The 64346-nt window shown below is 37.4% G+C and overlaps 3 protein-coding genes and 2 pseudogenes across 3 annotated transcripts; 2 read left to right on the plus strand and 3 right to left on the minus strand.

Moving 5' to 3' along the window:
* Positions 1 to 7363: 7363 nt before the first annotated feature.
* LOC102963216 (olfactory receptor 52M1-like) lies at positions 7364 to 8308 on the minus strand. Its single transcript, XM_007089396.2, has one exon. The coding sequence runs from the start codon at positions 8306 to 8308 to the stop codon at positions 7364 to 7366; it is 945 nt and encodes a 314-aa protein (XP_007089458.1).
* Positions 8309 to 20787: 12479 nt separating this feature from the next.
* LOC102962950 lies at positions 20788 to 21738 on the plus strand (annotated as a pseudogene).
* A 9956-nt stretch (positions 21739 to 31694) lies between these two features.
* LOC122231482 lies at positions 31695 to 32614 on the minus strand (annotated as a pseudogene).
* Positions 32615 to 35302: 2688 nt separating this feature from the next.
* Positions 35303 to 36235, plus strand: LOC102970454 (olfactory receptor 51L1-like). The gene has a single exon (XM_007089340.1). The coding sequence runs from the start codon at positions 35303 to 35305 to the stop codon at positions 36233 to 36235; it is 933 nt and encodes a 310-aa protein (XP_007089402.1).
* Positions 36236 to 40385: 4150 nt separating this feature from the next.
* Positions 40386 to 41345, minus strand: LOC102962667 (olfactory receptor 51L1-like). Its single transcript, XM_007089395.3, has one exon. It carries the CDS (start codon positions 41343 to 41345, stop codon positions 40386 to 40388), a length of 960 nt encoding a protein of 319 aa, XP_007089457.3.
* Positions 41346 to 64346: the final 23001 nt, after the last annotated feature.

The following is a 64346-nucleotide window of genomic DNA, read 5'->3' on the forward strand; positions in this document are numbered from 1 at the left end:
TATCCTGGTGAATATGATCACCTTCATCAATTTTACCCTGAATATACATACAGGGTGTTCTGCAGCAGAGACCTAAACAAGATAGATTTCTTATCATATAACCTCATAGTAAATAATAAGTGCAACAACCTTCTGTCCTCTGTTTACACTAGTATTTAATCTAGAAAGATGTGGTAAGATTCAGGTCAATTGTCCTACAAAAACTACTGGACAGCCCATAGGCAAGGGATCAAGAGATGTGGGAAAAAATTTCTCTGTTTACAAAGGGGAAAAAGGCAGTCACACATACTCCTCCCTCTCCCACCAATATATACATACATACATGCTTACATGCATACATGCAGGATTTCAATTGGTTGACATTTGTTGAATGCATGACACAGTATATAGTTAATTTCCGTAAATATCTTGTGCACTTGGAAAGATAATATATATAGTCTTTGTTATGATATATAATGATCTATATATATCCATTAAGTCTAGTTGTTAATCGTGTTGTTTAAATCTTTATCTGTATCTTTCTTATTGTTTCATAATTTAATGAAAGAGATCATTTAAAAATCTCAAAATTATGATTAAATTTGCTTATTTCTTCTTATAATTCTTCCCCTATGAGATTGAACAACTGGAAATTGCCTAGGACTTCTGTGACAATGAACTCTGACCCATGTGGGAAGTCCAGAAAGCTCATCCACAACCTCTACAGCAATTAATCCAAAATGGTCAGAACTTGGTCAACAACTGCCAACTGCTTATTATTTTTTTTTTTTTTTTGTCTCCACTTCCAACACAGGACCCACTACAAATGTGTTAACTAAATCAATCAAGAAGCTCACCTTTAGTGAGCCCACTATCCGTTTCCACATATTGACAACCGTCACTCAGAACATACCTCGGGCCTTGCATGTTATTACCTTCAAACTTCCCACTCTTCTGACAGTCTTTGAATCTCTGCAAAAGGCAAAGAGTGATGACCAGTACTCTTGCTACAGCAAACTCTGAAAAAACAGTATCTGCTTGTTCTCATTTATTTCCACAACTGTATTAATGTTTTAATGTTTTTTGAATGTTTTAATGTTTTGTAGTAATTATTAGTTGCATATAGGTTTTAAAACTTCTTGAATTTTGGTTACTTGAATTTCTTTCATTATCAAATAGCCACTGTCATATCTAGTAATGTGATCAACCCAAATACTAATTCTGTTACTAATGAAAATATACAAGCAATTGTTTTTTTGTACGAAAGTCTTCAGAGATTCAGACAGCAATTTCATGTGTTAAATACTGTGAAATACTGTATTGTATGATTCTGGAATAACTGTGAAATGTACTCATCAGCTTATTGGTGAGCCATGTTGACTGATATCAGCTGGTATATCAAATAGTAATGAGAATGTCATCTGTGAGAAAAACAATGCTTCTCTCAGAAATTTGATTGCAATCTAAAAAGGTTGCCACATCTCTCTTCTGAATGATTGATGCAAATAAGAATTGTAAGTTCCTGTTTAGAACAGGAATGTTGCAACATTAACATTTTTACTCATTTGCACTGAAAATAAGGAAATCCATTTACAGTATCAGGATGCTTTTCATGAGAACAAAAGGGAAGGTTTCAGAAAGACAAATACTGTATGATCTCACTTACAAGTGGAATCTAAGTAAAGAAAAAGCTGACTTCATAGAAACAGAGAACAGGATGGTGACTTCCAGAAGTAGAGTGGGGGGATGGGGCGCTGTAGGTCAAAGGGTACAAATTTTCAGCTAAGAAAAATAAGTTTGGAGGATCTGATGTACTGCAGGTGACTGTAGCTAATAACATGGTACTGTAGACTTGAAAATTATTGAGAGTAGATATTAAGACCCACTCAGGATGACCACAGACACACACACACACACACACACACATTAGTTATGTGATGTGTTGGATGTGTGTATACCAAATCACCATGTTACACACTTTAAATATATACAATTATATTTATCAATAATTCCTCAATAAAGTTAAAAAATAAAATGGAAGCAGAGAACAGCGGTTACTAGGGGCTGAGGGGAAAGGAAAATGGAGAGATGTCAGCCAAGGGGTACAAAATTTCAGTTATGGAAAGTAGATACATTCTGAGTCTAATGTATAGTGTAAGGACTATGGATAGCTGTACTGTAAACTTGAAATGTGCTAAAAGGATAGATCCCAAGTATTCTCACCACATACAAAAGAGAGGAAACTATGTGAAGTGATGGATATGTTAATAAGTTTGTAGCAATTACTTCACAATATACACATACACAAAATAACCAAGTTGTGCATTTTAAGTATATAAAACAAAAAAGGGTACATTATTTAAAACATGGTCTAAGTAATAAATATACATTGTTAAACATTAAAAGTGAAATTTTTTAAATGGCAGTTTTCATGTATGGGGCCTACTTGAGATTTGTGACCAATGAAACAGTTTGGAACTTACACTTCCAAAATTGTTTTGAATAAATTTGAGTAAATATCAATGAAGATCTGTACTGAGTTAAATGTTAATTATGATCTGAAAAAAAATATTTTCCTTTCTTTAAAAAATCTGTATAGTATTAGGTTTCCCCATTCTTTTACTTCAACATCTCTGTATGCTCTTTGTACTACTTTTATACAGTATATGATTATTTTTAAACTGATTTTTAACCATAGTCTTTTGCATTGACATTAATTGTTTAGATAATTGGTCTTGCTTTGCTATTTTTATTTTGTATTTTAAGTTGTCAGGTAAATTTTCTGTTCCTTTTTGCATTTTCTAGATTTATTATTTTTATCATTCTGGTTATCCTCTATTAATTTAGTAATTATGTTTTCTAATATTTGTTACTAGTCTCCATGGAAATTAAAACATACTGATGGCCAATTTTGAATTTGCAGACTTCAGAAGTAATTCACACACAAAAAAATAATTTCTCCTAGGTTTTTGTATTACTAAAGTTAGAATTTCCTTGATTTTGTTTGATGAGCACATTAAATCATTTTCCAGAGGAAAGGCTTCAGACTAGTTTGCATACTATAGCGGAGACAAAGATTCTTCAAATAAGACAAGGATAATTTAGAGTCTTTTCTCAGAAGTTAGGATGACACTGCAAAATAGAGAAACGTCTTTAAAGTCTAAATAAAGACTCACAAAATACCCATTGTGAGTTGTTTTTTGGGTTTTGGGGGGTTTTGTGTGTGTGTGTGTGTGTGTGTGTGTGTGAGAACAGTATTTTGATTTTCTTCATTTTTCCTTTGGTTGCTTTTTTTTTTAATTTGTTTTTAAATTTGAGAATGAGAGAGACAGAGAGAGAGGCAGAGAGAGAGGGAGAGAGAGAATCCTAAGCAGGCTCCGCACTATCAGCGCAGAGCCCAACACAGGGCTCAATCTCAAGAACCGTGAGATCACGACCTGAGCCGAAGTCAAGAGTCAGATGCTTAACTTACTGAGCCACCCAGGCACCTCTGTTGTTTAATTTTTTAATATAAAAATATTTCAATTATATAATCACAAAAATATAGTCATTGTCATTGTGAAAATATTAAAATAATCTATATCATATAAGGTCAATATAATACCACATGCAACATCTTCCTTTAATATTAAGACCCTACTGTTAGTTACTTTGAAAAGACTATTCTAACTGAAAGGAAAATCTGTTTGTAGATTTTTAGTTCATCACCATAATTTTCTTTCTCTTTTTTTTTTCTTTCATTTTATAATTTGTCTCCAAACTAAGAATATCCAAAGGATACCCTATTCTGGAGGCAAAACATTTCTTAAGTTCTGTGGCACAAACGGACATAAAAAACCCGTACATGAATTATACAAATCAGTTCTCTTAAAAATTAACGCCAAAGACTGTGCAGTAAGTAAAGCCTCAAACATGTCCCCAGTTTCTTTATAATGGAAAGTCACCATGGAATTTCTTTCTCCTCCCTTCTCTGAATTCACCGCATGCTGTTCACAAATGCCTCTTTTTCTGTTATCCTTTTCTCCTGTTGATTCCATGATGAAATCAGATATGGTGAAATCTCATACCCATGGTGGCAAATTTTGATTCAAAAACACATTAATTATTAGAAATGTTTCCTGAATAGGAAACTTAACCACTGTGTTATCTGGAAAGCAATTGGTTGACACATATATTATAAATGTAAAACTTAGGAATCTAAGATTAAAAGTATCTCCTAAATTTACTTGGAATGTGATCTGTGAAATTATGATCAACTTTGAGGGAAGTAGATATAGGACTTTTGGTATAATGGGTCAAATCAATCCTGTGAAATTGAGGGTATCTGGTTGGTTCAGTCAGTTAAGCCTGGGACTCTTGATTTTGTCTCAGGTCATGATTTCACAGTTTGTGAGATCGAGCTCCTTGTCAGTCTTTTTGCTGAGCGCGAAGCCTGCTTAGGGATCTCAATCTCTCTCCCTCTCTCTCACTCTCTCTCTGCCCCTCTCCCCTGCTTGTTCATGCGCTCTCTCTCTCTCTCTCTCTCTCTCTCAAAATAAGTTAATAAACATTTTTAAAAATTCTGTGAAATTATGATCAACTTTAAGGGAAGTGGAAGTAGAAATTTTGGTATAACAGGCTCAATCAGTTTGCTGCCATCTTAAGAAGCCCAGGCCAGGGGCGTCTGGGTAGTTCAGTCAGTTAAGTGTCTGACTTCGGCTCAGGTGATGATCTCACAGTTTGTGAGTTCGAGCCCCATGTAGGGCTCTGTGCTGATAGCTGACAGCTGGGAGCCTCCAGCTGCTTCACATTCTGTGTCTCCACTCTCTCCACCCCTCCTCTGCTCACACTCTGTTTCTCTCTTTCTCAAAAATAAATATTAAAAAAAAAAAAAGGCAGCAGCAGCCCACGCCAAGGATCACAACAGCTCTCCTGTAAGGTACACTGCTGATATATATCTTAGGCCAACCTCCAGGGCAGTTCCGGAGACTACCATCCTTACAGGATCTCTCATCTACAAAAATCATCTTCCCTGCCTTTCTATTGGAAGCACTGAGTGACTACTACACGCAAATAAAATAACAGTGCCAGGAACTTGTGCTCCTGCCCATGCACCTGGTTATGTCTTCTTCCTGGAGTACACTCAGGTGTCAGAGAGCTGAAAGAATAGCCAGCTGCCTGCCCACCTGTTATCCTGTGGGGGGAAGGGATACAGGATGGCAGTAGAATAGATAATATCTCATGGAATACATGGCAACTGGCACATGACTTCTAACGACAGGTCCCTTCCAGGGACCTCTGATCCTCTTAGTCTAGTGTCCTGGCCATGGAAAATACCTGATACAACCAAGATTTGGGCTTGGGAATAACATGGGGAGAATCTCTCAGCATCAGATTCATGAAAATAATAGTTTCATCCACATGTATAACAAGCACATACAGAAATTATGGACATGGACAATAGTCATTGGAAAAAGTGTATTCAGAACCCCCACTACAAGACTTTCCAGCCTATAAACATACTAAATGCAATAGTCTAAAACTTTAAAATTGTAACTTGAGTCATTGATTTCCTAGTGACAGAGGTAGGACAAGTACTTCTATTATATAAACAATACATTTTCCCAACAGTACACTTTCAAGATAGAAGAGAAGGGGCACTTTTGGGGGTGATGAAAATGTCTTCTACTATGATTGTGGGGTGGGTTACAAGGGCCATACATTTGTTAAAACTTATCTAACTGTCCACTTAAGATCGGCCAATTTCACTGTATTTTTACACTCAAAAAATGAACTCATACATTACAAATGCAGCAGTCTAAAATTTGTTAAAAATGTAACAAGTCATTGGTGTCTTAATGACAGAGTGAACACACATTATCTGAGAAGAAAAATACTGGAAAAGGGCACCCTTGATAATTAACCTGGAACAACAGCTGTACATTAAGAATGTCTTAGGCAAATGTAGGTGAATGGGCATGGAAGCGAAAATTTCAGCATGTTTTCATATTGTCTGTTTTCTTCATCCTGCAACTGCTGCTTGAGTGAATTTACTCGTAATTGGCCAGACCACCACACTTATATGTTCAAAATATGTGAATATTTACCTTAGCTAAGACCTTCTCCCTTAGGACATATACAATTCAATATTCCACGTGAATCTCAAACCTGCCATGTCCAAATTAAATGTATTACGGTAGCCCTCAAACTGCTCCTAGTCCTGCATCCATGATGTCGAAGGAATAATGCCAAATGTATGCAGTTTTCCAAAACAGAAAAATTTACACTCTACTTATAGTTAAATTACATATGGAGTGTTAGTGAATGCAGAGATGTTAGTCTTTGTGCCTAGCTATGGATGTTAAGTTCGTAGGATAAAGACACAAGGAGTGAGAAAAAGTTTCACAGCACAAATATCACTCCCCTTTTCAGATGGCTGCTAGTTTTTAAATAATATTTTTAAAAGATGAGAAACATATAGTGGGGAATCTAGTGAAAGCTGAGGAAAATGAACAAGAAAAGAAGATAGTCTTAGAAATTGGGGTAATAAAAAGGGGAAATATTTAAATTTTTTAATAACAGATTTCACATTCTGTGTCTTGATATTAAGTTCAAAGTCAACTAATCAATAGGGAAAACTGAATGTACATGGTAGCCTGTGGTTTATTGTAACTACTACCAATCAAATTTGAAATATATGGAACTATACTTTAGCAGTCAGTAGAATCCAGAATATGAAGGACCCCGTGCCTCTATCAAAACTGCTCTAGAAACCATAGAAGCCCTAATACCAATGTTGGTATTTTCACACAAATACATGTTTCTGAATTTAATTTTTATTTTTATATTTTTGTTTTCCTTGACTGGGTGATCATTTCTTCTTACTTACATTTTTAAGTCTTTGTGCATTATTAGTCTATTCATGTACTTTGAGACATTAATTTGATATAATTTGACTAGAGATACATTTATTACCTGTTTTTAAAAATCACAGCTATATATATGCCTCAATATTATTTCGCTTACTACTCTATAAAATTCAGCATATAGATCTCAGAGACCTCTTCCTTTTTTTTTTCCTAAGTATCTTCATAGGTTTGTTTCTCCTTCTACCTACTGTTCATTCTATAACTCCCTCTGAAAGGTACATATTCAGAATGAGATGAACAAATTCATCACCAATATTTATTAAATAAAAAAGGTAAAATAATTTGCTGAGTTAATATTCTTAGAAATTCTAGACATATGATAAATAACAACTTTCAGATGGTAAATGCAATTCAGCCTGTGGGAATAAGAACAGTTAATTATTTTCCCTACATCATCTCTATATATTTCTATATATAGATGATTTCTAGGTATTTCTATATATCTTGAGCCATCTCTTCTATTGATCAAACTAAAATCAGACAACTTTGACCTTTAGTGCTCTAAGAACATGCTCCTGTATTTTCTTGGTCCTTACTCCATACACAATGGGGTTGAGAAAAGGGGGCACCAAAAGGTACATATTTGCAATAAATATATGGACATGTGCAGGCACATTTTTCCCAAAACGGTGAGTGAAAATGGAAAAACCAGCTGTGGAATAGAAGACAAGAATAACACAGACATGTGACCCACATGTGCCCAGAGCCTTAAAGCTAGCTTCTCGGGATGGCAGACGGAATACAGAGCGGAGGATGAAGGCATAGGATACAGCAGTGAGAATGGCATCACATGAGCCAATGATAGAAGCCACACTGAGGCTATAACGTGTGGTGGCTCCTGTGTCCACACATGCCAGCTTCACCACAGCCATGAACTCACAGTAGGTGTGGGCAATGGTTCGTGTTCTGCAGTAGGGCAGCTGCTTGAGCAGGATGGGATGTGGAGAAAAGAAGGCTACGCCCCGAATCACCACAATAATACCCATTATGGTGATGCGCGCATGGGTGAGAATGGTAGTGTGGTGCAGTGGATGACAAATGGCCACGTAACGGTCAATGGCCATGGCCAGGAAAAAACCCGATTCCATGGTGGTAAAGCTATGGATGAAGAACATTTGGGTCAGGCAAGCATCAAATGCAATGTCATGGGCTCCAAGCCAGAAAAGACAAAGCATGCGGGGCAGTGTAGATGTGGAGAGGACCAGGTCAGTGACGGAGAGCATACACAAAAAGAAGAACATAGGCTCATGGAGACTCCGCTCTGCTTTCACCACGGCCAGGATGGTCACATTCCCCACCACAGCCACCACATACATGGAGCAGAAGGGAATCCCAATCCAGACATGCAGGTGCTCTAGTCCTGGGATGCCCATCAGCAAGAAGGTGATAGGAGAGGGACGAGAGGTGTTGAGAGGAGGCATGACGCTTTTCCCTTTGCTTTCTGTCACTACTTCTTAAGATGAAGCTTCTATGATAGATGATCATTACCAGAAGCTGAAAACATGAAGATTCAGTTCAAGAAGACCCTTATGTTAAAAACAGTTCAAATTCATAACCAGGTGTATTTCAATTCACTAGGACCAAAGTAACCATATTTGTAACATCACATAAAATATTGTGTTTGAAAATACAGAAAGATAATTCATGTATCATTTCATATTATCACAAGGGCAAATAAATCACCTTAACTCCGTAAAAAGATTCCCTGTCTATTCAATTGTACTTAATTCAACAACTGTTCAGTAAGCAGTGACTGTGTGACAAACCATGTTCCAGGCACTAGGAATAAAGTAATTCACAGATCAGATTTATTCTCATGGAGGTTACACTCTACAAGGAAAACATCATAATATGATAAACAATGACTAGCATGTGTGGGTGACAAGAATGCCATATATAGGGGCACCTGGGTGGTTCAGTTGGATACACATCTAACTTTAGCTCAGGTCATGATCTCACGGTTCATGGGTTCGAGCCCCGTGTCGGGCTCTGAGTTGACAGCTGAGAGCCTGGAGCCTGCTTCAGATTCTGAGTCTCCCTCTCTCTCTGTCCTTCCCCCACCCATCCTCTCTCTCTCTGCCTCTCAAACATAAATAAAAAATGTTTAAAAAAATTAAAAAAACGAATGCCATATATAAGTTGATCGTCTGAATGACAGAGCTCAAGCCTTCAGAGCCTGAGATGTTAAAGCAAGAAAAACAGCAACAAAAAGAAATGGACAAAGATATCAGTGTGTCCCAAGACACTTATAAGTCAAAGGAGAAAATGGTAGGAGGTGAGGGACAATTTCTCTACATTAATAGCTTCTCTGCATCTTCACTTTTCCTCTGCCCATTTTAGAAAAAGATCAATTGCATAAACAATTATTTTGAAGATATTCTAAAATTCTCTGCTTCATTTTATTCTTTCAGAAATTTCTGCAAAAGATCTAATTTTGCATCAATTATATGTTGTAGATAACCTGTCTTGGTATATTTTCATCTATTGCTCACTGTAGTTCTCCATATCATTTACTACACGGTATTTTATCTTTCCTTTCTACTCCTTCTTATTGGTACCTGTCTGAAAATTACATCTGTAACATATTTATTCTTTTACAAGTGTCAAATCCAGTGTCAAATATGGTAAGTGCAGTTAATATTTAAACAGTGTATCTATGCCTACTGATAAGTTGGAGTCTAAGAAAGAGTATTCTTCAGATTCCCCAAGGTGAATAATGCAGTATATTACTCCTCAGGATGCAGAAGTGCCCTCCAAAGCCATTTTGAGCTTCCCTAACAGTAGTAATCAGAAACTATATTGGAGGGTTCAAGAGTTTGAAATTTTCCACTCGAATTTTTCAGTCAGTATTTCTCTCCAGTGAGTGGACTTTCCATGACTACAAGTAAGCAAGCAGAAATTTTGTGAAACTTTCTGGGAGTTATTGTAGGGATTCTTGTTTTAGGCAGGAGACTGCACAAACCACACTCTTAAGTGATTTATGCTATAGAAATAAATGATGTCTTCTCTCCTGATTTAAGAGGAAGAAAGTCATAATCCAGACAATCAAGCTTTCAGAGTTACATATTAAATTTGGAAAACTAGAAATTTGTAGGACTGCATGTGGTAAGAGTGTGACATCGCTTGGAATATTTCTTAATGATAGCATGATATGTCCATCTTTGGGATTGTTTCTTTAATGAGAATAACATATTCCGTGCCTTCCAGATGTCATTTACCACAATCCGTATGTGGCCAACAAGAAGCATAGTATATTACAATGTCATTTTTTTCCTATTGTTTTTTCCTATCATGTATCCTTTAGAGACATATATTCTTCTGAAGAAAAATATATTGATAAGGATCATACACACACACACACACACACACACACACACACACACACACACGAACAACATATTTCTTAACCTTAATGTCATTCACTACCTTCCCATACTCAATGTTTCAGACTTGTATCAGTTCACTGTAGAGATGGACCCTTCTTGTGTGGTCTCATTTATTCATCCAGAAAACCATATTATGATACACGCAGAGCAGTCATTTACTGGATTGGTAAATTGGCCTAATGAGGTCCAAAACATCAATTACTGAATAAAGCATATTCTTTTATACTTCTCACAGCTCCAGGGAAGAAATGATCCTCTATGGCAAAGAAGCCATGGGGATATCCCCAGATAAAGGGATGAGTGAGGAGGCAGGGGTTGGGAAGGTTACAGAAGAGAAAGACTCTTAACTTGATACAAATTATTTGCTTGTAGAGAAACCTTTGGTACTAGTTTTCTGTTCTCCCCTATGTCCTACTGTAGCACTGACACTGAGTAGTAATGCCTTCAGCTCTTGAAGAGGAATCTGGTTATCCTAGGTCTCAAACAAGTCCTCATAAATATTATATGTACTCATTAAAACCATACATAGTTATCCCTTCATATGCTTGCCAGAATCATGAAAACACACTTAAACTCTCCAAATATCACTAACTGAAGGATTGTTTTCTAGGCTTCTACATTTGCTAACCCTGGGTTTTCCTCTTGAACAGTACAGACATGGCTTTTTGAATTGATTCGTGTGATAAATACACTGTAAATAAGTAATTTATAAGGCAATGGATTATCATGAGTGGGGCATGAATTCTTTAGAAATGATATCAGTAGACCAAATTAAGTTTTGTGACTCATAGAAAGTGTCATTTAGACTGGAATCTAAACAATATATGATATCTGGTCTTGAGAATATGTTCTTCCATTAGGAAGGATAATCATGACATAATGAATTTACATCTTATGTAGTCTGGACTCAAAGAGTACAAAGGTACAAAGTAGATAAGATTCTATGGGTAAAAAATACATACATACATATGCACACTGTATAACCTACAGGGAATTTTAGAATCAAATGTTTAGACCACTGGATTTGACTTACTAAGTGTTCAATAATACAGATAGAACACATAAGTACAATACAGAACATTGGAAAAGAAGAAAACTGCACAGAAGGATATACACATTGGTTCCAAAAATATTTTTCCCAGAAGCATACAGGATAGGATCATTATGATGCCATCCTCTTAAAAATACCAACCTGTACATGAGTCCAGATATCACAAGGTATCCATATTTTTGTTACCCATATTGTATTTCTTCAAGTAAGTCGTGCAAGATAAAAATAATTTCAAAAGGAGAGATAATCCTCACTCCTATGATATCCTTAAAAAAGATCTTTGCCTCCTAAAATCTGGCTCTTTAATCACTTCATCCATTGAGAATGAAAAATGTTTATTTCCTCTGCTTAAAGATTTATTTCTCCTCCATTGAATCTATAACACTCAGAAAATAAAGGGTGGTGTTTGGAGGAGTCTCGGTGTCCTAAAATATTTTACTTAGATCACTCTAGCTAGCTCCTTTTCTCTACCTTCTCTACTTGGATAACAAAACTAATTAGCTCAAACAAGAAACTGACTCAGAGCCAACAAACAACCCAAAGATACAGCTTCTATATGGAGCAGCCTCAACATGATATTCTCAGAGGATAAGCAAAAATAACATTTGACACAAACAGGTCCCTACAGAATCATTGCCAGAAGGGAGAATAATTTGTATACTTAGTAATGACTGATAATCTACATTATCAGTCCTAGTAATTTGCCTGTGCATACCCTCAGATTTTAGCTCCAGATGTATCCATCCTTCGATAATATGAGATACCATTTAATTTATCAACCATTTAACAGGATATGAAATCCTAAAGGGGACTGAAAAGGACAATAACATATTCTTTATTCCTTTGATTAACCCATTTTAATTCCAACCTGAAACAAGTGATAGTGACTTCATTTCCTTTGGATGTATAACCAAAAGTGGGATTACTGGATCATATTGTAATTTTGTTTTGTGTTTTTCATTTTTGAGGACTCCATATTGTTTTCCATCATGGCTATACTAATTCACATTCCCACCAATAGTGTACAAAGGTTGATTTTTCTCCACAGCCTCTCCAACCCTTATCTCTTGTCTTTTTGATACCAGACACCCTAAAGGTGTGAAGTAATATCTCATAGTGGTTTTTATTTTCATTTTCCTGATGCTGTGTGAAGTTGAGCACCTTTTCATATACATGTTGGACATTTGCATGCTTTCTTTTGAGAAATATCTTTTCAGGTCCTTTTCCCATTTTGTAATGTTTTTGTTGTTGTTGTTTGTTTTGTTATTGAGTAGTATGAATTCCTCATATATTTTGGATATTAACCCCTAATGAACTACACAGCTTGCAAAAAATTTCTTATTCCATAGACTGTCTTTTCACTCTACTGAGGTTCCTTTTGCTGTGTAGAAGCTTTTTAGTTTGATATAATTCCATTTGTCTACTTTTGTTTTTGTTGCCTGTACTATGATATCTTATCTAAAAAAACCACTGCTCAGACCAATGGCAAGAAGCATTTTCCTATGTTTTCTTCTAGGACTTTTACTGTTTTCAGGTCTTACTTTAATCCACTTTGAGGTCATTTTGTGAATGATGTGAGATAAGGGTCTATTTCATTCTTCTGCATGTGGATATCCAGTTTTCCCAACACCATTTATTAGAGACATTATTGTTTTCCCATCGTTTTAGCACCCTTGTATAAGACTATTTGATTATACATGTATGGACTTATTTCTGGTTGTGTACTTTCTTCTATGGATCTATTTTTCTGCTTTTATTTTAGTACCATACTGTTTTGATTATTGTAGCTTTATAATATATTTTGAAACCAGGAAGTGTGATGTCTTCAGCTTTGTTCTTCACTTTGCTTTTCACTATTAGAGATCTTTTGTGGTTACACATAAATTTTAGTGGCTTTCTTTTCTACTTCTGTAATAATGCCACTGAGATTTTGATGGGAATCACATTGAAATCACACATCTTTGATCACTTCGGATAGTACAGAAATTTTAACAATATTAATTCTTCCAATCAATGAACATGATGTCTTTCCAATTATCTGTGTCACTTTTTATTTCCTCCATCAGCATTATATAATTTTCAGCATACAAGTCTTTTACCTCTTTAAGTTTAGTCTTAAGTAGGGGCACTTGGGTGGCTCAGTCAGTTAAGCATCTGACTCTTGGTTTCGGTCTAGGTCATGATCTCATAGTTCGTGGGATCAAGACCCACATTGGGCTCCATGCTGACAACATAGAGTCTGCTTGGGATTCTCTCTCTCTCCCTCTCTCTCTGCCCCTCTCCTGCTCTCTCTCTCTCTCTCTCAAAATAAATAAACATTTTATAAAAAGTTTATTCTTAAGTATTTTATTCTTTTTGTTGCTATTTTGAATGGGACTGCCAGTTTTTCAGATAGATCATTGTTTATATATCAAAACACATATAATGTGTGTATATTAATTTTGTATTGTGCAACTATACTGAATTTATTAGTTCTAACAGTTACCATAATAAATTAGAAAACTTAAACAAAGTATTCACTAGTAACAGAAGTAGCCATGGATTCCGGAATTTATTCTTGTCATGTTAGTTTTCAACTGGCTCTCCATCAGAGGTGCTAAACTCATTTATGTGCATTGTACTGGAAGGCTCCATCCCACATTGTCCCATATTATAATTGCTAATTTCCCTCAATGCCTAATTTTTTCAGTTAAGACTCATTTCACATCCTCTAAAAACAGAGATAACTGTTTAATATTACACCATGTACTGAAGTTGAATTATTCAGATATATATTTACATGCATATGTTTATATAGCATATGGATATGGATATGGAACTATCCACTCAGTATTTAATTCAATATATATGCTTCCCAACCTGAAAACAAAGGTTTTACAACCAATTTTGGAGTAAGTCATTATCCAACTATGTAGAGAACAGTGATGTATTTACAGAAGCCTTAAGTTTCTGGCCTACAACTAAGAGCCCACTGTCCCAGGTAGGATGGTTCATTAAAAGATCTTATCAGAGTTGAATGTGTGACAACAGAGATCAAGTCTTGCAACAGCATAAAACACCTATTTGTGCCCACATGCAAGGTTGAGCATGGTGCCTCCTTCCTCACCACAGCTCCCTGCACGAAGTAAAGGAGATCTCTCTTTAAAGTAACAACAGGGAAGATACAGATAACAGTTATGGCCAAACAATGTACACATTCATCTGGCAACTCAGAAGTTTGGGGGGCATTGCATGGATTATCTGGAGAAGATAAGCAGTAAGAAGGGAAAAGACCCACAGAGACATGAGACAATAAAAGGAGGATTCTACTGTATCTTATTGATCCAAGCAAATATTACATTATTTCTTGCTTAAATGATTTCAAACACTTTTAAAAAAATTTTTTTTAATGTTTGCTTATTTTTGAGATAGATAGACAGAAACAGAGTGCAAGTGAGGGAGGGGCAGAAAGAGAGAGACACGCAGAACCTGAAGCAGTCTCTGGGCTCTGAGCTATCAGCACAGAGCCCATCACAGGGCTTGAACCCATGGACCACAAGATCATGACCTGAGCCAAAGTCAGTCACTTAACCGACTGAGTCAACTCATTTCAACTGATTTCCAACTGATTTCAAACACTTTTAACCTCAACTCTCAATCCTTTGTAAAACATTTTCCTCTTCAAATACATACATATATTTAAATATTTCACTGCTCAAAACATGATATGGATTACTGTGGCAGATACAGTTAAACAGCAGGTTTGTGTATAAATGTGTATATATATATATATATTTACATATGAATGTATATGTGTGCATACACACTAACTTGCTTCTCTATCTTCTACAATATTCCATATCATGCTCTGAAGTGTAATAATATTTAGTATGTACAGATACCCACAGCCTGTTTCAAGATGCTTCCTTTGCCAAATCCACCTTTCTGCTTGAAACTCTTATTACATTTTTGACACTATTAGTTTAAATTTATAACACAAATAAAATTTAAGTGAAAGTAATCTGTAGCAATAAAAGCCAATAAAAGTTACTTGGAGTGGAGAGGGACTTGGACAATGACTGGAATATAGCATGAGGGAACTCTCTGAGGTATTGAAAATTTTCTGTATCTTACGTTGGGTGATGGATGGTTACACAGTAGTATACACACATTAAATCTCACTGAACTGAATAATTAAGACTCATTATTTTTTTTTTATTTTTTTTAACGTTTATTTATTTTTGAGACAGAGAGAGACAGAGCATGAACGGGGGAGGGTCAGAGAGAGAGGGAGACACAGAATCTGAAACAGGCTCCAGGCTCTGAGCCATCAGCACAGAGCCTGACGCGGGGCTTGAACTCACGGACCGCAAGATCATGACCTGAGCCGAAGTCGGACGCTTAACCGACTGAGCCACCCAGGCGCCCCAAGACTCATTATCTTTTCAGTGGATATTGGGTTGTCAGGGCTAGTCTGTAAATTATACTACAAGTCTTATTATGGCCTTCTCTGTTTCTTTTCAGTAAATACCAAGTTGTAAAACTGCTGGGTTATAAGGGAGAGATGTGTATTCCTTTGCAAGAAAAATTCAAGTAGAAAGAAAGAAGATTAAACTATATTAATACAGGACCTGAATAGGAAAAAATGGATATAAAATATTATTTCAAGAACTAGGCTATAAAATAAAATGAGAAAGGTCTCTAAAATATTTCTGGGCAAAAGATGATTGTATTCTTTCGATGAGAACTTCACAGTGATAGGTGCATACTGAAGAAAGGAGAGGGAAAAATTAAATACTCCAAAAAGAACAGACAAATGATAGAGACCTTTTGAGAAAATTGAGATAGGCATAAAAAGAGAGAGAAAAGGAAAAAAAAAGGAAAAGAGAAAGAAAACAAGAAAGAACTGAAAGACAAGAGAGTGATAAAGAACAAAATAAGAATCAAAGGGTAGAGAAAAGAAGGTGCGATAATGAGGTGAGCAGGAAAGAAAGATGTCAGCCTTTAAGAATAAATTCCTGAGGAAACTGGGAAGAAAAAAAGAAAGGAAAAAATCAATGAAAGATGACAACTGATAGCACATGAAAGGATTTTCTTCTCTTCATAGACCAAATTGATTTTGTATGGGTCCTGAAGCTGGACCAAAAGTTCTAAACTTGGACAACTACTCACAACTTAGTATCAAAAAAAAGTACATAAGTAAATAAACAGACTAGTGATGGTATCACATGAGACAGAGTGTCACACAGTTGATCCTCACTCAGAAGAAAAATATCTGGGCGGAAATCCTGCATTTTGGTCACTATCATCTAAAATGCAGTAACCCGCAAGCTTACTAGAGAAAAACAGTTTGCTGCCTTCACACTGCCATCAGTTAATTAATGATTTTCTATGTCGAGTGAATTAAAACTCTGAGTCAGAAAGTAGCCGACCTTTGAAATATCCTCCAGTCCCTAAGAGGGATAACCCATTACTAACAAAAACCTATAAAACTTGTCCTCTGGGGTTTGGGATGTTGCTACTAAATTTACTGCCATCACCTTTCCAAAAAAACAGAGAGAGAATGATACATTATTAAATATCTCAATGACCAGAGAGGCTTGAAGAATGTGGTCCTTGAAAAAAAAAAAGTACTTAAGGTTTATTGGAAGCCGAAAATTACTATAAAATACTAGGCAACAGGAGTAACATTGTAGGAGGATCAGGAAGAAGAGGAGAAGGTGGTGAAATGCAAACAGTCTATCAGTAATGTAGCAGTAGCGGGAAAAAGGAGAAGCAGGTAGAGCAAGATTACTATAATATTTATCAGCACAAGAATATCTACCATAGTACTTCATCTACAGGTCCCGCCAGATAACAGAGGGTGGAAAACATAATGACACTTTATTTCTTTAACTTAAGAAATCTCCATTTCTCATATTCTAGTGATCTCACTCCACATTAGCTTATGCTCAACTTTCTCTGAAAGTAACCCAAGATCAGAGAGTTACAAATTCTCATTCCAGGAAGACTCCTTCCTTCTAGAATTCACAGTGCTCTCTGGACATATGTTGCTGGGCCAGACCAACACACTCCTGGGATCAGAAGGATAATGACACTCCAGGGGAATCCGAAAGGTAATGATGCTCTGGGATCAGCTCAGGCACTCAGGAAGGCCTAGCATCCTTTCCTTTAATATCTACTTCTGCTGGAAATTTTGCTGGAAACAAAGATGCAACTAGCCTATGCACAAGACAAATCAGTCCTCAGCTCTATCCAGGTAAGGTTCTGCCCCTACAGTTTGGGAACTGGGAGTGAAGTAGGGGCTGCAGAGGGTGTTTATCTTAGGAGAGAATGGATAGACTAAGGTTTTAAAATCCTGCTTTAGTCATTCACTTTTCTGTCCCTTGTCATGCTATTTCCATTCTCTGTGTTTAGAATTTTTCATCAACAAAAGAATTTGGGGGGATTAATGTAAATCTAATATAATTTTAAAGAATTTTGCAGATATCTTAGTACTATCTTCTTCTATTTATGGCCCTCAAGTAATTTATGATACATGCAAAGTGTTTTTTTGTGATTCTAGATACCAGTTACTTTATGCCTGTTAACTGTAATGTTCTCAGGTTTACTGAAAATAAAAAAGGATGAGACAATCAGCCACCTATCTACCTGCACGGGCAGATGTGGGGTGTTTGGGTGATATGAAAAAGAGGAGAAATACAGAACACTGTAAACTATGAAAAGTTTCAGTATCTGCTTCATTTACACAGCATCTTAGTCCTTTTTGTGATGGGGCAAAGGATACCCTAACCTCCTTTCTGACCTCTTGCCTCTGTTGGAGCTCACCTATTAGAGTCTCTTCTTTTTCTTCTACTCAGTAACTAACAATGAGCCCATCCCTTTTATGATAGCATTTATGTTATTTTGAAAGCTTGGAGTCATCAAATTCTGCCTTTATTGTTTCTCACTGTAATTGTATTTAATGTAATTCAGATGCATTTTATTCCTATGACCTCACAAAGTCTGTAAAAGACTAATTGTTACAAAGATTTTTTTTTAAGTCATGTGACATTTTGTAACCGCATGGGAATTTACAGACTAGTTTAAGACATCACCTTCTTATTTTGGTTGTGGTCAATCTTATATATAAGCAGATGGAAGAAAACGCTTTAGCTCTGGGATTTTCATCTTCTTGTAGGATTTTTTTTTCATTTCTATCATCAAGTAATTTTCACTTTTGTGTGTTTTTTCTTGTCTCCTTGAAATTGTGCATCCTATTTCTGTCTTGGCAAAACAGTTAGTCCTTTCATCAACTGTTATAAATATTATGTGAACTGTACCAACCATTGATGTATTCTCCATATGGTCTCATTTAGCTCTGGGGTAAATAAGGATATTGTTCTTAATTTACAGATGGGTAAATTGTGGATGATGTGTACTCTGGCAAGATTCCATAAAAGGTAAATGTGTGTATGTGGTGGGGGGTTCAGGGTGAGTAGCCAGATCATCTCTCAGACTTTGAAACCCTTGACTTTAACTGCTTGCTGATTACTAGGTAAATAATCTGATAAAGACATTATCATCAAGTGGATGCAGCTGAGCATAATATTTATTTTTTCCTTTACAGTATCAGCCAGTTAGTGAACCATTATTTAGGGGATCCTGATTTATTCAGATTTTGAGATTTTTCTCTTACCTTCTATCATTTCTGGCAACTCACATTCATAACTATTAGGAACACCCTCCACACATTTTACCATTTCTCCCACCACATGCTTCCAAATACAACATGCGGACATCAGAGGAAATTATTTTTCACAATATTTGTTGCTTTAATCCATATCTTATGACCACTTTGACTATTGTTTGCTCATTGTATTGTTGCAAACAAGCAAAGAGATCTCAGTGTCTTTCTATCATTATTTTTCATTCATGTAAGAATTATTGCACCAAAAATTCCTTTGATATCTCCACAGATGTGCTTTAAGCAACCATTAAACTGCTATTTGTATGACCATTTTCAAGTGATTGCCTCAGAGAGAAAGAGAGACTTCCACTGCTGTACGTAAAAGGCTCCATTTTCCAGGGCGTATGAATGTGACCAGTTCAGAGGAAATCTCTTTGTGGGAGTGATTTCAGTAAGTGTCTTGACATGAAAATACTATAATAAAATGTGAACTGGTTTAAAAGTAAGAGTATGATTAATGAAATTAATGAATGGCTTCATTAATAAATTAATGAAGGATTAATGAAATTAATGAATAATGACATTATTGGGAAAAAATGAGTTTCTTAAATGCAAAATTTGGTTCCTACTAAAGAGAGCTTAGATCAATTCTGTAAAAAGTATAAAACCAGGGAGATGTAAGATTAGCTCATTATATTCAAAGGTGCTTCAGCTTTCAAATAATAGTTAATTATCATAGTATAGTGTATAAAAATCTTAATAGAGAATCATAGTATAAAGTTATTAAGGAGAAAGTAGGATCCCCAATGTGGAAACCAGAAGGAGGTGTAAATTTACCGAGTGCTCCATTGACACATAACTTGGGGGGAGAAAACATCACACTCATCCAGCAGTGTGGTATCTCTAAACTGGATAGGCTCTGCTTTTGACTACATCGCATCTTATTTTTAGTTGTTACTCTGTTTAAAGCATTTCTCTGTATTCTTCTAATTTCCTAAGCCCCTCTGTAAACCACATCCTCTATATTCCACCTTTCCTTCTCCACTCAGCAAATCTCCTTTACACTTAAGTGAACTTAATCCATTCAGAGAACGAACCATCCCTGGCTGCCTTTGAAAACAGACCACCTTCTTCAAATCTCCTCTAAGGGCCACACTTGACCTCCTGTTAAACAGTGATTTGTTCAATATTTTTATGTGAACACTGAGTGAATGTAAGACAGCTATACGCTCTCCTACCAATCCCCATTGGAGACTTAATGCTACAGACTCAGGGATATATAACCTGCTTCCTGGGACCAGGAATACTATTGGTTGAGGGTGAAGGCTCTCGTAAGCTACATACTTACCCACATGGGGACAGAAATGGGGTTCTTTTAGGTCCACAAGATGCCCAGATGGAATCTGCACTTGCAGCAAAACTGAGCTGGCATCTACAAGCAAATAGAAAAGGAAAGCCTACTGATGGTGTTTCAAACAGCCCAGCCTAGAGGTCATGAAAAATACAAAAGATCAGTGTTCTCAGACTCATGGTTTCCATTTCCACAAAAAATAAATCAGAAATCCTGAACTTTCCCCTGTTCACCTATGACTCTACTAGTTTTGAAGGATTGTTTGCTACTCTATGTTGGCATATAGAATAGAACCTCTGAATAATTCAGCCAAACTGAATAATCAGTCCTCCAAAGACTGAACTTATTTCTTCAATACTAAATGTGTCTGAACGATAGAGGGGTCTGTGTCCTTTCACTTCGCACTCCCACTCTCTTTCTGTAGGTATGAGAATTAGTGGTGAAAAGAGAGATCACGAACTTCCATGGCATCCATTAATATGTCATATCTAGACCCCGCAACACTGATGCTAATTGGGATCCCCGGACTACAGGACGTGCAATTTTGGATTGGGTTTTCCTTCTTTGCAATATGCCTGGTGGCTCTTCTGGGAAATACTATTTTACTAATCATCATTCCTACAGAACACAGCCTGCATCAACCCATGTACGTTTTCCTGGCAGTGCTGGCAGCCACTGACATAGGGCTCTGTGTAGCCATTGCTCCCAAGATGTTGGCCATCTTCTGGTTTGGCTCATGCTCCATGGCTTTTGATGCTTGCTAAGCCCAGCTTTTCTTCATTCATGCCTTGCAGGGCATGGAATCTGGCATCCTGCTGGCCATGGCCTTTGACCGCTATGTTGCCATCTGTGATCCACTGAGGCACACATCCATCCTCACACCATCCATCCTGGTCACTATGGTGCTGGTTGTGGCAATTCGGGCAATGGTGCTTGTTGGCATTTTACCAATTTTAATCAAAAGACTACACCTTTTCCATTCCGTTGTAATTGCTCACTCCTACTGTGAGCACATGGCTGTGGTCAAGCTAGCTGCAGAAGACATCCGAGTCAATAAAACATGTGGTCTCCTAGTAGGTTTTACAATACTGGGATTTGACATGATTTTCATCTTCATTTCCTATATCCTTATTTTCCAGGCTGTTTTTCATCTACACCAAAAGGAGGCACGGCTCAAAGCATTTAACACATGCACAGCTCATATTTTTGTTTTCCTTGAGTTTTATATTCTTGCCTTCTTCTCCTTTTTCAGCCACCGTTTTGGACATGTTGCTCCTTCTACCCACATCCTTCTTTCTACCATCTATCTCCTTGTGCCACCTGCACTCAACCCTATTGTCTATGGTGTAAAAAATAAGGTAATTCGTAAGCGTGTTGCACAGATTTTTCTTCTGAATCGTCACTCCCAGCAGTAACCTATTAAATGGTTATGCTCATGTAAAGAATACTTTTGCTTCCTAGGGATGAAGACAGGTTGAACTCTGTGTGCACATTGTTGGGGGATTCACTTCAATGTGTGCAAACTTAAAGAGATACATTAAAAGGTATTTATTTCACAAGCTATAGTTAGAATGAAATAAAATCTGTTCAGGTTAAGACTGATATTAGCAGTCTTCATTCATTTTAATTCTAATTTTCTTTCTCCTGTCCAACTTTTTTATTTCATTTGCAATTATTTAATAAGAAAGCTTACTTAATAAAATGTAACTTCACAAGTGCCATGCCTCTGCCTCTTTCACGACTGCATATTCAGAGAAAAGAAAGGTCAATTTCAGAGTCCAGAAAATAATGTTTAATCCTAAAGGAAAAAAAAATCCTACCTGAACTGGGATCACCTCAACCAACAAATGCCTCTGAGATGGTTTGTGGTCAAGACCAAATTGTGTATAGTTCCTAGAGGCAAACTTCTGATATCTGAGGTTCTTCCAAATATCCTGGCAAAGATCTCTTTCCATAACGGGACCATCACTTGCCCTTTTACAAAGTCCACCACTGCCCTGCCTTCTTAACAGCCTGTGCTCTGAGGTTACCTAGCTCCAAAAGCCAAGAAACACAACTTGCCAGGATATAAAGGAGAGTTACAAAACACAAAGTTGCATTTTGCTAAGTGCCTAGAGCAGTAACATACTTATAATTTACCTAAGTGTTTTAGATTCATTATCTTGCTTAAATATGGCCCCAAATAGATATGGTTTATCATTCCCAATTTAGATAAGAAGAAATTAAGTCTCAAAGGACTATTAGTTCTTAAGCAAAGAGTTATGAATATCACACCTGTTTCTCCATTATAGAGTTCATTATTTTTACACAGAAACATGCTGAAACTAATGAGTAAATTTTTCTTAGATTAGTGCCCAAACCAGGTATGTTTTTTTTTTCTACATATTTATTAAAAAATAAAATTCCCGGGGTGCCTGGGTGGCTCAGTCCGTTAAGTATCTGACTTTGGCTCAGGTTATGATCTCCCAGTTCACGGGTTGAGCTCTGAATCGGGCTCTGTGTTGACAGGTCAGAGCTTGGAGTCTGCTTCCTCATATATTTGGAAAAGCAAAGATCAATTAATGTGTTTCATGAAACTGAAATTTACATACGAATGTATATGGCTTTCAATTAGATATATTTTTCCCCGTCAGAATTATGGTCTTAAGTACCTAAACTTTTTTTAAAAGAAGAAATAAAAATACAATACCAGATTTCAAGACATTAAAAGTTAGAGAAGGAACAAATGCTGATAAAAATAGATGAAACCAAAACAATAAAAATAACTTTAGAAATAGTTATTTAGAAGTTTTACAAGATAGATTTAATAATTAAACCTAAAAGTATGACTTTCGAGATCATTAGTATATTTAGCATATCAAGATATGGCTAAGAATGAAACCATTTTTGAAATTAATAAAATGTAACTTCACAAGTGCCTGATTCTGCCTCTTATATGACCGCATATTCGGAGCAAAGAAAAGGATATTTTGAGGCAAGAAAAGAACATTTCTTTCAAAGCAAAAAAAAAAAAAAAAAAATCCGACCTGATCTGGGGGCACTTACAGACCTCCATCCGCTGATTTAGGGCATTTGCCGTCTCCTGGAGGAAGCCACCCAATCTCCGCTGGTATCACCTCCAAACTAGCAATTCAGCAGCACCTTCCAAGGCTGTTCCATCCCTTGTAGGCCTACAGCTTCTGGGTCATGTGATATGTAAGAAGACTAACAGGTGCCATGACCACTAGCCCAGAGCTGCACCTCCACCGCTACAAAGTTGGATGAGATCCTATCTGGGAGGATCAATTACTTTGTAAACCTTCAGTTACTTTTGTTTGCTGAGGTCCTAAAAACAGAGAAGGCAATTCCATAAAGTAACTGACTGAATACAATCAACTCCAATCATGATGAATTGCTGATTCTTTCAGGGCAAAAGAGGTCCATTGTAATTAACCTGACACTAAGTGGCTGGTTGGTGTCCACATCAGCTCTGTTTCTGGAAGGCTGCACATTCAGCAGCAACGATGACAGTGGGGACCCACACAGTTGGATTCATGCACAACTTCCATCTCTACCCTCATGTCTACTGCATACGTTTCACACTTGTTCCAACACTGAGGGTGACCGATGACAGGAAGGCTTCTGGCCACACCATTCTGCCTAACTGGTTGTTTCAAGCTCCTTCCATGCTTGAAGCTCTCTGGTGGATATTAACTGTAAACACAAACACCTTTACTCGGGTGTCCTCTGCTTTGGGTCAGCTGTATGTCTCTTCTACGGAACGCTTTTGTCCAGTGTTTCATTACTTCTCTGTCCAACCTCCTGACCAATTAGTCTTTCATAAATTTCTGGGAGTCTACATATATTCTTACCGCAGGTCACTTCTTTTTAAACACGAAAGGATGATTGGGTACACCTCCTGAAGCTGTAACTATTGGGCACATTTGCCTTTGCTGGAACTTCCAAATCTCAGGTGCGTTTCCCTTCACTTTTATCTGCCAAGGACACTCCTGAGTGCTACTGTAGTGTAGAGGCAGTCTATTTTACTCAATCAGTCTAGACTTATTTCTTTCTCCTTTAGCTGGTCATAAGTAACTATTATGGGACAATAGATGTGACTTGAGGGAGAAGTGGAGGTATTAGGAGTGATAGTCGATGTGGCGACCTGGAACACTGGCTTGTGCTTGTGTCTTCTGGCCCCACTTGTCCCTGATCCAAGGTAAATGATTCCCATCTTATAATGAACTGGGATGGACCACATAATTTTCTTGATCTCACAGAATTTGGGGAATCATGGGCAGTCTGGCCAAATAGTCACATTTTGTTCCATGGGCTGGTGTTCTGTATCTCTGTCCCTACCAGGGTCAAGTAAAATAACAACAAAAAAATTGTTAATATTTTGTTTGTTTTTATTTGCCTAAGAATTACTATTTATATTCATTACCAGATCAGCTTAGAAGTTTCTTTAGATGAATAAGAAAATTGTGTCTGTTTCCAAAATAAAGTACATGGGAAGAGAGAATTTTCTCCTTGATATTACGAGCAAAATACCTTCTTAAGGCTCTCAATGACTTATTGTGGAGGGAAGACAAAGGAACATATTCAGTACACTATTTCATTAACGGGTGCCTGGGTGACTTGGTTGGTTGAATATTGAAACCTTGACATGATCTCATGGTTCATGTCAAGCCATGCTGAATATTGAAATCTTGGTCATGATCTCACGGTTCATGGATTCCAGCCCTGCACTGGGCTTTGCACTGAAGTACAGAACCTGTTTGAGATTCTCTCTCTCTTCTTCTCTCTCTGGCCCTCCCTCACTCATGTGAGTTCTCTCTCCTCTCTCAAAGGAGATAAACATAAAAAATATATATTTCAATACGTGGGTAAGGGAAAGCATAAGCTAGAAACCTTGTTTCTCTACTACTAAAAAAAAAAAAAAAAATACATGAAAAAGTGAACAAGGATCCCAGCAACCCAGACCATCTGACAAACCCTTCTAACCCATTCTCTACACTGTCCAGTAATTAACATATTTAAACATGAACCTTTGCCAACTCATCTAAGATTCCTAAAAATGCATCAGCCTTGGTAGTAGAACTCACTGAAACCTGGTAAATCCTAATGATATCTAAAGTACAGCAAGCTAGAGGAAGAAGATTCCAGTTGGATGGGATGAGTAGGAAGGGCAAGTGGTCTCTTGCAGGTTGGAGAATGTTGCCTGCAGTAAATGCTGCTGCACATGCTAGGTCCTTGCTAGACTGTGAACCACAGGGAAAGACCACGAACAGAGTTGGAGTTCACAGGCCTCAGGCATGTAGCTCCCAAAGCTCAACCACTTCTCCTCAGGCTGGCTTCACAGAGCAGATCCCCACCACACCCAGGACTGAGGGTGTGCTGGCACACTAACACCTCATTTGGGGGCAGAAACATGCAACTCATACTGCTTATCCTCCATGGCTCCCATTTTCTATCACCTGTTTTAGAGATGTTCAATGCCTTGCATGAACATAGCATAGTAAGTTTCCTTATTGACCCTCAACATAAATACTGCAACATTGTATGTTTGCTGAGAGAGTGTAAGGAAGGTCTTGGAAAGCAAGCTGACAGCCCAAGGCCTGTGGAAATAAAAGGGGCCATAGCTGGGGGGAATAGCTCATCAAAGGACTGCTTTGGGGGAAATCCTTTCATACACTACTAAAAGGAGAGTCCAAACACCGTCAACTCTCCCGGGACTCCTCCTCCCTTTACTGGGGATTATAGACAATGAAGTAGGGTCGGGAAAGGGAACAACAGGAGGCTCCTGGCAGGAGAAACAGCTCTAAGAATGGTGGCCAGAAAGAGTTTCTGGAGAGACAGGAGGCTGGCACAGACATGAAAGGAAAAGGTGGGGGTGAGTGCAACAGGTAAGGACAGGAGAGTGACAACACAGACAAGGCCAGAGCCAGAAAAGGAGTGGCTCAAGAATAAAAGGAACTATTTTCCTCCTAAACACGAGTGTTTCTTGCACTAGGACAACTTGGACTTCACCAATGCCTAGCTTCACGGGGCGTGCAGTTTGACTCATGGTACAAAACAATTGTGAACCTGTGCTATAGCCCCGGGCTACTTTCCAAGACAGCTACAGGAAACCTGCCTTGCTATAACACTGAGTCCCATTTCTTTTTAGTCCCTCTCTGCCTTACTTCTTTCCAACTTCCTGCCTTCCTGGGGCTTCTCACCGGGTCAGATGCTGAGGGCCAGGGATGAGGACCCAGGGCTACATCCAACACCGGCCCACACAGGGAGACAGGGCCACGCGGTCAGCCGGGGATAGCAGGGTCGGCCAAGAAGGGCTTGCCTCAGAGTGGACAGAGAGGACCCGATTCTTGGCTTCGAGATTCCTCAAGCCACCCTCACTTGCCTGCAGGATCCGGGACTGCACCGCCTCCGCTGTCTCTCTACTGTTTGCAGGTGCCCCTTCCCTGCCTCTGGAATCTTTCCAGCCAGAGACTTCCAGGAAGCACTAAGGCAGCCAGGCCTCGCCCCTCTTTCGGCCGCCCCTCCTATTGGTGGAGAGGACCATTTCCCAGCCAATCACTTGCCCGAACACCTGACTCCACCCCTCAATCCCAGGCTGGGGATCTGTGATTGGCCAGACTGGAAGAGCTCTCGCCCCTCCCACCTCAGTAAATTCTGTTGGCGTGGGGCCGGAAGAAGCACCTGAGTAGGGTGCTCTATTCTTCTGAGGGGAGGATGCCCTGTCCCTGGAAACTCAGGTTGGCTTCAGAAACTGCCGCTGCTACTGGTTTTTGTTAGTTTTAATGGTGTATATTTTTTTCTGCACGTGGCATGGCTTTTCTCAAGTATTACAGAGATCTACAATGTGATTCTCTTGTTGGAATTAACCATAAATTCCACATGATATCTTTCCACTGGTAATATTATAACAGCCTAGAGACTGCCAGGTCCATGGCCTAAACCCTCAGGCTGTGTACACTGCAGCCAAGACCTGCTTCGTAACTCTTTCTTGCTTTAAACCTAACCCGAAGGTTAAAGTCTTTTGTGTGACTTGATAAATGATTTGCAGAAAGAATTCCACCTGCAAAATATATTGTCTCAAGCACATGAAAAAGTATACCATGAATCGTGCTTAATTTTTGTAATGGAAAATGTCAGTTTCAAACATTTATCCTTAATTTGAGAACATGTCTGAGACAAACAGCCTCTTCAAAAACTCGCTGTTGAAATAATCCACTTAATATTCAGAAGGTTTATTTCCCACTCTTTCGAACACATGTGTCTTACCAAGGCCGCCAACAAACTTTTCAATTATGGCTCAACTAATCTTTTAACATGAACCAAGATGACATCCTCCGTTGAAAATTTTGGGATGGGTATCGAGGAGGGCACCTTTTGGGATGAGCACTGGGTGTTGTATGGAAACCAATTTGACAATAAATTTCATATATTGAAAAAAATAAATAATCACAACAACAAAAATAAATAAAAGAAAAAAAAAGAAAATTTTGGGCATGACTGTATTTATATTATGTTGTTGTTTTCCTTGTGAGTGTGCACTATTTATTAACTTTCTTTCTGATAGGATTGAAAAATAACGCATCTGCCAGATCAATATCTACATGTCATGTAGCTGAAAAATCCAGCCAAAACCAACTTCTGGCATAGCAGTTGCAATTGGTACCATTAATTGCTTGTGTTTTCAATAGTTCACTGACCCATTATCTATCTCCAATATTTGCTTAAACAGAGACAAAACATGTAGTTATGTTATACTATATATACTATACTATATATAATATATTTTTCTATATATATTGCATACTATATATATTTATATATATTGTATTATATTTTATATACAATATATATGTATATATATTATTATGTATTGTATTATACTGTATATAATATATTTTAATATATAAAATATTCTGTAATACCTTACATGGGTGCATAGTTGGCATAAAATATTCTGTAATACCTTACATGGGTGCATAGTGCATTTACTGGCATTGCAGAGTCTCTCTACTCTATCATGTACATCTCTCTCAGCATTTTTGTACAATTGCATTTCTAGTGCTTTATTTCAGTCAGTATGGATCATCATTTTTCCAAGCTTCCAAGAGCCAAATTAGCAACATATTGGCACCATTTCCCAAGATTCTTGGGAAAAAGTTAAGTCTTCTGTCATAAGGGATTGCTCTCATATAAACAAACTTTCTCCATCTGACTTTTAGTCCCCCCATTGTTGTTGTTGTCATTTTATTTTCTTTTTGTGTTTTAAGCTGAATTTTCAAAATTTTCAGATTTTCCAACTCAGATGTCTCCATTTTACACCTCCATGCCCCACTCTTTCCAAAACAGGAGATGGAACTTAGCATAGAAGACTTACAAGGTTTGAGAATTTTGCCTTCCCTGGAGCTTCACTACTCCTAGAAGTTCTCTGCTCTCCACGTATTTTAGGTGAGTGCTGATTGCATTCTTCCAAGGATGTCCTCTCTTCTTCCAGCTTTATCTTAAATTAGTGGTTAAAAATGGTCTCATTTCATTGTCCTTCTCTATTGCATCAGTGGCCCTCAGACATACAATTCTGTGGTTCTAAGGATTAATGTGTTTGGTTTGTGTAGCCTTCCCCAAATGCATTTGTTACAGCTCTCTCTTTTGTCCATGTTGTTCCCAACACACTGTTATTGTATCTGTCCTTAAATAACTTGAGCTTTTCTCTACCTCCAGGTTTTGTTAACTTGAGCTTTTCTCTACCTCCAGGTTTTTGTTTTGTTTTGTGTTTTACTTACTCTTATCCTTTCCATAGATTTTTCTTTCTCCAGCTTTTCAAAAAAATGCTTCCATTATATTATAGATCGCTGCTGATGGATAATCTGATCATACTATCTAAAGTAGCCCCCATTCAGGGTGGCTCAGTTGTGTAAGCAACCGGCTCTTGGTTTCTGCTCAGGTCATGATCTCATGACTCATGGGATCCAGCCACACATTGGGCCCCACACCAACAGCATAGAGCCTGCTTAGGATTCTCTCTGTCCTTCTCTCTGTGCCCCTCCCCTACTCATGCATGTGTGATCTCTCTCTCAAAATAAACAAACATTAAAAAAAGTAGTCTCCAGGCGCCTGGGTGGCTTGGTCGGTTAAGCGTCCGACTTCGGCTCAGGTCATGATCTCACAGTCTGTGAGTTTGAGCCCTGCGTCGGGCTCTGTGCTGACAGCTCAGAGGCTGGAGCCTGTTTCAGATTCTGTGTCTCCCTCTCTCTGTGACCCTCCCCCATTCATGCTCTGTCTCTCTCTGTCTCAAAAATAAATAAGGGTTAGGGGCGCCTGGGTGGCGCAGTCGGTTAAGCGTCCGACTTCAGCCAGGTCACGATCTCGCGGTCCGTGAGTTCGAGCCCCGCGTCAGGCTCTGGGCTGATGGCTCGGAGCCTGGAGCCTGTTTCCGATTCTGTGTCTCCCTCTCTCTCTGCCCCTCCCCCGTTCATGCTCTGTCTCTCTCTGTCCCAAAAATAAATAAAGAACGTTGGAAAAAAAATTTTAAAAAAAAAAATAAATAAATAAATAAGGGTTAAAAAAAATTTTTTTTAATAAAAAAAATAAAAATAAAAAAAAAGTAGTCTCATCCTTTGTTCTCTCAGAGCATCTCCTCCATTTTTATAACACATTTTCAGAATGCAAAATTCTTCACTCAACTTACGAGTTACATAGTTTATTTTATGTAATTTCCCAAATGCTCTCTCTCCATTAGATCAACATTTTATGAAACCCATCTGCTTCATAGCAGACTTGTTTTTTTACTACATCCTCAGCACCTACTACCATGCCTACATTAGAGCAGAATTCTAGTGTGCATTCATTGAACGAATCTTCTTTGATTGAATACCTGGCTGACCTATTGTGTGATAGGTAGCCTAGGCTCCTGACTACTCCAGAATAAGTGTTGCCATTGATCTATAAATAATTGAAATTATTTCTTCAATATTAACTAAAATTCACACCAAAACCCAAAAACCAAAAACAAAACAAAAATCCTCAAACAACAAAATACTTTACCTATGAGAATGGGATCATGAGCCAAAGTCGTCACTTTTATATTAAGCAGAACAGTGTAGACTTAGAATAAACATGAATATGAAGATGCTTCTGAGGGTATCAGTCTGTTTTTTCTAACTGGACTCTTTTCCTCTTTAATTTCTTTTCCTTTCTATGTTCACTGGCAAATTTTCATCATTTTTTAAATCAGAATTAATAAATATAGACACCTAAACAGTGAAGTTATTTCCAATTTACCCATCTGATTCCAACTTAAACACTTGTCCAGAAAGAAGAAATAAAAAATTCAAGGTTAAAAGTGACACGATACTTAATAAATAGACATTGAGAGAGGTATTCTAGCCACAGAAGAAATTGCTAACCTATGCTATTAAAGGCTAATTTTGAACATTATCAGGAATACAATAGATCACAAAGAAACTATAATCTTTATATCACATACCCATAATAACTTACCCTACAAAATAGTCCATATAAATATGAGTATTGAACTTCAAAAAAAGAAAAGAGGTATATCACAGTCAAGAGTAGCTAGAAAAATGAATTATAAGAAAATACCATAACAGAATATTTCTCTATTTAAAATAATAGATAAGGAGCAGATGGGATTAGAATATGCAAGATCATCAAATGGGAGAGGGGGCTATAAATATTTTCAAAGAATCAACTGAGTCAATTTGAACCACACTGAAGAAACAGATAAAAGAATGGTAGGACAGTTTTTGATATCATCAGGTCTTCTGGAAGAGTGTTTTTAGGAAGAGATTTCATTTAAAAACTTTAAAAGAATTTTAGCTAGACAGAGTGAAATGAGAATATGTTGCCAAAAATTCCAGGAAGAACTCTAGAAGGAACATCATGAGAGTTTCTTCATCTGTTCAGAAAATTTGGTCAAAATCATCCAGATCTCCAGGATTGCAGATTTAAAATGCCTTCAGTCTTAGTGTTCAAGAGATATAAATAATCCCATCAATTAAGACCTACAAATGTACAGCATCACAATGAAAGTCAGAGATAATGAGTCAATAAAACACCTCTGATAAAGGAGATAAGACTGAACAACAGGATAGTCTTGTGGCAGCAAACATAGTAGATAAGACCACATAATAGTGGATATATTACATTATCAGAGAAATATATTAAGAATATATCATTTAAATCAGCCACCTTCCAAGCAGTTCTCCTGAGAACAAAATCTAGTCAATGCTAATTAATACTTTAAATATTAAAAATAGAAGATATAGGGATTCAGGCTTTTAGAAAGAGGGTTAATATTTTTCCCCCATGTAAGTAAATGAATCTTAACAAAAGAATAGTTGATGAGGTTGTTGTTTCAGAATTTGTGAGAAGTAAAAGCTTGGAGGAATCGATCTCTGATCGTCTTGGTTCTTATAGATCATTCACCATGGATGGAGCAAGGAGGTAGATGCTAGCCACAAAGATGTGAATATGAGGAGCCATATGGCCACCAAATCTGTGAGTGAGGAAGGAGAAAAAGGCTGGAGCATAGACCACTAAGATCACACACACACATGAGATCCACATGTTTCCAAGGTCTTGAGCTTAGCACCTTTGGATGGAAGATGGAAGACAGTGTAAAGGATGATAACATAGGAACGTAGGATTAATATGAAATCTAAACCTCCAGCAAGGAAGGCAGCAGTCAGCCTGCAGATTCTGCAGATTCTTGTGTCTTCACAAGGTAGCCTGATTAGAGCCATAAATTCACAGTAAGTGTGAGAGATGACAGTAGTTCTGCAGTAAGGAAGCCACTGAGGCATGAAGGGTTGAGGACTGAAGAGCAAAACCCCATGGAGGGAAATCAAGTTCTTGATGACTCTATGTGTCAGGATAGCAAAATGTCTCAGAGGATCACAGATTGCCATATACCGGTCAAAGGCCATGGGCAAGATAAACCCTGAGGCCATGTTGCATAGTGAATGAATGAGAAACACTTGTGTGAGTGTTCTTCAAAATAGATCTCCCTACCATGGAGCCAAAAAATGCTGAGGATCTGGGCACAGTGGTGATGGAGATGAACAAGTCAGCCACAGAGAGCATACAGAGGAAGAAGTACATGGGGTCATGCAGGTTGGAATCTGTTCTGACAATAAAGAGAAGAATTACCCAGCAGAGCACTCAGGTAGATAGGCAGAAGGGCCATGAGAGCCAAGTGTGAATGGCCTCCATCCCTAGAAGGCCAAGGAGAAGAAAAGTACTGGGGTGGAAATTGGTATTATTTGACAATGACATGATGAAAACCCCTGGCTCCACTCAGTCGTGAGATGGTGCTGAGTCTTTCATACTCATTTGTCCATTCATTCTCTTCTGCCTTTATTTTCATTTATATAAAAGCCTTGGCGATGTTTTATACCCCAAGGATACAGTGATAAGTAGGACTGATCCCTAGCTTTAGATATTAGCATTCTAATAGTGGAGAAACCTATGCAAACCAAGGATTAAATTCCCAAGTGAACAATTCAGTGAAAGTTATATGAATAAACAGGGAGACTTATTCCACTTGTATGAGCCAGAAGATTCATAGTGAAGATGCTTAGTCTTGGTTCTGAAGCATATTGGACCTTTAAAATTAAGAGAAAACTATGACTACAATAAAGTTCACAGTCAGAAGACATCAGTGCCTCCACTGAGATTAAAGAATCTTCTTTTGCGGGGTGCCTGGGTGGATCAGTCGGTTATGCGTCCCGCTGCTGATTTTGGCACAAGTCATGATATCAGGGTTTGTGAGGGTGAGCCCATGTTGGGCTCTGTGCTTGACAGTGCAGAGCTTGCTTGGGATTCTCTCTCTTGCTCGCTCTCTCTCTGCCCCTCCCCTGCTCACATGCTCTCTCTGTCTCTCAAAATAAATAAATAAACTTAAAAAATAAAAAAAATAACAATCTTCTTTTGTTTGTATGTGAGTGAATCTGGAGTAGGTTGTTTGAAACATAAGCTTTTATGTTTATTTATTTTTGAGAAAGAGAGAGCTCATATGATCAGTAGAAGGGCAGAGAGAGATAGAGGGGAGAGCGTGAAGGACAGAGGATCTGAAGCAGGATCTGGGCTGACAGCAGAGAGCCCGATGTGGGGCTTGAACTCACAAGCATGTGAGATCATGACCTGAACCAGAGTCAGATGCTTAACTGACTGAGCCAGCCAGGCACTCCAAGACATAAGCTTTTGTCTATGGCTGCTTCCTCATGTTATCAAGCACAGAAGTGAAGCCATCAGGATACACTTTTAATTGATTAAAGACACTTTCTATGAATTAAACATTATGTGGTTGCCTAAAACATATCTTTTGTATACACCTCGGCATCATGAGAAGTCTGAAACATTACAAACCAATCTGTTAGCAGAGATTGGGAGTTGTAAATCCAGGGAGATAGAAACAAATATTGCTTCTTTATAACAATCCTGCATTTTTTTCCTTTGTGAAAAAAAAAGTTATGTGTTAGTGGTTTCTCACTAATTCGAACATGTTTTGTTTTCATTTTCATTCGCTTTAAACTGTTTTCTAATGTTTCTTTTGATTTCTTTGACCCACATACTATTTAGAAGTATGTTATTACTTTCCAAATATCTAGGGAGGGGGCTTCAAGGGAAATTGCTATTACTTTGGAATTATCATAGCAGAACTCTGACCTTAATTGTCTCACCCCAAATTAGAATTCATTTTTCCAGAACTGCTTCCAAGATATATTTGATGGCAATGAAACTGTAGACTGAAGAGAACAGAGGATTGTTTCCTAAATTTCACCTGATTGCCCACTATGCTACATATAATTAGTATGTATTGATAAATAATATTAATTTCATGTATTCTAGATTCTTTTTCCAAGGAGTGAGAGCTATAAGAGTGACAGCAAAATGTCTTAAGCCAGGGCATATCTGCATCTATCTCCTTAAACTAAGCAAAAATGAGGAAATCAGGAGTTAATGAAATTAGAACCTGAGTTCTGAACCTAATCTCTAATTCCCAATAGCTTCTTTCCCTGACAGCATGGGCGGGCCATCCCCCTCTATGCCCTTGGGAACCTTTGATGTTAGGAAACATGTCTATAGCTGAGCTCATTTGGAAAAGCCATAAGTCATGAGAGAACTGAAGGTCTCCACAGGTGAGGTGACTGCTCATCTTTATCCCCACAGAACCTCTGGTGAGGTAAGGCAATGCACAGTGGAGCTCACTTGTGTACAACTTCAGATGTTAGTCAGAACTCTTTAAAGCTCATTTTTTATGTGTCCTGTGTATTAATTATGAACCCCTTGGACTCCAGTCTTATTCTTTCGTACACACCTTTAAGATGAAGTTGAGAGAGGATAAAGATACAGAAATAATAGAGTCAGCATCTTATCCTAATAGGACCTTGGGATTATGTATTGATAAAGATTCTAATTTAATCAGGGATATGAGGGATATGAGGCTATTCTCACTGCAAAGACTCTGTATGGATGACATTCCTATTTCCCTAACTGTCACCATCAATTGCTTTTGTGGCCAAGAAGACAGATAGCAAGCATAAGAATCAAGAGAGGCTTCTCCCCTTTCCACCTATTTCCCTAGACTTTAATTTTTAAAGTAGTTTTAGATTGTCCTTGCCTAGCAACCATGCCACAGGTTATATGAAAAAAAATGGAAGAAAAATTTAGAGACTGTTTTCATATGATTTTTCATGTCTTTATTAAGATAGTGTTATATGTGGAAATTAAATAGCTCATATGAGTTTCTTCTTATGATCTCTTGTCTATAAGTTTACTAGTGATTTCGTGTTTCTCTTTGACTACAGCTTTGAATAGGTGGTGAAGGGGACTTGTGTAGTCAACAGCACAAGCACAGAATGTAAACTTCATGAAATAAGAATCATGGCGATGGGGTGCTAATCCAGACTCTCTTAATCTATATACAAAGATTGTTGATTTCTGCGCTCCAAATGACACATCATGGTCTTCTTCAATGGTAGTAGCTACAGACCTTTTCTTCTGAGTGGTTTTCCTGGTCTGGAAGACTCACATCCAGTGATTTCCATTTTGTTTTGTGTCCTCTACCTGATTGCCCTAATGGGTAACGTCACCATCTTAGTGGTTATTAAAGTGGAACGGTCACTTCATACACCCATGTACTTTTTTCTCTCCATGCTGGCTGCTAGTGACCTTGGAATCTGTGCTACCACCCTGCCCACCCTGCTCAAGCTTTTCTGGTTTAATGTTCTGGAAATAGACTTTGATGCCTGCCTCATCCAGATGTTCTTTATCCATGTGTTTTCCTTAATGGAGTCAGGCATCCTCCTCACCATGGCTTTTGACCGCTATGTGGCCATCTCCAACCCACTCAGGTACACTACTGTTTTGACTGATTCTACCATTGCCAAGATAGGTGTGGGGCTTCTGCTACGGGCTGTGGCTGTCATCTTCCCAGGACCCTTTCTCATCAAACGACTGAGGTTTTGTAAGGCTAATGTGCTCTCCCACTCATACTGCCTGCACCCAGATATAATCAAGCTCTCTTGTTCTGACCACCGAATAAATAGCATCTATGGCCTCATCATCATTCTCATCACCTTTGGTGTGGACTCTGTACTCATTCTCCTATCTTATTTGAAAATCCTGATTACTGTGCTAGGCATTGCCTCCCGGGAAGAACAATTTAAGGCCCTTAACACTTGTGTCTCCCACATCTGTGCTGTGCTTCTGGTTTATGTCCCTATGCTGGGTGTATCCATTATCCATCGCTTTGGGAAACATGTTCCATCTATGGTGCACATTATCATGGGTTATATATACCTATTGATTCCTCCTGTTCTCAACCCTGTTGTATACTGTGTTAAAACCCGAGAGATACGTACCCGTATTCTAGGTAATCTACTGAAATTATAGCTGAAGTACTTTAGAGTCACCTATTATTTCTAGAATAATCCTTATGAAATTAATTTCTAACTTGAGAAAATGAAATATATATCACTGAGAAACATTCATATGTTCACAATTCACATGTACATATTTTTCTCTCACTCGTCTGGAATTTTTGAAGATAGTATCAATATACTACGACTTTTCATTTCCCTCAAGTAACTCAACATAGATAGATGATAAATAATCGTACAAATAAAGAGTGACTTCTCAATCATCTATATTGTCAGAAAGCTCCAATATCCATGGAAGTCAGTGGATTAGTTGGAAGATGTAAGATGCAAAGCATAAGGCATCCAGTAGAGGCCATGCTATCATCTGACTCCATGTAGTCTGCAATTTAACTTCTGATGACACCTCCCACAAATGTCTCTTCCATGATTTTTTACTATCCATCTTTGAAATTATATTTAATTTTGTCAGCTTTCACTTGTGAGAGATCTTTAGATATGACTTTACAAATGTATTAATCTATTTTACCATGCACAGGCCCAACTTCTTTGATATCTGCAGGCACACATGTAACATCTAGAAAACTAAACTAAAAATTATAGCACAGACTGAAAACCTGACATGAACTGGTGTTTTGGCATGCCAGGTACTACTCTTTGTCTCATATTTTTTATTTGCTAATGAGTTTTCTGCTTATTTGTGAAATTATGTAACTAAGCTTATATAAAAGTAGGCTATTGACTCTCAGTAGCTTTTGGAGAGTGTGCTGCTGAGAATATTTGATAGAGGACAGTTACTTTTATTTGAACAGCACCAACTTTAAAGTGTTTTTGCCTCCAAGGAGTTATTAAAATAATGACAAAAAAAGAGAGAAATAACAGTGTTTCCAGTTGGTTGCATTTGCAGCATATCCTGCCAAGAATAAGACGGAAATATTTCATGAGTCAGGACATCAACTTCTTAGAGGCTATAGGGCCTTATATATTCCTTTCTCTCAAGGTTTGCTGATTTCTATGGCTTTCCTATACCTACTGAAGAAAAACAAACAAACAAATTTCTACAAAATTATGTTTACAAAGATTTCCAGACAGGGGCACCTGGGTGGCTCAGTGAAGCGTTAGACTTCAGCTCAGGTCATGACCTTGTGGTTCCTGAATTTGAGCCCTGCATTGGGCTCTGTGCTGACAGCTCAGAGCCTGGAGCCTGTTTCAGATTTTGTGTTTCCCTCTCTCTCTGTCCCTCCCCTGCTCACTCTCTGTCTCTCTCTCTCAAAAATAAATAAAAAACATTAAAAAACCACAAAGATATCTGGACATAAATGGGAATTTCATAGTATTTCTAAATGTATGGTAAAGTAGGACCTTGTAAATTTAACTATTGCCTCACCTGTGTCTGTAAACAACCTATTTCCAGCTGTAGACATTCCATTTAGACACTCTGGAAAGCCAATGAAAGTTTCCTACCATTGTTATTTTTAGTTTCTCATTTACCATTTTCATCTTTCATATAATTCCAGAACTCTTTATTTTTTAAACTAAATGCCTTTATCTTACCTGGGAAACAATTGTGTGTGTGTGTGTGTGTGTGTGTAGAGTATCTGAATATTTCTTTCATTAAGACACAAAACTTGTATCTTTCACTGAGTATTCATACTAACAAGAAATACAGCATACACGTGATCTACAAAATATGTATCAGAAGAATAAAGAAATAAATATATGGTCGTATATTATTTGAGATATAAACCACAAAGTAGGCAAAAAAAATCAAGACCATGGTCTAAATAAGGAAAAATTACATAAATTTTCTGGGCAATAGAGAAAAGCAGTTTATTTTCTTTTGGAGCAACTGGGACATTTGCGCTTAGACATGACTCTGAGATCAATGGCAAAGGTGAGTCTGAGACCTGCATTTGACCTGTAGGAAAATTCTAAATGAAGATCATATTATTGAACTCTACCTTGAATGTTCTTCAGTGGAAAATGTGGCTTAGTATTATATTATCCAGTGTTTTCTGACTGATAATTAATAATTTCTCAAGTCTGGTGGTGAGGTAGTTAATAGGTGTCAATAGAAGAATTTCAGGATAATTTCATATTGGTGAATTAAAATACATGACTTACTATATCCCTTTGAACTACGTACGAGGGTATGTAATTTCAGAGTTCAGGAGTACCTGAAGGCACAAATATAATTAATGTAAAAATAAGAATACATATGAAGACAAACTGCATTGATTTACATCTCTAACCACTGAGTAGCATCATAATTATGTATCTTCACTAAAGGAATGTTCTTAGCTTATTGGTATTCTCTTACCATTGCAATAAGTTGTCTCACTTCTCTGGATCATCAACATTCAATGAATTCATTTTTGTTTTTCTCTCAGGTAAGCATATACATGTAGACTCCTTTTAATTAATAATGTGTATATTTCCTTAATCTTATTATATATAATCTCCACTCAAAATCATGGTTAGTAATGACAGTTTTATTTACTCCTCTTCTAATTCAGGTGGTATATACCTAAACATGAACAGTTATTACTTGACCACTGGAAGCTGTTGTCTTGGTATTAGTTTATATATAGTACCAGGAATGATCAAATGATAGAACAGTATTGGAGTTGCCCATGAATTTTAACTGAAAGTTAGGCAAGCCAATAGCAGTCAACATCATCTCTTTCTCTTATTCTCCTCTGTAAATTGTGTAAAGAACATGGGAATCTGTGCTAAACTGTTCGGGGAATAAACAGCTGATTGCAGTGCCAACCTTGAGGCAGGGGAACTTGACATAAGTGAAATCAACTTGCAGAAGTGGAAGTATCAGGGCACCTGGGTGGCTCAGTTGGTTAAACCTCTGACTTAGACTCAGGTCAGGATCTCATGGTTCACAGGTTCAAGCCCTGCATAGGACTCTGTGCTGGCAGCTCAGAGCCTGGAGCCTGCTTTGGATTCTCTGTCTCCCTTTCTCTCTGCCCCTCCCCCACTCATCCTCTTTCTCTCTCTCTCTCTCTCTCTCTCTCTCTTTCAAAAATAAACATTAAAAAAAGACTTCTACAAATATTGGGAATTATAAGGCATTTTAAAAGTATCATTTCCCCCTTCATTTTTTAATTTATTTTTTTGCCTTTAAACAAGTGTAGACCATGAACCAAGAAAATTCAGTTACATTTGCAAGGTATTTTTTGTACCACCCTATGCACAGCTATGTGCTAGATAATTTTAGAATTATAAGGAAAGATGGTTTTGTATACTGAAAAGAGTTACAGATAAAATTGAGACCTAAATCTGTAACTGTCTCCTACTACCACAAATTTATAAGTTGCTATACCTCAATGGGTTATATTGTTACATGAATGAAATTCCTCATAGCCAAATTCATCAGGGATACATTTATTTTTACATTTGAATAAGTAGTGTAGCCCTAAATTATTATTAAGATACATTTGATCCAATGGATTATAGTCACTGGCTTCATATGACAATATCTAGAGGCTTTCAAAAATTACTGAGTCTCAGTAATTATTCTAAAAAATATTTCTTAAAATTAAGTAAAAGAAAAATATGCAGATGGCAATTTTCTATTCCTGAGGGAAACAAATCTCCTCAGAAAAGGCGGAACATGTGTACAGACTTTTAAAAGATGATGCTGATGTACCATGAAACTTGATAATTTCTGTTTTGAGCCTTAATATTCTCTTAAATCAAGAAAAAAATTTCCAATCTTTAAAAAAGAGAGAATAAGTGGACATGCAGATATAGAAACACATTGATATAACAATAAAGGTAATATTAAATATCCTGGAAATATAAATATCAGGAAGCAAAGAAATATGGGTTTAATATATTTAAGGCAAACTTAATGGATACATGACCTTGAAAGGGTTGGGATCAGAAATGGGAGGGAGCAGATGGAAATGATTTCTAAAACACTCAATACCAACATGTTCATATTTAAAGGGAATTTATGAAGCACTTGTTAAGTCAATCTGTATGGTCTCAGTGGACATCAACTCTCTCCTTTTGGCCATTCTGAGGATACTCTGTTAGCTCCATTTCTGCCTTTCAGTATTTCACTGATAATTCTGATGCCAACATACCTAGAGCAATCAGTATGTATTTACATCATTTAGACTGATGTCATCATTGTTTTAAGGATATACCTACATCATAGTAGAACTGATTTTTGTGTGGAGAAGTAGGTAGAGGACTCCTTGACGGATCTGTTTGGTCTTCACACTATAGATGATTGGATTGAGCACAGGTGGAACCAATAAGTAGATGTGAGCCATGAAGATATGGATCAATGGGGAGGAGTGTTTGGCAAAACGATGGACGATAGATAACCCAATCATAGGCACATATAGGATGAGTACAGCACAGATGTGAGACGCACACGTGTTGAGAGCCTTAAGCCGCCCTTCACGTGATGCAATTTTTAATATAGAGTGAAGGATGTACACATAAGACACAAAAATACCCAGAGAGTCCATTCCCCACAGCACACTGATTAGAACCAACCCATATATAACATTAAACTTGGTGTCAGCACAGGCAAGGCGGATCATGTCCTGGTGCAGACAATATGAATGAGAAAGGATGTGAGAGTGGCAGAAAGGAAAGAAGGCCAGCCGAGCCAGAAGTGGAATCATGGCACAGGCACTCCTAAGCAGGGCTGCAATTCCAATTTTCATGATAAGTCTTGGGGTGAGAATGGTAGCATATCGTAGAGGGTGGCAGATAGCCACGTAGCGGTCAAAGGCCATGGCCAAGAGCACAGATGATTCCGTGAAGGAGAAAGTGTGAATGAAAAACATTTGGACCACACAGGTACTGAACTGGATTTCCCTGGAAATGGACCACAACACCCTGAAGAGTGATATCATGGTGGGCATGGACATGCCCATGTCGGTGAGGGAAAGCATGGCCAGAAAGTAGTACATGGGCTGATGGAGCCTGGGGTCTGTCCGAACAATATGCAGGATGGTGCAGTTACCCATGATTCCAACAAGGTACAGGAGACAGAATGGAATGGATATCCAGTGGTGAAATTCCTCATAGCCAGGGATACCTGAGAGATAGAATGTGGAGGACAGGGTATTACTGGAGTTTAAGGTTGTCATAGAACTCGCTGTTAAACCACAATCCATTTTCAGGATGGTTCCAGTGAGGAAGGCAATGATAAGATCAGCATCTGAGTCAGGAAAAGAAAACAAAACAAAACAATGAAACTTCAGTACTTTCCTATAAACACTCTTGAATTCATCCCCAAATTTTTGCTTTTTCTTTCTATATTTCACTGTTGAGTATTGTTTGTTAAGTAAAATATCTTCTTTATAACCACAAGGAGATTCCCTCCTGACTCTCAGATGCAGACTCCTTGACATTCTCTCAAAATATGGACAATCTTCTCCTAAAGATACAACCCAGACCAGTCCACACACAATCTGATCCAGATTACATTCTTCATTTTATAATTTTCCTCTAGAATTTTCTTGCCAAGCACTACCGATATTTTTTGTAAAAGTTTTTATTTCTCTTTCTTTCTTCCTTTTCTTTTCTTTCTTTTCTTTTCTTTTCTTTTCTTTTCTTTTCTTTTCTTTTCTTTTCTTTTCTTTTCTTTTCTTTCTTTCTTTCTTTCTTTCTTTCTTTCTTTCTTTCTTTCTTTCTTTCTGAGAGAGAGACAGGGAAGGGAGGAGCACAGAGAGACAGGGAGAGAGAGAATCCAAAGCAAGCTCCTTGCTGTCAGTCCAGAACCCAACATGGGGCTTGATCCCAAGCACCCTAAGATCATGACCTCAGCCTAAATCAAGATTTGGATGTTTAACTGACTGAGCCACTCAGGCGTCCCGGGGCTACTGATCTTAACATTAGTTCTATTTTTTAATGATTCCTGCTGTGATTTACACACAATGTCTTTTTCTGCCTAAGTTTCCCAGATTTTTCAATGATACTAGAGCACCATATGTAGTTTCTTTACAGAATTCAGGCAAGTATGGGTCAGCAGCACTTATTACCATAAGCAGGTCTTACTAACATACCCACAGTTAAACCACATATAAATGAGGCCACATGCCTGGTCTGGAATTAGCAATCCCAGGAACTAAACATGGCTTAAAATAGACTTAATTAAAACAATTTTGAATTTTAAAATTATAATAATGAACTATGTAATTTTTAAATGTAATTTTCTTACTGTAATAAAATATATAATTTAAGCAAAATATAGCTGCCTCTGACTCTGATTATAAAGATTCACAACCTTCTTTCTAGTACGCTTCAGATCTGATCAGTCATTTAGAGAGTGGTACCTTGTACAAAAAAAAAAAAAAAAAAATAGAAAATAGATAGGGTTTGTGGAAATTCATGCTTCAAGGCAAAAACAACACAAATAACTAAAAAACTATAGTGCTCAGAAAAAGCATCTGACCTTGATCCTAAATCTTTCCTACTAAGAACAAATGAGCAAATATATTTCCCCCAGCAGATTCCAGTATTTATGTGCTCAGGAAAAACATCTCTGAAGTAAGAAAGAGGAGCCACCTCTCAAAATCCCCATCAAGTGCCCATCAAGTGCCAAGAATCCCTGCTCACCAAAATGCTGTTTTGAGAATTTACAATCCATGAGACAGATTGCTTCCCCTTGTAAATGAATAAACTGGTATCTTCCTGTCTTGTAAAGTCTACTGTGGCCCTTTGGGAACTTCAAATCCCCTTCAATCTTCTCTAGTTCCATGAAGATAAACCCTGATTGTAGCAGATATTTGGCTGGAATGATAAATAATGATAATTTTCTAGGAAACAGAAGACCCATAATCAAGAAATCGAACAAGCAATTTCCAGAGATAAATTCAGCCTTTCTGACTAACTCATATTACAGTGAAATACTGTTCATCTGTTGTATGACCTGGTGATTAAGGTCCTGCTATTTTCCTCAATCTGCCTGGCTTATTACCACCACAAATCCCTGCTCCTCTTGCCTGGGGCTTGTCTGTATAAATGACATTGTCTGGCTCTAATGCTTGCTCGATTTTTCAGTTGAGCAAATGACTTATTTCCTTCTGTACCAAAGTAGCCTCATCTGTAAACTGAAGATAAAATCATTGACAGGATTGACTAAGATTAAAGGAGATATAGTAATCAGAATACTTAGCACAGATTCTTTATATATAGTGACCATAAAATAATGGTAATTTGATGAAGACAATATATGACAACAACAGTATTTCTTTGAAAAGTCACAGGACGTAGGAAGCTATGAGGAGATTCTGAAGTATCCTTCCAGAAAGGAAACACCCCAGAGCGGGCATCTCACAAAAGTGACCTAACCTGGTAACCTGAGGGGTGGGAATGATGCCAGTTTCATCTCCATCTCATCCAGTTGAAAATTCAGTGGAGCCATAATATAAATTACTTCATAACTTTTTCTCCACCCCCAAATTCTTTGGGTAATCATGATGGCTTTACTTCTATAGTTTTCATTCTAATCAGTGTCAGTTGTGGAGAAAAAAAAAAAGTCAGAACCCAGGATGAAATGGGAAGTCTCTCCAAGAACAGGAATGAGGTCTTTGGGACTACAGGGAGCCTGGAATCTGAGCAGCCATGTTACTGCTCTCAAGTTGCCACAACATATAATCACTACATTCCATATATTCACTAGTGTTTGCTCTGCGTGTTTTTCCACAGCTCCTTATATGCTGGCCTTGGTTCAATTTTTGTCCAATTCCTCTTGTTTCTGATCCTATATTTCAAATTCATTCACATGATCTTGTGATGTCTTCTACCATTTCCTAGAGGAGGAGGATTGAGTTTAAGGATTGAATTTAAGATGTCAAACATCAGAAGAAGTGTAATTCTGTTTTAGACCTCTGAGTCATATTAATGTCACCTTAAAAATCACTGATACTTGGGATTGGAAGGGACCTTCTTGAAGGTCATCTAGTACATCCTACTAGAATTCTTGAATCCCTATTCTGTCATATCAGAAAAAAAATAATCCTTCTCCCGTTATTAGCATCACATCCCACCCACGGACTCAAAGACCACCTACCATAAAGATCTAGGGCATCCTGGGCACGTCCAGCCTGAAAAGCCTGAGTCTGGCTTGAATGCTATAGGAATGAACATGAACAATGAAGGTATTTTAGTGAAAATTATATCCTCTGATGAACTGAGAATGTCTCTCTTCTCCAACAGTGTCCTGGTCCTCCTTTCCATACTCTGGGTGTCCACCTTCCTCTCTTTTGTCTCTCAAGTGCCCCCCTATAATTTCCTCTTACCTCCCACTTTTATTTCCCCCAGGACTCACTCATGTACTTGGAAGAATAGTTCCACTTGTCATCAGAGACCATTCTAATTCTCAGAGGAAGAAGGATCAGTTCATAAGTCTCCTCCAGTCCTTTGAGATAGGAGGCCCCAGGATAAACGCAGGGCAGTGTTTGTAACCCTGTCAGTGCCACCACTTCAGTCTGTGTTTCTCTGGCTACAGCAGGATTGAGACTTTGGGAATACAGGGGCAAGTAGGCTATTGAGAGTCTCAAATACTATTGCATCTATGTCTAGAAGAAATGAGGTAGCACAACATGAGATGAGATACTAGTTTGTACCCGAGATATGATGGGGCAGTAACGATTTGTGGATATGGTGCAGCCAGTGAGAGGGACTTCTTAAAGACTTAAACTGAGGAGGGACAGAGTCTATACCCTAAGAGCTGGAAGTGATCTACTTCAGTTCTATTATTATACACTGGATAAAAATGAGATTCAGTTATGATCTGCCTCCCTCAAAATCATACAACAGTGGATATATGGGAAATCTCTGTTCCTTCCACTCAATTTTGCTATGAACCTAAAACTGCTATAAAATATAAAATCTATTTTCAAAACCTCATGATGTGCCATAAAAGCAATGTAATCGCTCAGATCTGATTGACCAGTGTAGTACTTTGTTCACCGTGCCCTAGAGCTCTTCCTGATGAAACAGATTAATATGTTTGATAGGATTAAAAGTAGAGGCCTTTACTCAACCTTTAAAACTCTATGTTTGTCAACAATATTGTTTTCTACATGTCTATTGGTGATTGAGCAGTACAGCAGCCTGGCATGTGCATTAACGAATGATCAGAAATCTCTAACTGGGGTGGGAGTTCCAATTGTAATGTCAGCCCTGTTTAGTATAGGAACTACATTTGAAAATGTGGTGTACAGCTAATTTTTCCAACTCCAGTTTTGATCTTGGCAATATTGGTCTAATTATAACTCCTAACAACTTTATCATAGGTTCACTCAACTCAGATTTGTCTATTGCACATTTGTCATGACTCACCAATCTCTAGACATTGCTGTATTTAATACTTTCAGTTGAGAACTGTTTTTTTCAGGAACTGATGACCTCAATATAAATAATAGTTTTCCTAAAGAAAATGTACTCAATTACTAAAGAAATTCACCATCCACTGGTAGTCTATGTAAATGAGACTCTTTATACTTTAACAGTAGAAAAATCCTCACAGTTCCATCTTCAAACATCTTCTTATGGAATTACCAGACAAATGATCTGAACTGACTGCCTTCACTGATACTCAATGCATCATTCTTCTCCTTTTACTTTAATTTCTTTTTATTAAAATTTTTATGTTTATTTATTTTCAGAGAGAGACAGCATGAGTGGGGGAGGGGCAGTGAGAAAGGGAGAGGGAAAGACTCCCAAGCAGGCTCTGCACTGTCAGAACAGAGCCCAATATGGGGCTTGGACCCACAAAGCCATGAGATCATGACCTGAGCCAAAACCAGGAGTCAGATGCTTAACCTACTGAGCCACCCAGGCGCCCTACTTTAATTGCCTTAATGTTAATTTAAATCACTCTTCATGGATTTTCCTATAAAGCAAATAAATAATAACATACATTTTAAAACTTCTGATGATTTACATAAGCCAAAATGAGGGAACTTTAGCCTATGGAGAAACTACAATGCATATAAATGTTTAGGTAGGAGTTATTTTTGTCATAAGACACAGCACCATATAGTCTTTCTGAGTTACTCTGCCTCAGCAAGGGCTACACCTGAACAAATACATAGAAGGTATCTTTAGGGACAGACAAGTGCAAGAGTATTTTGTTTTGTTATTGTAAGGCCCTGAGGTGATCTCTGTGAATATCTCCTTATTTATCAATAGAGAAGCTTTGCTAAATTTTACTAATACATTTCCATATATATTTACATTCATGTATATGTATCTATATGGAATTTTCAATATGACCTTTGGGTGGATGCTAAATGAGGGAAAATATCTGAGCACCAATATCCAGAGTTAAATGTATGAAAATCCAAAAATCTTCCATTTGGAAGATCGTGATACCACCTGAAAGCTGAAGAATGTGCATGAGTCTTAGGATTGGGGTACTTAGTAAGAAATAGTGCAGTTGTAAGACAATAAATAGAGTGAGACATGATGTGAGAGAAGGTTTTTGCTACAGAATAGATTTCCTCCACCTTCTTTTCTTTTTCTTTCTTTCTTTCTTTCTTTCTTTCTTTCTTTCTTTCTTTCTTTCTTTTCTTTTCTTTTTAAGATTTTAGTCTTAATAGTTTAGGGACATGCCAAGTTACAGGGTGGGGCTTTGAGATTGAAAAGCCAGAATTTTTGATGATGTGCTGCTTGCTGTGGAATGAACAGAAGGAGGTTCGTTGGCACCAACATGAAGTTCATTCAGTGTGAGGACAAGGTGAGCCCGTTGCCAGTGTGCTGGGAAACCGACAGCTCCTTGCGTTGCTCCTGACTCTCCACTTAGGACACAATTTGTACTCACTCTGGACCTCAGCAGGCAAGACCTGCAACAATGTGGTTACAACCTGTATGGTGAGCTTCCTTCACTTCCTTCTACATATCCAGTTAGTCAAACAACTTTATGGCTTTCTCTCCATTCAGCTCCCTCTCTAAGCAGTCAGATTCATCCAAACTTCCCCTCAAGACCTTTCCTCCACTCTGCACACTTCTGGATTGGCTCCCCCTCCCCCCACCCCATGCTGTGATTGGCTGACTATACTTGTCTCATTTCCTAAGATTGTAGAACAACGTTGGGGCACCTGGATGGCTCAGTTTGTTGAGCATCTGACTTTGCCTCAGGTCATGACCTCCTGGTTCATGAGTTCCAGCCCCGCGTCGGGCTCTGTGCTGACAGCTCAGAGCCTGGAGCCTAGTTCAGATTCTGTCTCCCTCTCTCTCTGCTCCTCCCCTGCTCATGCTCTGTCTCTGTCCCTCTAAAAAATAAATAAAGATTATTTTTTATATACAAAAAGATCATAGAACAACATTTTGAAAGTCATACTGGTCCCACTGGTCCCATAATAAACAGCCTCGCCGCCACCCCCCACCATGCGTTCTTTTTTTTTTTAATTTTTATTTATTATTTTAAAAAAAATGTTTTCAGATGCTGAACAGTATTTTATTTATGCTGCCAAAAATGCTAGACCTTAAAAATCAGGCCTCATTTTTGTCTTCAAATTAAAAAAAGGTAAGAAGATAACCAATTTTTAATAGTATGTTATATATTACCATGTTAATACACTCTATTCAGTACTCAAAGTACTGAACAATATGGATTTATTTATTTATTTATTTATTTATTTATTTATTTATTTCTGATAGAATTTATTGTCAAATTGGCTAACATACAGTGTGTAAAGTGTGCTCTTGGTTTTTGGGGTAGATTCCCATGGTTCATTGCTTACATACAACATCCAGTGCTTATCCCAACAAGTGCCCTCCTCAATGTCCATCACCCATTTTCCCTTCTCCCCCACCACCCCATCAACCATCAGATTATTCTCTGTACTTAAGAGTATTTTATGGTTTGCCTCCCTCCCTCTCTCTTTGTAACTATTTGTTCCCCTTCCCTTCCCCCATGATCTGTCTTCTGTTAAGTTTCTCAAGTTCCATATGAGTGAAAACATACCATATCTGTCTTTTTCTGACTGACTTATTTCACTCAGCATAATACTTTCCAGTTCCATCCACATTGTTGTAAATGGCATGATTTCATTCTTTCTCATTGCCAAGTAGTATTCCATTGTATATACAAACCACATCTTCTTTATCCATTCATCAGTTGATTTGGGTTCTTTCCATAATATGGCTATTGTTGAAAGTGCTGCTATAAACATTGGGGTACATGTACCCCTATGAATCACACTGTTGTGTCCTTTGGATGAATTCCTACTAGTGCTACTGCTGGGTCGTAGGGTAGTTCTATTTTTAATTTTTTGAGGCACCTCCACACTCTTTTCCAGAGCGGCTGTACCAGTTTGCATTCCTACCAACAGTGCCAGAGGATTCCCCTTTTTCCACATCCTGACTAGCATCTGTTGTTTCCTGAGTTGTTCATTTTAGCCATACTGACCAGTGTGAGGTGGTATTTCAGTGTAGTTTTGATTTGTATTTTCCTGATACTGAGTGACGTTGAGCATCATTTCATGTGTCTGTTGGCCATGTGGATATCTTCTTTGGAAAAGTGTCTATTCATGTCTACTGCCCATTTCTCCAGTGGATTATTTGTTTTTTCAGGTGTTGACTTTGGCAAGTTCTTTATAGATTTTGGATACTAACCCTTTATCCAATATGTCTTTTGCAAATATCTTTTCCCATTCTATGGTTGCTTTTTGGTTTTGGTGACATTTAGTTTTGTTGATATTTTGAAAGTCATACTGGTCCCATAATAAACAGCCTTATCCCCCCTCCCATACCCACATGCTTTCTTCTTTTTATTTTTATTTATTTTTAATTTTTAATGTTTAGTTTTGAGAGAGAGATTGACAGAGTGTGAGCAAGGGAGGGGAGGAGCAGAGAGAGGGGGAGACACAGAATATGAAGCAGGCTCTAGGTCTTTTGTTCTACCCACTTATACATTGGGGGAGTTCTCAGGACCCAAGACCTCAGCCACCAACCAATGTCAGATTCTTGACTTCGCTGGAGAAAGAATTCAAAGACGAGTTAGAATAAAGTATAAGCATAAGATTTATTACAATGCAAAAGTACACACTCCCAAAGTGGAAGTGCGGGAAAACTCAGAAAATCCAAGTGATGCCAAGTGGATGTTAGGCTCTGATGCGTATGGGAGGTTATCATTTGGGGACTAAATATTCCTATGGGGTTCTGGGAATAGCAGGGGATATCTAGGAACTCTACATAGTATTACGCATGCTCTATGGTCAGTACTATGCAGAGGCAAATTTTGCTCTTGCGGATACTCCATATGTGGCCAGGACCTACTAGGAGTCTTCTGGCATTCCTAGGGGAGGCGTCATTCTCAGTCATTTAGTGCAGAACTGGCTTTTTGTGCGCATGCGTGCTGCAGTTAAGTCTACTTGCTGTCTTGAGAAACCACAGAGCTGTCACAGGTTGGCTTAATCACCACAAACTGTCAGATGTCAGACTCAGTTCCCTATTTTTTTTTGTTGTTGTTGTTGTTACTCTTGCAAATATCCAGCGCTTCCCTAGTCTGCCTGCCTCACCACTATTATAGATACCTGAAGATTATGGAGTTTTGTGATCAGGAAAAATAACCCTTAATTCAGGGTCCATTGAAGAAAAGATTTGAATACGTACAACAAACTGGGCATCGATATTGAGTTACAGTGATGACACGTGTGTTTCCACTTACTCTGTTGAAGTTTCATATCCAAAATTTCTGCTTACTGTGATCATTTGTACTTCAAGGTCCTAGGGATGGATATTCTCTTTTGAACATTTAAACAGATGAATATGTGGATATATAGTTGATCCTTGAACAGCATGGGGGTCAGGGGCTCTGAGCCCTGTGCTGTCAAAAATTTGCCTATTATTTTTGATTCTTCAAAAACTTAACTGCTAATAACCTACTGTTAGCTCTACTGATAACATAAATTGATTAACACATATTCTATATGTTATATTTATTATATGCTATATTCTTACAATAAAGTAAGCTAGAGAAAATAAAATGATTTTGTGTTTTTTTAATAAAGTTTATTTATTTTGAGAGAGAGCATGCACAAGCAGGGGAGGGGCGGAGAAAGAAAGAGTGAGAATCCCAAGCAAGCTCCACACTGTCAGCACAGAGCCTTACATGGGGCTTGATCTCATGAACAGTGAGATAATGATCTGAGCTGAAATCAAGAGTTGGCCACTTATCAAACTGAGCCACCGAAGAACCCCAAGAAAATAGATGTTAAAATAATCATAAGAAAGAGAAAATACATATACAATACTGTACTGTATTTGTTTAAAAAATCCATGTATAACTGGGCTCATGCCATTCTAACCCATGTTGTCCAAAGGTCAATTGTATAATATATGCACATTTGTAGTGAGAATTATATAAACCCAGAAAACAATTTAAAAGAATACATACCCAAATTAGGAGTCTTAAATGTAGGATGGATGGAAAAAAAGTATGGGAAAGATATAATGTAGTTGTATCTCTGTGGTTTGATTTTTTTTTTTTTTAACAGAGCCAATGTACTCAGTATACTTGTGTCACTGTGTAGCTTAAGGGAGGCAAATAAATAATGCAGTTACAATTGTACTCATCAGAAAAAATATAAACCAAGAAATTACAAAGAAAATGAGGCCTCCCATGTCTTGTAAAACATTAAATTTTTCTATCCTCTTAAGATTACTTTTCTATATCTCTCTGCATAGAGAACTGGTCATTTACTTAGTTGATGAAGGTAACAACTCTGTGTCTTTGTTCATAGTGGTATTTCTTCACACATACACGCCCTCAGCAACTTGGTTAGAATTGGAGATTCTGCTCACATATCAGTTCCTGTGAGAGTATAATTCTAGGAACTTTGAACCACCATCGACATCTATCCTCATTCCATATGGCACATGAACTTGTCTTTTATTTCTTGCCATTTTATATTTTATATTTTTGTATGTCTTTCTCCTTTATTGTAGTGCACATTTTTCCTTAGCAGAGGCCATATCTTCTATATTTGCCATCATTTCAATGAATGAAAAAAAAAGAGAAGCAAAAAGAAAGCAAGGGAGTGTTATTATTTTTCTGTCCAATAATGTCAGTATAAATTTAAGACAACCAGTGAATTGTCATAAGTTTATTAGATTCCACACCAATCCCCAAATACTGTTGTACATTCATAGTTTACTGATTATAATATTGAATCTTTCAGACATAACCAGGGATCAGTCTCCAACAAAAGCAAATTCTGTCAACATTTTGCTACTTATTTAACTACACGTTGGAGAAAAAAGGGAATAGAGGAAAGAAACTTCACATCTTATTTCCATGAAGAATAAGATAAATGGCCTATAATGTATTCTGGCTAAATCTTACATACTTTATCTATCTCTTTACAATAAATAAATAAATAAATAAATAAATAAATAAATCGAAGAGATAAACTAATATGTATTGAGCATATATGAAGGTTATGTTCATTGTATTGTAGGCATTATCCCATTTGATACTTTTTTTGAGTTTTGATTTTATATTTTAATTTAATTCCACTATAGTTAATATACAATGTTATCTTTGTTTCAGGTGTATGATACAATGATTCAAAAATTTTATACATTAGTCAGTGCTCATTGTGATAAGTATACTCTTCATTCTCTTCACCTATTTTTCCCACCCCCACCCACCTTCTCTCTGGTAACCACCAATTTGTTCTCTATAGTTGAGAGTCTGTTTCTTGGTTTGCCTCTCTATATCCTTTTTTTTTTTCCCTTTGTTCATTTGTTTTGTTTCTTAAATTCCACATATGAGTGAAATCATATGCTACTTTTCTTTTCTAACTGTGTTATTTCACTTTGCATCATGCCCTCCAGATCCATCCATGTTGTTGCAAATGTCAAGATATCATTCCTTTTTATGGCTGAATAATATTCCATTATATTAGTGGATATATGCATATATATCACATTTTCTTTATCCATTAATCTATAGATGGACATTTAGGCTTCTTCCATAATTTGGCTATTCTAAATAATGCTTCAATAAATCTAGGGTGCATATATCTTCTTGAATTAGTGTTTTTCGTATTATTTGTATAAATTCCCAGTAGTGAAATTGCTAGATCATATTGTAATTATATGTTTAATTTTTTGAGGAATCTCCATACTGTTTCTCATATCCAATTTAATTCTTAAGGAATTTTATTGATATGTAATCATACCATAACACAGTTAAGAAAACTAGCTAAGAATGTTCAGTTCATTTGCCTAAAAACTATTCTAGTATGAATTCATTGCACTGGAATTTGAACCCAAGTAAAATTACAAATTTTTAATCTTTACATTAACATTGTAAACTGAGGAGTCATATAGTTACATATTGTTAAGTTAAACTATTAGTTAAGTTTTGGAGGAGTCAACTTAAAAGATGAGCATGTCACAGGATTTTGTTAATGTAAAATGACATAATGAATTTAATACTGTTTTAAGCTGCATGAACCATTAATCAGATATCATCTATTTCTAAAATTTGCTCAGAATATGGGACTGATTCATCTACTCTCCTACCCATCACTCCATCGGCCTTCCTCTGATGGACTGAATTAAGCAGAGATGCCCATGCATAAATTCAGTTTCAAGGGAGTTGCAATCTAGTCCCAAAATAGAGTGGAGATTCTGTTGCTTGTAAAACAGAAGCAGTTGTATAATTTTAGTATCCACAGAGCCTTTTGTTCTACTAAAGGCTTTTCAGTTGAAACTTGTCCACTCCTCTGTGTATGTATCTAAGCTCAGCCAGCTATCAGAGATACAGTCAGAGTTTCCTTGAATTTATCCACCTGAGTCTTTCTTGGGCAGTCTCTGTTCCTGTGGAAATCCCCACTGTCTCATCCTGAGCTACATTCATCCCTTATGCCCATGGGTCCCCTACTCCTTATGTGGAATTAGTGGCTATGGTTCTCTCAGGCTTCCAGGAACCATCTATATCCAGGAAAAACTAAAAGCTTATTTTGTCTCAGATATATAATTTGGTAGCTCCTATGACGCTTAGGAAGCACCATCTCCAATTTGAGCACTCCATGAGCAAGAAAGCAAGGCACTGAAAGTTAATTAAGTAATGGGGAAACGCAAGTGGCTATAGACTTGAGTAAGTCTGTTATGGGGGAGCAGGGCTAAGCTTGGAGGAAAAACAATGACCAATTTGTCAATGGAAAAAGGGAAAGAGAATGTGGGTTAAAGAAAAGAGATTGTGGGTGGTTGGACATAAGGATTTGGTTGAGGTGGAAAAAAATGAATTTTGTGGGAAAAAATACATAATGTGGTAGAGTACTATGAGAAGAGATATGTTGCAGTATTTTAGATAAGTGGAAAGAGACTATTTGAATAGAATTATGAGAAGACTTGGATTATTATACAAACAGAGAAAGAAAGAATGTCGGTAATGTGGTGAACAATGGGAACCATAATGTTTTGAGGCTGGAAATAGTAAAACTGTCTGAGAGGTACTCTGGGGGATTTGAGCAAAAGGTAAAGAGTCAAGGGAGTAGGGGCAAAATCACATGTAGAAATCCATCTTCCTTTCCCCACACACTGGAAAGAAAGATCTTATGAGTAATGGCAATGGCTTTCCTTTCATCCTGAGATCAGTAAGCAGCAGTTAACACATTTTAAACACAGGAATGATTTACCTTGCTGATGTCTTTAAGAATTTACTGCTATAAGAAAAATTCATTTGAGGGAATGGCTCAAAAAAGAAAAGAATTAGATGAGTTAAATGGCTAATAAAATAGTTTAGAAGAGAAATCATAGTAGTGATAAAAAGCAGAAGTGAATTCCTATTCTGGACATAGGAACAAGAGGACATGTTAGTGGGTTAGGTTGAAGTGAGAAGATTTGACTAATCAAGGACAATGCTTAGTTTTTATATTTGATCAGCTATGCAGCATGAGTTACAGTTACTAAAATGGAAATATTAAGGCAATTATCAAGAATTCTTTCTTGGCCATGTGACCTTTGTTGTGCCTTTTAGACATACAAGCAGAGATATTCAGTGGACTGTTTCATACATCCTCACTCTTGTTGGAGATTCTTAGAGCTCTTCCCACTTCACTCCCTTCTCTGCCCAGCAAAACCTTTTCCTTTCACGACCTGCCTCCCTCAGTTTTGTTCTAGACCTATCTTTTTGGTAAAATTGTAAAGAAAAGTGAGAAAACAACACCTGCCCAGGTAAAATTTGGGGGCATTTGCAGGAGAGCACAAGGGAATTACATAAGGAAGCCGGGAAAACATGCTCTGCAGTCTGAGTAGGAAGGGCCATTTATGAATTATATCCATCACTCTAATTCTTAGTGTGTGACTAAGGGTCATCACAGTACAGAATCGGGCTACTTTCTGAAATAGGGTTAACATGTTTCAGTAGAAGTTACGGAAGGTTTAGAAGCAGGGGCTTAGATTCTACTTCTAATGATTCTTTTGTTTGGTCAGTAATATTTCTGAACCCAGGCTACTCATATATAACATGGCTTCTGTTGATCTCATATAGATATTTAGTAGTTCAAATATGATAATAAATGTGTAAATAATTTTAAAGAGTCAAAAATACTCTTAGATATTGGGATATGATTATAATTCATGAATAAACTTAAGGAATTAGATAATGATAATTTTTTTTCTTCTTTAACTATGTAAAGATCTCCATTATAGGCAAATTTCTCTTATGAAAGAATCATTGCATTATGAGGAATAAGGCATAGATGGTTAACTGATTAGGGCTTTAGTAACAAACATAAGATGTTGTGTGTTTGTTGTGATAGAAAGAAGGCATAGCAGCAAAAGTACAGATGAGTAAAATACTGAGCTAGTGAAGTGTCTGAAGGAACTGAATTTATTTTAACATTCCTTTGGTCTTAGGGACTGCTCACTGTAGTAGGCTGGACTTGGATGTTGACCAAGCTAGTCACAAGGCTGCAGCAACCAGACAGGTGATGCAACCACTATTCTGGGAAATTACCATCTACATCTGTGTGCCTTTAGGCAAACCATTTAAGTCTCTAAGCCTCAGTCTACTTACCTATAACATGCCTCTCTTTTGATGTCATTGGAGATATTTTATGGTACAAATATGATAATTAAAATGTAAAAATTCAAATTGAAAGAGGACTGTGGTAAGCATTTTCAAACATTGTTTAATTACCTGTAAAATATTGTGACATAAAGTTAAGTCACTTTGTAACTGAAATACACTAAAACTGAATGAGCAAAGAAGCAAAAATAAGAAAACTAGGAGAATGGCACCAGCTATTTGCAATTATAATGGGCCATTGGATCATAGTCTGAGGGTGTGGGGGTACTAATTTCATTAGTTAGGATCATGAGAATAGGATCAAGGTTTCCTAAGGGTACTATCACCCAAAAGGGTTGGGCTTACACTTAAATGGGATAAGATTGTCTATTACTTTGACCTTTGCATCCATTTTCTGCATTCTAAAGATAACTTGTTTAGAATTTCTTGAGCACATTTTGTGCGTAATAAGTACATGATAGTTAATAAATTCTACATGTCTCTGCAGAAGAATGAAACCGGACCACTTTCTTACACCACTCACAAAAATAAATTCAAAGTGAATGAAAGACCTAAATGTGAGAGAGGAACCATAAAAATCCTATAGGAGAAAACAGGCATCAACTCCTTTGACTTTGCCGCAGCAACTTCTTATTAGACATGTCTCTGGAGGTAAGGAAAATAAAAGCAAAAATGAACTATGGGGACCTAATCAAGATAAAAAGCTTCTTCAGAGGGAAGGAAACAAATAAACAAAACTAAAAGGCAACTTACAGAATGGGAGAAGATATTTGCAAATGACATATTAGATAAAGGGTTAGTACCCCAAATCCACAAAGAACTTATCAAACTCAGTACCCAAGAAACACAAATCCAGTGAAAAAATGGACAAAAGACATGAGCAGACACTTTTCCAAAGAAGACATCCAGATGGCTAACAGACACATGAAAAGATGCTCAACGTCACCCATCATCAGAGAAATACAAAACAAAACCACAATGAAATACAACCTCACACCTGTCAGAATGGCTAAAATTAACAACTCAGGAAACAACAAATTTTGGCAAGAATGAGGAGAAAGGGGAACACTTTTGCACAGTTGCTGGGAATGCATACTGGTGCAGTCACTCTGGAAAACAGTATGGAGTTTCCTCAAAAAATTAAAAATAGAATTATCCTATGACCCAGCAATTGCACCACTAGGTATTTATCCAAAGGATACAAAAATGCTGATTTGAAGGGGCACATGTGCCCCAATGTTTATAGTGGTGCTATCTACAATAGCCAAATTATGGAAAGAGCCCAAATGTCCATCAATTGATGAATGGATAAACATATGGTATATATATGCAATGGAATATCACTTGGCAATCAAAATGAATGGAATCTTGCATTTACAACAACATGGATGGAATTAGAGTATATTACGCTAAGTGAAATAAATGAGGCAGAGAAAGACAAATATATGATTTCACTCGTACGTGGAATTTAAGAAACACAACAGATGAACATAAGGGAAGGGAAGGAAACATAAGACAAAAACAGAGAGGGAGGCAAACCATAGGAGACTCTTAAATACAGAGAACAAACTGAGGGTTGCTGGAGGGGAATTGGAGGGGGATAGACTAAATGGGTGATGGGCATTAAGAAGGGCACTTGTTGGGATTAGCACTGGGTGTTATATGTAAATGATTAATCACTGGGTTCTACTCCTGAAACCAATACTACACTGTATGCTAACTAATTTGAATTTAAATGCATTAATTAAAAATGAAAATAAAAAATAAATTATACATGTGTCTATAAGAAAAATATTATAAGAGTTTCTATCGTTACTTCCTAGCTTGAAAGCATCTCCAAATCCTGGTACAAGGAGATTTAGTAAGAGGAAATTAATTTCACTCAAAAAATATGGAGATACTTGATATTCAGGTTTGAGAAGTCCAATTTTTCATATTAAAGCTAAGACTTACAGAAGTTAACTATTCAAAGATAACAGAGGTAATATGTAAAAGAGTGGGCAATGGTAACCAGGTATATTTTCTTTCCATTGAGGCAAAGTAGACCTTATTCTCTAGATTTTGAGCTAAATCATAATCAAATAGATGTTTCAATTTAGGTATAGAATAAATAAGAAGTTTGCATTTCTTTGTTTCCTTTACTTCTATTGGAATGAATGTCAGAAAAAGTTTGGGCAATGAATTAATTGAGATAGTTTTCACAAGACCAATCTACACCTCACACTTAAAGGGCTATATACCTATGATGAAATAGGATAAAAAGTATATCAAAATCCCTTGATTAAGTGTACATTCCTAGTAAGCAAAATGTCTTCAGAACTTTATATAAACTAGAGTAAGAGAGATGCCAAAAACTAGACTCTTGCTGTCCCATCTAATTCCCTAAGAAATAAGAGGAAACACAGTTTTAATACTGAAGCTTAAAGGTGTACACTCCAATTGGAGAATAGAATGTATCTGAGGCAATTAGCATGTCGGTTCAAAGAAAATCTAAACTAATGTTTGTACAGATACTATTTTAAATCATTCCCCTCAAAACTCCCTTTGGTTAAATAATGGGAAGCTGAAAAACATAAATAAACACCTTTTATACAATATTATGGCTAGGATTCCCTGAAAAGAAGAAAAAATATATAAACAATTAAAAAATTAAAAACTTTGTCAAGCCATAGTTTAAAATTTTTTTATTTAAGGAATAAAATTATTTCAAGTAACAATGAAAAAAATAACAACAGACTGTAGTTTCCAATGATTTTAAAAGCAAAAAAATCTGAAAAATGCACTTTAAAGATGAAATGAGATGGGAAAACAGATTTTATAGCAAAGGCACAGATGAATGTTAGAGAAAACAGAATGCTAGAGAATAAATATATACATGCAGTTAAGGTCGATACATGACAAAGACCTTATTTTTTACATTCTGACCATGTGGTCTTATTTCCCACAACAAAAGTCTAAGCTCCAGGGCAATTCCCATCTACTCTGGGAAGATGATTCCCATCTACTCTGCTCTATGTACATTGCCACTTGAAGAATTGATTCAACTTTTCTTTGTGAAAGAGGCCTCTTTTCTTCTTCTTCCCTAGTCTCATTCACTCTTCTTATCTTTTCTCAGTGCCAGCTTTTTCTAACTGGAGTATTTAAGAAAACTAAGCATGCAATAATTTATCTGAAGTTTTCTCTTATCCACTTAAGTAGCTGGCTTCTCTAAGTTGACCCTCAATTTTGAAAAAACAAAACAAAACAAAACATTTTGTCCCTTTTAATAAAAAAATGGACATCATGTTTCTTGTAAGAAAACAATGAAGAAAAAATTTACACACATAAAAACTTTGGCATGTAATAAACTCCCAGAGAGTGGTAGTGAAGGTGATCAACACAGAGATGGAGAGTAACAGAAATGTATACGAGGTAGACATGACTCCTTTGTATTAATTAAGTTTTTCTTGGAAACAGATGCCACCCTCACACTGGATAATTTCAAGAATTTGATAAAGAGGTCAGGAGTCATTAAAAATATATAGGCAATATTTAGGAAAATGAAGAAAATTTGTATTTATATTTGTATATTTATCTGTATATATATTTATTTTATAGTATTCCAGATGAGATGTTTGCTACCATCACTAGTCCTGAAGTGGCAAAGGAAAAAGAGTTTACCTGAACTCAGGAAAGGCATCGCGTGGAGAAGGACACCTGATATACACTTGTCCTTTCTGTAGAGAGATACAGCCATCATGAAGGGTTGATAGGAACCCAGGGAAGTAAATATCTAAACTGTATGTTCTTCTGTATTCCTGTTTCCAGCTCCCATCACTGACCAAGTCAAATGAGAACCCAGATAGTGAAAGGACCCATTGAGGCAATCCACTATGATCAAAACACAGAGCAGGGAAGATCTGGGAAATAGACAAAACATGCCCTTCTCACAGAAACCACTTTGACTTTTATATTTATATCCACTCTCAGGCTTGTGATTTAGGTAGTGCTTGAATATGGATATCTGCCCATCACATTCTCCCCATCATAGTGAATCATTCAAAATTGAACTTATGACCAGTATTGTCAAAGATGTGGGCAGTGGAAAATAAAATTGTGTTCTTATTTCCTTCCATTGTATACCTGAGTAACATATAGACCATATGGCAAGGGAGTATGGATACATTGACTATTAAAAATCTTTTAATTTGGGATCCTTGATTGTATCAAATTTATATGATATCAAAGTGATTTCAATTAATATCAAATAAATTAAGTATAAGGAGAATTGTGAAACATCCATCCAGTGAACACAGTAAGTTCATATCATTTGTCTGGCAATCCATGGAGAAGACATTTGAAGATGGAATTGTGAGGGTTTGCAACTGTTAATGTATAAATAATGTCTTATTTCCATAGACTATCAGTGGATGGTGAATTTCTTTAGTAATCGAGTATGTTTTCTTTAGGAAAACTATTATTTATATTGAGGTCATCAATTCCTGAAAAATTCCTGTTGTGCTACCTCATTTCTTCTAGACATTGATGCAATAGTATTTGAGACTCTCAATAGCCCTCTTGCCCCTGCATTCCCAAACTCTCAATCCTGCTGCAGCTGGAGTGGTGGAGAAAAACAAACCAAAATGGTGGGTGGCACTGACAGGGTTACAGATACTGTTTTGCATTTATTGCAGGGCCTCATATCTTGAAGGACTGGAGGAGACTTATGAACTGATCCTTCTTCCTCTGAGAATTAGAATGGTCTCTGATGACAAGTGGAACTGTTGTACCAAGTACATGAGTGAGTCCTGGGGGAAATAAAAGTGAGACTGTAAGAGGAAATTACAGAGGGGCACTTGAGAGACAAAAGAGAGGAGGGTGGACACCCAGAGTGTGGGAAGGAGGACCAGAACACTGTTGGAGAAGAGAGACATTCTCAGTTCATCAGAGGATATAATTTTCACTAAAATACCTTCATTGTTCATGTTCATTCCTATAGCATTCAAGCCAGACTCAGACTTTTCAGGCTGGACGTGCCCAGGATGCCCTAGATTTTTATGGTAGGTGGTCTCTGTGTCCATGGGTGGGATATGATGCTTATACTGGGTGAAGGATTATTTTTCTGGTGTAACATAATAGGGATTCCAGAATGGGATTAGGATTGTACCAGATAACCTTCAAGGTCTCTTCCAATCCCAAGTATCAGTGGTTTTTAATATGACATTAATTATGACTCAGAGGTCTATGGGTGCCTGGGTGGCTCAGTCGGTTATGTGCCCGACTCTTAATTTCGGTTCGGGTTAGTTTTTTTTTTTCATGGTTCCTGAGATCAAGCACTATTCTGACTATGTTCTGACAGCACAGAGCCTGCTTGGGATTCTCTATCTTCTCTCTCTCTCTCTCTCTCTCTCTCTCTCTCTCTCTCTCTCTCTCTCTCCTGCTCCCCTGCTTGCACTTTCTCTCTCAAAAAATTAAATAAACACATAAAATAAGAAAAAAATATTAATCAGAGTCTAAACCCCAAATTGTAGCTCTTTCTGGGTTTTTAGTTTATAATCTGACTACTCAAAATCCATCCTCCTTCTCTGGGAAATGGTAGAAGACATCACAAGATCATGTGAATGAATTTGAAATATAGGATCAGAAACAAGAGGAATTGGACAAAAATTGAACCAAGGCCAGCATATAAGGAGCTGTGGAAAAACACGCAGAGCAAACACTAGTGAATATATGGAATGTAGTGATTATATGTTGTGGCAACTTGAGAGCAGTAACATGGCTGCTCAGATTCCAGGCTCCCTGTAGTCCCAAAGACCTCATTCCTGTTCTTGGAGAGACTTCCCATTTCATCCTGGGTTCTGACTTTTGTTTTTCCTCCACAACTGACACTGAGTAGAATGAAAAGTATAGAAGTAAGGCCATCATGATTACCCAAAGAATTTGGGGGTGGAGAAAAAGGTTATGAAGTAATTTATATTATGGCTCCACTGAATTTTCAACTGGATGAGATGGAGATGAAACTGGCATCATTCCCACCCCTCAGGTTACCAGGTTAGGTCACTTTTGTGAGATGCCCACTCTGGGGTGTTTCCTTTCTGGAAGGATACTTCAGAATCTCCTCATAGCTTCCTACCTCCTGTGACTTTTCAAAGAAATACTGCTGTTGTCATATATTGTCTTCATCAAATTACCATTATTTTATGGTCACTATATATAAAGAATCTATGCTAAGTATTCTGATTACTATATCTCCTTTAATCTTAGTCAATCCTGTCAATGATTTTATCTTCAGTTTACAGATGAGGCTACTTTGGTACAGAAGGAAATAAGTCATTTGCTCAACTGAAAAATCGAGCAAGCATTAGAGCCAGACAATGTCATTTATTTATTTATTTATTTTAATATATGAAATTTATTGTCAAATTGGTTTCCATACAACACCAAGTGCTCATCCTAAAAGGTGCCCTCCTCAATACCCATCACCCACCCTCCCCTCACTCCCACCCCCCATCAACCCTCAGTTTGTTCTCAGTTTTTAACAGTCTCTTATGCTTTGGCTCTCTCCCACTCTAACCTCTTTTTCTTTTTTTCCTTCTGCTCCCCCATGGGTTTCTGTTAAGTTTCTCAGGATCCACATAAGAGTAAAACCATATGGTATCTGTCTTTCTCTGTATGGCTTATTTCACTTAGCATCACACTCTCCAGTTCCATCCACGTTGCTACAAAGGGCCATATTTCATTCTTTCTCATTGCCACGTAGTATTCCATTGTGTATATAAACCACAATTTCTTTATCCATTCATCAGTTGATGGACATTTAGGCTCTTTCCATAATTTGGCTATTGTTGAGAGTGCTGCTATAAACATTGGGGTACAAGTGCCCCTATGTATCAGTACTCCTGTATCCCTTGGATAAATTCCTAGCAGTGCTATTGCTGGGTCATAGGGTAGGTCTATTTTTAATTTTCTGAGGAACCTCCACACTGTTTTCCAGAGCAGCTGCACCAGTTTGCATTCCCACCAACAGTGCAAGAGGGTTCCCGTTTCTCCACATCCTCTCCAGCATCTATAGTCTCCTGATTTGTTCATTTTGGCCACTCTGACTGGCGTGAGGTGATATCTGAGTGTGGTTTTGATTTGTATTTCCCTGATAAGGAGCGACGTTGAACATCTTTTCATGTGCCTGTTGGCCATCTGGATGTCTTCTTTAGAGAAGTGTCTTTTCATGTTTTCTGCCCGTTTCTTCACTGGGTTATTTGTTTTTTGGGTGTGTAGTTTGGTGAGCTCTTTATAGATTTTGGATACTAGCCCTTTGTCCGATAGGTCATTTGCAAATATCTTTTCCCATTCTGTTGGTTGCCGTTTAGTTTTGTTGTTGTTTCCTTTGCTGTGCAGAAGCTTTTTATCTTCATAAGGTCCCAGTAATTCACTTTTGCTTTTAATTCCCTTGCCTTTGGGGATGTGTCGAGTAAGAGATTGCTACGGCTGAGGTCAGAGAGGTCTTTTCCTGCTTTCTCCTCTAGGGTTTTGATGGTTTCCTGTCTCACATTCAGGTCCTTTATCCATTTTGAGTTTATTTTTGTGAATAGTGTGAGAAAGTGGTCTAGTTTCAACCTTCTGCATGTTGCTGTCCAGTTCTCCCAGCACCATTTGTTAAAGAGACTGTCTTTTTTCCATTGGATGTTCTTTCCTGCTTTGTCAAAGATGAGTTGGCCATACGTTTGTGGGTCTAGTTCTGGGGTTTCTATTCTATTCCATTGGTCTATGTGTCTGTTTTTGTGCCAATACCATGCTGTCTTGATGATGACAGCTTTGTAGTAGAGGCTAAAGTCTGGGATTGTGATGCCTCCTGCTTTGGTCTTCTTCTTCAAAATCACTTTGGCTATTCGGGGCCTTTTGTGGTTCCATATGAATTTTAGGATGGCTTGTTCTAGTTTCGAGAAGAATGCTGGTGCAATTTTGATTGGGATTGCATTGAATGTGTAGATAGCTTTGGGTAGTATTGACATTTTGACAATATTTATTCTTCCAATCCATGAGCAGGGAATGTCTTTCCATTTCTTTATATCTTCTTCAATTACCTTCATAAGCTTTCTATAGTTTTCAGCATACAGATCTTTTACATCTTTGGTTAGATTTATTCCTAGGTATTTTATGCTTCTTGGTGCAATTGTGAATGGGATCAGTTTCTTTATTTGTCTGTCATTTATACAGACAAGCCCCAGGCAAGAGAAGCAGGGATTGGTGGTGGTAATAAGCCAGGCAGATTGAGGAAAATAGCAGGACCTTAATCACCAGGTCATACAACAGATGAACAGTATTTCACTGTAATATGAGTAGCCAGAAAGGCTGAATTTATCTCTGGAACTTGCTTGTTTGACTTCTACATTATGGGTCTTCTGTTTCTTAGAAAATTATCATTATTTATCATTCCAGCCAAATATCTGCTACAATCAGGGTTTATCTGCATGGAACTAGAGAAGATTGAAGGGAATTTGAAGTTCCCAAAGGGCCACAGTAGACTTTACAAGACAGGAAGATACCAGTTTATTCATTTACAAGGGGAAGCAATCTGTCTCATGGATTGTAAATTCTCAAAACAGCATTTTGGTGAGCAGGGATTCTTGGCACTTGATGGGCACTTGATGGGGATTTTGAGAGGTGGCTCCTCTTTCTTACTTCAGAGATGTTTTTCCTGAGCACATAAATACTGGAATCTGCTGGGGGAAATATATTTTCTCATTTGTTCTTAGTAGGAAAGATTTAGGATCAAGGTCAGAAGCTTTTTCTGAGCACTATAGTTTTTTAGTTATTTGTGTTGTTTTTGCCTTGAAGCATGAGTTTTCACTTTATCTTTCCACAAATCCTATCTATTTTCTATTTTCTTTCTTTCTTTCTTTCTTTCTTTCTTTCTTTCTTTCTTTCTTTCTTTCTTTCTTTCTTTCTTCCACAAGGTACCACTCTCTAAATGACTGATCAGATCTGAATCATAATAGAAAGAAGGTTGTGCATCTTTAAAATCAGAGTCAGAGGTTGAGGCACCTGGGTGGCTCAGTTGGTTGAGCATCCGACTTTGACTCAGGTCATGATCTCGCGGTTCGTGAGTTCGAGC

The sequence above is a fragment of the Panthera tigris genome, chromosome D1, assembly GCF_018350195.1.
Source record: "Panthera tigris isolate Pti1 chromosome D1, P.tigris_Pti1_mat1.1, whole genome shotgun sequence".
In the NCBI taxonomy this organism is placed as follows: domain Eukaryota; kingdom Metazoa; phylum Chordata; class Mammalia; order Carnivora; family Felidae; genus Panthera; species Panthera tigris.

Coding starts and splice junctions, on each gene's coding strand:
- LOC102963216 (XM_007089396.2), bottom strand. CDS start 8,308: ATGCCTCCTCTCAACACCTCTCGTCCCTCTCCTATCACCTTCTTGCTG.
- LOC102970454 (XM_007089340.1), top strand. CDS start 35,303: ATGGTCTTCTTCAATGGTAGTAGCTACAGACCTTTTCTTCTGAGTGGT.
- LOC102962667 (XM_007089395.3), bottom strand. CDS start 41,345: ATGACAACCTTAAACTCCAGTAATACCCTGTCCTCCACATTCTATCTC.